The following is a 61,292-nucleotide window of genomic DNA, read 5'->3' on the forward strand; positions in this document are numbered from 1 at the left end:
TGTCTGTATTTATAGATTACATAATTATCTACACCAAAAAAAATTCCAAAAAATCTATGAAAAACTTACTAGAACCAAACTGTTGGGGAAGATTGAGGGCAGGAGGAGAAGGGAGTGACAGAGGATGAGATGGTTGGATGGCATCACCGACTCAATGGACATGAGTTTGAGCAAACTCCGGGAAACAGTGAAGGACAGGGAAGCCTGGTATGCTGTAGTTCATGGGGTTGTGAAGTGTCAGACACAGCTTAGGGACTGAACAACAACTGGAACTAAAATGCAAATTTAGTGAGGTCCTAGGACGGAAGGTCTATATGCAAAAACTGATTGTATTTCTGGACACTTCCAATTGAAAATGAAAATATTTGAAGGTACCATTTAAATACAATAGTACCAAAACCATGAGTGATTAAGTATGAATCTTACAAAATAACATGCAAAACCCATATGCTGAAGACAAAACAGTAGTGATGAAGGAGACCAAAGACCTCAATAGATGGAGAAAGATGCGATGTTGACGGATTGGGAGACCATATTAAGGTGTCAGATCTTCTAAAACCAATGTATAGAATCAGCACAATTCCAATCAAACAGTCCTGTGTTTTCTAGAATGGAGGTGTTGATTTCTTCGTGAAAACCCAAGTCTTGGCTCCCCTCCCATTCCAGCCTCAACAAGGGTCTGCTGAATGAACGACTGAAGGACGAGTAGATGCTGGTCTTCCTGGGGGCTGTTTCTGCTTATTACAATTTTCTGTAACAGAAAAGTATTTTATGCTGGAATTAGAAAAACAGAAAGAGAGGGAGAGGAAAGAAACCTGTACCACTGGAGACCAGAAGTTTCAGGGTGTCAGCTTCTCAAGATCACTTCTTACCTCCCTCCAACGCACTTTGGATGTTTTATGGACAAATAGGCAAAGTCCAAAAGGAGGCAGGGACTTGCTGAGGTCACTCTTATGGTTTGACTGGGCTGGAGCCAGAACTCCTAACACCCTGCCTCTTTCCGTTCATCATTATTGTCATCGAAAATCGACACCATTCAACAGTCACCATAGGCCAAGCACCAGGACTGCAGCTTTACATGCATCTTCTCATTTACTCAGAACAGCCATTGGAGACCCATCGATGCGGTCCAACAAAACGTGCATCTTAAACACCAGGATCGAGCCAGCCCAGGGCACCTGCGTCCCACCGTGTCCACCCTGGGGCAAAGCTCAGCCCGTTAACATTTCTGCTAGAGCACAGATGGCTGAAACCCACCACACACTCTGCATGCGTACCAAGTTGCTTCAGTTGTGTCTCTTTGTGACCCTATGGGCCATAGTCCACCAGGCTCCTCTGTCCAAGGGATTCTGCAGGCAGGAATACTGGAGCAGGTTGCCATGCCCTCCTCCAGGGAATCTTCCTGATCCAGGGATTGAACCCCCATCTCTTAGGTCTCCTGCCTTGGCAGACAGGTTCTTTACTACTAGTGCCGCCTGGGAAGCCCCCACACACTTTACTTTCAAATAAACCACACAGCCCAGCCTGGAGACACTTCCAGAACCTATGAATTTAAGTGGGGCGGGAGTGGGCCACCCAGTGTGGTGTCAGGGACCAGCTTCCAATGAAAAGCCCACTGGCTCTAGGAGTATGCGGGGAGGTGGGGGGGGGGGGCGGGGAGGGAGGTGGTGGTGTGTGTGTCAGTTGCAGACCGCATATACCCCGCCCCGCCCTGTGCTCCCCCTCCTTCCCATTCCCTGTCTCCTCCTCCACTTTGGGAGCCTCCATCAGAAAGGACAGGACCACTGACGGTGTCTCTTCAAGATCCCAGGCTTTTGGCGGGGTCTTTGGTTTGACTCTGCTTACATTGTTCCCTAAAACTAACGGCATGCTTCTTAATTTCCTGGAGCTTTGGGGTAATGGGCCAGGGAGAGGGGGGAAAAGGTCTCTGATTCATTTTCTCTCCACCTTCCACAAATGAAAGAGAAACCGGAATGAATGGTGTGGTTGATAAATGAGAGCAGCTTAAATCAAAGACCTGCTTGCCCCACAGCGAGATAGCACTGCATAGTTCCCGAGGGACCTGGAAGCCGCTCCTCTCAACAGGTTTCAATCTGAGACCCCGCCAGCCTTGAGGCATAGCAATCTCAGCCGCATCAAAGCCACCTAGAGAGCTGGCCAGGAGATGCTTGGAGAGGGGAGGGGCAGGGGAGGCAGGAACAGTATCTTGCTAACCCTTTTCCTTAGGGGCATTTTGCACCATCACCCCAGGTTCCATTTACCTTGGCGTCGCAGAACTGGGACATTCTGCAGTACACTCTATAAATTCTTTTTTAAGCCAGCTTGAGCCAAATATAACAGGTAAGCCGTCCAGACCTGTTTAAAAAGGATAAACCCCAGCTAAGAGCATAAATTACACCCCACTGCTTTTATCATATAAACACGGCCAGAGAGCCAAGTGCATTAAAGAGGCGAGACACAGGCCCTGGTTGCTATCTCATTAAGCCCATTAAATATTAGGAAAGAAAATACCTTCACATCTTGGGTCTGGTTTAAACTATCAGGGAACAGATTAGAGTTAATTAATGCCGTGAACTCTGAAGCCGCCAGCCAGGAGGCTCCCGGCGGAATCCACACCTGTCACAGACTCGATTTCAGAAAATCTAAGTGGACACCCAGGAGCCCTCCCCTCCTCCCTACCTCCCCTGGATGTGGGAGCCCTAGGTACCTAATCTGTAATTCCCGAATCTGGATCAAGAGATAAACCCCACCCCTGAGACAGAAAGTCGGTGCAGTCCAAGCAGAAACCGTGCAAAGGTCTCTCACTGGGCACTCCGGAAATTGCCAGGGGTTCCAGGCCGCAAGGCGAGACAGCTAAGTTGCTTCTGGCAACTTGGAAAGAGCTTATCAATTATTCATGCAACTGGATAAACAGGGATTTTATCTTGTAGCATGAATCAAGAGATAAAAATTCCATTTCAAGAGGGAGGGTGGAGACTGAACTCTGAATGTTAATTGTAAAAAGAAAAAAAGAAAAAGAAGGAAAGGAAAAAATATGTAAGGTCTTCTGCTTGGGCTGTGCCTTGAGCACTTGTAAACTTTCCCCCACCCCCAAATTTCTGTCTGTTCACCGACTGTAGCTCACCTGCTCCCCAGACAACGCGGTCTCTTCTATTGATGTGCCAAAGTAGCCGCAAAGCCTCCACTTGGGAGGGGCCCTCCGGATGGATTTCTCAACCCCCAAACACCACCACCTTCGAGGTATTTCTATTTAAAATCAATTTGCTAAAAAAAATAAAAATTAAAAAAAATAAAATCAATTTGCTGCTTCCAGACTGAAATTGGAAGCAGAGGAAAGTTTACAAACAGATGCCTGTCAAAAGGCTCAAACAAAACAAGAGCTAGTCCCACTCTTGGGACACGCAGGCCAGGAAAAAGAATATGACTTCCATTGCTGGCCTCTTGTCCCCTCTCCCCATGTGGCCCTGCACCTGACAGTTCCTTAAAGGCTGGAAAATTAAGCCAAAAGATGAAATTGGGGGATTACTGATTTATTTAGACATTCACTTTATTAAATTTGACCACAGGTTGGAAAATACACACACAAATGGAAAAGAAAGTGGTAATGTCCCAGTGTCAGCTGCACTCATCCTCCTGTGGCCAGACACCAAGTGACTTTCATTTCTATCCATTCTACTTTGTATTTTCCAAGAAAATTTATTAGGAACATGTTATAATGGGAGAGAAATAATCAACTTTGTGCTTTTTAAACACTATGTTAGGTGTATATATAGATGTTTCTAATTAGGGCAATGTGGGAGACCTGGGTTCAATCCCTGGGTAGGGAAGATCCCCTAGAGAAGGCAATGGCAACCCACACCCTTGTATTCTTGCCTGGAGAATCCCATGGACAGAGGAGCCTGGCAGGCTACAGCCCACGGTGTCACAAAGAATCGGATATGACAAAGCACTACCACCACCATAACATTTATTGTTAAAAAAAAAAAAATCAACCATCTGCAGTCATGCGTGCCCCCAACATTTTTTTTTCATAATTTTCCTCCTCTGACAAAAGCTCCTCAAAACAGGAATCGTCACAGTAGGTTTGCCTTCTAGACACTCGGCTGGTGGGTGGGCAAGGGGCCGATGGCTGGGGAAAGGTAAGTCTCTGCTCTGGGCAGCCCTCTTGCAAACACCACAGACAGGAGAAGTTGGCACCTGCACGGTGCCCCAGGGTCGAGGAGGAGAGATGAAGAGCAAAGAACCACCTGGGCGGTGCCTCCTGCCCTTGCTGCATCTCAGTTGCCCCTGTTCAGGAAGGGGAGTCCACGTTCTCCTCTCTCTTTTGTTCATCTTACTTTTCAGACTCTGAGCAGAAAGCTGCAATCACGTAACTGAGTTCATGGTGAGCTAATAACTCAGCTCTGTGTGAGGCCTCTCATTTGTTGTATTTTATCATTTTTCCCTTCTCCCACCCCATGCCCACTTCCCTCCTCTCATGCCTGAAGGCAGCCTCTCAAATCTGTCGGACGTGTTGCCTTAGATACACACACATGAAAACCTGTGGATGCAGCTTTATGTCTGGAGCTTCCGTGAAGAAGCCCTTCTGCTTCCTACCTCTTTCTCAAGACACTACATTTTCTAGATCTCTCTGTTTGGTTGTGTGTATCTCATTGGTTTCTCTGACAGCATCAGGAGCCCCCCTGCAGTTTAGCTAGGCAAACCCCTGGACACTGCTGCTAAGTTGCTTCAGTCGTGTCTGACTCTGTGCGACCCCATAGACGGCAGCCCACCAGGCTCCCCCGTCCCTGGGATTCTCCAGGCAAGAACACTGGAGTGGGTTGCCATTTCCTTCTCCAAGGCATGAAAGGGAAAAGTGAAAGTGAAGTCGCTCAGTCGTGTCCAACCCTCAGCGACCCCACGGACTGCAGCCTTCCAGGCTCCTCTGTCCATGGGATTTTCCAGGCAGGAGTACTGGAGTGGGGTGCCATTGCCTTCTCTGCCCTGGACACTAGGAGGAAGCTACTCATATGGGAACACATGGCCCCACCTCTGTGAATGAGGACACCTGTGGATGAGGGACTGGGATGTATCTCCACAGTGTGGGGACAGGCAGCCCAAGGGTGAGTTGGTATGTTAGTGAATTATTACGAATCAGTTAATAAATGAGAGGATAAAATCAACAAACCAGCTTGGGGACCACCCAGAACAACAATCATGACAACTGTAATGCTATTCATTCTATCCGTCCATCCACCCATCCATCCAATCACCCACACAAACATGTATCTATCCATCCATCCACCTACTCATTCATCTACGCATCCATCCATCCAAAATGTGTTCACTCAAAACCTCTGTGTCTGCGTGCTGAGTTGATCCCTCCAATGTCCCCTACCCCTACTACCGCCTGATGGGGGAAGAAGACTGAGGTGTGAGGGCTGGTGGGGAGGTTTCTGGGCATCCCAGGACGTTCTCACAATCTGCCTCCCCAGGAGCTGGTGAACTGGAAGTCATCCAGGACTCAGGCAGTTTAGGGTCAGGTTGAGGAGCAGGACTCTCAAGCCCCAGAGCAAGTTCTCATTCAGGCTCCATCTCACACCAGCTGTGTGACCTTTGACTTTCCTCCAGGGAGTCTCAGGGCCTGAGAAGACTGGATCCTATACCCAATGTCTACTTCTGTAGACACTGTCTTCTTAATCCTTCAGGGTCACGTGGGCATTATCCCCATTTTACAGAGGAGGAAACTGAGGTGGGGAGTTGCAGGCTAGGACCAGATGAGGCCAGGGAGGCACCCAGGGCTCAAAATGTAGGTGGTGCTTAGCTTCAGGCACCCACCCCGTACCTCCATAGCCTGAGAGTGAGCAACCCCTCAGCATTCGAGCCCCAGTCCCTCACCCTGGCTGTGGCCCTGGTGAGCTGCTAAGTGGTAGCATTAAGTTTTGCAATTGAGGGACTTCCCTGATGGTCTAGTGGATAAGACTCTGTGCTCCCAGTACCGGGAGCCTGGGTTCGATCCCTGGTCAGGGGACTAGATCCTGCATGCTACAACTAAGACCTGGAGCAGCCAAATAAATAAATAAAAGTCTTTTTTTAAAAAGACTTGCAACAGAGTCTTCTGACAGGGCCCAGTGCTCATCCTGTGACAGTGTGTTTGATCATTTACTCATTCATTCAACAAAATGTAGTAAGTCCCCATCACACACAAGGTGAGATGTACCAGTGCCATGGGGGACTAGATGGACAACTGCGGGAGGATCGAGGGCTCTCCCAAGGGACAAGAACACAGGCTCCCTGCCTCAGTTTCTCCGTCTGAAACAGAGGGGTGGTCATGAGGCTCTGGGGGGCTCCAGGACAGGCAGTGTGATGCTCTGCAGGCAGAGATGGTCACCAAGTTGGGGGAAGGGTGTTCAACCTGCCCCTCACTTCATCTAGAGCAGCCCCCGCCTGCCTTTCCCACCAGGGAAGCTGGCCTGGATGTTTACTGGGTTATTAGATAACCAAGCCCGGGCAAAATTTCTTTGATCAGACACCCCTGATAACGAGCAGGGGAAACAGACCATTTTACAGCAAGATTTCGTGGGGTGATCTTATCTTCCCGTGGTGCTGTTAATATGCAGGAGGATGAGGAGGTAGGTGTTTGGTGGGGAGGGAAGAAAGAGGCCCATTCTGCAAAGCTGTCCTATTGGGCCAGCCCCGGGCTTTGATTTGGGGGGAGGGGAGGGTAGACGTTTGGCTCAGGGCCCCTCCCTCACACCAGCTGTGCATGGCTCCAGAAAGCCTGCCCTGTGTCCCCGCACTGTTCCTGCAGCTTTGACCACTTGGGAAGACCACTGCAGTGATCAGCCCAGAGAAGTCAGCTCTGGAGGCCAATGGTAAAGCCCACAGACATGACTCATGGCTAGCAGAGTCGAGACTCAAGAAAAAACCTGCTTCTCCCTCAGACAATCTTATAATTACTAATCATTTCAAATGTTCTCGGTGACAGGTCTGTAGGTACAAAAGGGGTCAGGAATCGAGCAATTAATACCCTTCCTGCAGCAATGTCTGGACAATACAACTTTGGGGGGTTAAAAATAAATATCTACGTTTGAAGTCAAGAAAGTTTAGCTTTAGTTCCTTCTCTCTCTTTTGTTGGATCTTCTAATGATCAGAGGGTTGTTCAAACACTAATTGTTCATTTTCTGTCTTTTTTTTTGGAGTAAAATCTGCATTGAACAGGGAACTTATCTGACCCTGTGCTTCTGTTTTCTCACCTGTAAATCCAGGAGAGCAGCACCAGTGGGCCTTGAAGACCCCGCCTAGCTTCTCCCATCCTTCCAAGCATCACCCACTGTTCATGTCAGGCTGGGCGAGTACGATACCACCTATAATTCTCAATCTCAACAGAGGAGTTTGGCTAAGACCTAGGCAGCACTTTGCAATAGGGCTTCCCTGCCATTCCTAAGCCTCTTCGAAGAAAGGGTGTTATCATATTAATAGAATGGGCTTTCTCATTTAGGAACTTGAGATTCAGAATGGAGCCAAGAGCCCGGTCAGTCAGGGAATCCCATGGAGACACAGAGCATCCCAGACACAAGCAGGGTCTAAGGCGTTCTGCCACCTTCCAGCTGTGTGGCCTTGAGGCAGTGGCCCAACCTGTCTGAACTCAGTTTCCCTGCTCTGTAAAATGGGGCCAACAATACTTCTTACTTCTCATCAGGCTGTCCAGATATAAAGTCTATGCTTCAAAGCATCTGGCCCACACCAAGGTCTCAATGTGGGTGTTAGTTGCTCAGTTGTGTCCAACTCTTTGCAACCCCATGGACTGTAGCCCTCCAGGCTCCTCTGTCCATGGGATTTCCCAGGCAAGACTACTGGAGTGGGTTGCCATTTCCTTCTCCAGGGTGCAACAATTATCAGCAATTCCTCTTATAAATAAGCCAGTATAAATAAATAAGCCAATATAACAATTAATACATGAGCACCAGGCTTTGCAGGGAAGTTCTATTTTCTAATAGTAGTACAGTAGGTTCTGAAAGTACCAGATCATAACCCCACGTTGCATCAGTGTAACACCCACCTCCCAAGCCAAACCATTCATACTCAAAGCCCCATCAGTGACCTAGGACTGCAAAATGCCCTCAAGCAGGAAGCCCAGAAAGTACAGCCTCAAACAGTCAGGGCCAAAAGAGCATGCAGTTGTTAAAACTATCCATAATTGTAAATTTTTTTTAATTTAAAGGCACATAATTGCCACAAACAATCACCATTATGCAATTATAAATAATCACACCCCACCCCCCTGCCCACGTTACCCCTTTCACCGAAACTTAATATGTGGCGCGCGACCGCTGTCTGCCGGGGAGCTGATGGCATCTCGGCTTCAGCAAGGCCACCTCGAGCCTCATGCTGTTCTCAGCAATCCATAGAGACCAGAAAAAATGTCATTTTCAGGAAGGGAATTGATCGTTTCTCTCACATTTCCATTTGTGTAAAATCACGCTGTGGCCTCCTTCCACACTTACTGAGTCTGTTCCTCCAGAGAAAAGGAAAGCTAAGGACATCCCAGGGACGGGGGTCCCTGGCTGGGGGTTCCCTGGTGGAAGTTGAAGGGCTCCAGAGGCCCAGGGTAAAAAATCAAAAGACGGGGTGCTGTCTACTGACCCCCAGGGTCAAGCAGCCCACAAGCATAGACAGGTGGGTCTATAAGCCCTTCAGAGGGCAGGTCGGCTGCCTGGACACACACCCTGGGCACAGACATGTCCCCACATGGCCAAGTCCTCCCCAAGGGACATCCTCCATCTCTCTCTCTCCCTCTTCCCCCCTTTTTCATTCTGTTCTTCTTCCTCCCTTTCCGACCTGCCTTCCTGTCTGCCTCTCTTCTCTGCCTTTTTTCTTTGTCCCTGCCTTTCTCTCTCCCTCTCTCTGCCCTTTTCTCTTTCCTTATCTTTCTTCTCCCTCTCTCCTTCTAGGTTCTCTCTTTCACCTCTCTTTTGGTTCTGTCTACTCTCTCTTCCTCTTTCACTGTTAAGGACAACACAATGGAAATGGACACCTTGATCTACGCATCTCAGCCCCCCAGCAGCCCCCACTTCGCGACTTGACTTCTGTCCTCCTGGTGATCCCCGCAGGTGGGAAGCGCTTCAACTTCCTCTTCTCCAATCCAAGTGATTTTGTCGCTTCTTCATTCATAAATCCAATAACTTGGGAGGCTCCTTCCCAGATGCTACTCCTGTCCAAGACTTCCCTACCACTGAGGAGCTGCCTGGGGGAGCCCAGACCCTGAGGTCAGGCCCTGAGGTGGCCTGACCCATCCATCTCCCTCCTCCTTCTCCCAGCTGCCTTGCCTCTGAGCAGCCACCCTCAGCTGACTCACTCAGATGGAGATTAGGGGTGGGGGCAGGAGGAGGAGTTGGGGGTGGGGGGAACCGCCCTGGTCGGCTCCACACTGTTTGCCCAGATGCTCTTTGGAGCAGAGGAGAGCTAATTACAGGGAGCGGCTGTGGGCTGCTGGGCGCCTAGGTTGGCCACATTGACTGCGCTCCTGCGCTCCAAGTTGACGCGACTTTTCCAAAAGTGTCTGGAAGGCCTGAAGAGAAGCCTTAGGGGTCTGAGGACCCAGCGGGCACAGATGAGCTGCCCCCCGACCCCCTAGCCCTTGGAGGGGACAACCTGCATAGGGGTGCGCTTTGGCGGAGGAGCGCACCGTACCGTCTGGCTTGGCCAGGACAAGAGTTTTCGGGAGGCCTCCTGGCTCAATGCAGAGACTTGGTGGGGAGAGGAAAGAACCAGGGCACGGAGGGGGGTCGACTGGGTTCTGAATGGCAGGAGGAGCTGCGCCAGAGGGCTGGGCGCGCTGCGAGGCTGTGCGCGCAAGGCCGGGGGCTGTCTCCACCTCTTCTGGAAAGTTGGACCTATGAGTGCGCTGCTCTCCTTACAACTATCAACAGCCCAGGAGGGCGAGCGCGTGCGAGCGCGGAGGGGGGCGCAGGACCCTCGCGACTTCTTCGCAGGGCCCCAGCCGGGCCGCCGCTGTCCGAGGCCGCCTGAGAGCCCTGCGCCGGCGCCTCGTCTCCACGCAGTGTGGAGGCGCCCCAGGGGCTGTCCTGCCACCCTCGGCGGGATGCCGGCTGCCATGCTCCCCTACGCTTGCGTCCTGGTGCTGTTGGGAGGTAGGTGCCACCCTCCCCCCACTGGCTCGCCGCCTGAGGTCAGAAGGGAGGGAGCTGCCGTCTGATATTCCTTGGGCTTCTTGGGGACTGCTGTGTGGGCAGGTGAGCCAGGCCGGCGGTTCTGCGTCTTGCGCGCTCTTCTCCAGCCTCACCTGGCCGGGCACCTGCTGCACCTCCAGCCTCCTCCTGGACCCTGTGCTGGGAAGCCGGGCGCGGAACCACGTGCGCGCCCCTCTGTGCTCAGTGCCCGCGCGGCCTGACCTCCAGGGATCCCGAGCCCACTGGGAGCCCCTCAGCAAGGCGCAAGCTCCATGTCACTGGGCTGCAGAATCTGGTCTTGCCCACTGCATCCTAGATGGGCTGGGACTCAGAGATGGTGTCCTACAGCAGAGCCGCAGCAGAAGTGAGGGGAGGGCACAGCGACCCTCACACCCCTCCTCAAATTCTGGTGCCCAGAAGGCTTAGGGTAGGGGGGCAGGGAACCCAACCCCCCGAAGAGGGGATCGCGTCGACTCCAGAACTAACTGCCCTCCAGCTGCCTCTTCTTAGAGGATAGGAAGATCAAAATTCTGTAATGCCCGCTGACCGTGGTGTACCACCATTGGCAAAAATGACAATAATAACCACAGTGTGCCGGGCTCACCCCCAAGCACCCTCACCTTGTGAAGGATTAAGAATTCTACCCCTGGAGTCAGATCACCTAACTCAGAAGTCCAGATCAGCTTCATATCACCCTGTGTGAACTTGGACAGGCATGTCCATCGGTTCTCTTAGCCTCAGCTTTCTCATCCGTCAAACTGGCTCACGAGATCCTCACCTCTGTCTGGGGTTATTGTGAGGGTTACAAGAAGGAGAGCAGGAGAAGCGACTAGCACACTGCCCAGCCCTGAGGCGTCCATCCTGCAGGAAGACACAGCTGAGCACACTTTTCTCCACTTACAGGCAAGGAGCAAAGTCAGGTCTCTCTGCAGCTCTTCAATCAGCCCAGAATTTCTCAGCTAGATATCGGAAAAAGAGATGAGCTGGGTCTGAAGGAAGGTCTAGGGACGATGTGTAGATGGTTTGAAGAGCTGCAGACGTCTCCGCCAAAAGGGGACATTTACCTCAGGGCTGGGGCGAGAGGTCCCACGGCTGTCCATGGCCAAGCAGTTCTCACTGGGCACAAAAATAGGCCAGGAAAGTAAGACTGGAAGGAAGGGGGCGCGGAGGGGATGGCTGGGCAAAGAGTGTGTGTGCTTGCCCTGTGGGCACAGAGCTGGGAGGGGGAGGAGGAGGAAGCTGTGTCTTCATTTCTCCTCCACCTCCTCCCAGGTGGTTCCATCCCGTGGGGATGGGATGGGCCAGCCCAGTAGGGCACATTTCCCCAGAAACCTGCAGCCTTGGGCACAGCACAGGGCCGTTGTCCTTGGCAGGCCCCGTGCTTCTGTCTCGCCAATAAAATCACCGCCAGTGTGGCTCTCTGGTGTCCTGCTGCTTCGCTCCCAGGTGGCCTCTCGCCACCCCAAGTCAGGCAGATTCCACAGGAGAGAAGCCGAGAGTACCCAGAGGCCTGGGTGTACAGAAAAGGCGGCTGCGGAGCCTGCGGTTGAGACCCAGGGTCTCAACCCTGGGGTGACAGACCCTTGTGGGCTGCCTTCACAGCTCCTCGCTCTGAGCTGGGCCTCATTTTCCACTGAACCCTTTTCCCAAAGCCCTTCTCACCACTGGCTGCATCACCAGGCAACAAGTTCCTTGTACTTTAGTGAAAGGAAACAGAAACCTTTTACTCCTTCAGATACTTAGATAATTGAGGTACCTGAGCGGAGGCAAGCCTGGACTTCGTGTCTCCAGGTTCAAGAAACTACTGTAGGCACACCAATGGCCGCACACACACACACCCCACCAGGGTTTCTCAGCCTCAGCACTGTTGACACTGTGGTCCAGACCCTTTTCTGCTGGGGGCCATCCTGTGCCCTGGAGGACATGGAACACCATCTTTGGCCTCCACCCCCCACACGCCAGTAGCAACACCTCCCAGCTATGAAAACCACAAACGTTCCCAGAAGCTGCTGGATGTCCCCCGGGACATCCATTGTCCCCGGCTGAGACCCACTGGTGTGGGCAGATCAAATTCAACGTTCAGATGAATCTGTCGAAAATCACCAGGTTGGATGGATTTTGTTATTCTTGCTCTGAGCAATCAGGAAATCAAAGGCTCAGTGGGACCTCAAGAAAAACAACACAGTGGCAGTAGTTTCCAATCTAGACGTTGATTTTTCCCACTTGTCCTCTCTCCCCTGGTCTCTGAAAATGTCCTCCCTGGGGGTGGCAGGAGCTAGCTGTGGGTGAGGGTGGCTAGTTGCCGGCTGCAGCAGACCCTCGTCAAAACCCTGCATCGCCAGATGTGTCTTGTGCCAGCTTCGGTTCACTCCTCAGCAATTTCTGGCTCTTAAAAATCTCCTTACTCAACAATTTATGCTTGAGGGGGAAAATGAAAAACCACAGCTTCTTTTTTTCCCCCTCTCATTTATATTTCTTTTTTCTAATTTCAGCCCTGCTTTTATCTCTAGCCATATACTTTGCAATGGCAAGTTATCATTTAAAGACAGATTAACTAGGACAAAATCACAGGCTATTCCATAATAAATTGTTTGTGGATATGGGGCTCTGTTTCAAAACTGAGAGTGAAAGCTGGGGAGAAAATTAACTTAGTAGATGGGTCCAAAAAATCAAAGGTGAAAGGAGATCGGTAATTGTATTTATTACTTAAAACAACAACAAAAAAAAGTTTTTGAATGAAAACTTCCTCTCACCACTTGGATCATTGTGGCCAGCTGTTTCACTTGTATTCTGACTGACGCTGGAATCTCCAAAGTCTAAATAGCTCAAGACAAACAGAACAGCTTCGTTGGTTTCCAGACCATCCGGATGGCAAACTAGTAAGAAGCTACATGTGAAGAACTATTTGGGAAATGTATTGGACGCTCACTATGTTCATGGAAACTGAAAGCCAAATGAGCCCCTGTTAAGATTTCCAAGATATAGTATAGCTGAGTCCCTTCATGGTTCACCTGAAACTATCACAACATTGTTAATAGGCTCTACCCCAAAGCAAAGTAAAAATTTAAAAAGGCAAAACATAAGATAAAAGACCTGGTGCAGCCAAGTAAATTAATCAATCAATCAACTAAAAAGAACCCAATGCAAAAAGAGGTCACTGAGTTCGGTTTGAACTTGAGGGCAGTTCAGGCTGAGCTGGGGGTAATCCGGGGAAGGGACTGAATTCTGAAGCTGGTGCCAGAGGTGGCCATGAGTTGTAGCCAGGTGGTGGGCAGTGTGACTGATCCTCAAACCAGAATGGCTTTCAGAAGCATATTGCACAAAGCCAGCCCCCGACCCAGAGTGCGGAGTGCAAGGGTCATGGTGAACAGATGTCCCAGAGAACATCAGACGTCCCTGTGTGAAGGACCACCACGGGTACACCAGGGAGGCAGGACTAGTCCTCCAGGACCTCCACCAGTGCACTGGGAGGTTGGTTGGTCTTGGCTGAGTTTAACACGTCTTGTGTGCTATGGAGAGCTTGAGAGCAGCATCTTAGGAACTGAACAGACCTGGGTCCCATCCTGGCTTTGTCACCTTCCGGCCCTGTCACCTATGTCCCCATTAGCGAGTTGGGAATGATGATAGCCCCACCCTCCAGGGACACTCGGTCCCAGCCAGAGCCTCTGTCCAGCTCAGCTGTGTTCATACCCGTGCCTTCTAGCTTCCCTGGTGGCTCAGGGGTTAAAGCGTCTGCCCGGAATGCGGGAGGCCTGGGTTCGATCCCTGGGTCAGGAAGATCCTCTGGAGAAGGAAATGGCAACCCACTCCAGTACTCTTGCCTGGAGAATCCCATGGAGGGAGAAGCCTGGTAGGCTACAGTCCATGGGGTCGCAAAGAGTCGGACACGACTGAGTGACTTCACCTCACCTCTCCTTCGAGCCCCTGTCAGTGCTCCTGATCCCTGTGTGACCCTCCTCCCCGCACACTTCACAGACAAGCTTTCTTCCTCCTGAGAGAAGGTATCACCAGCCACCACCAGGATATGGAAACACACTGTCAGCCTGTCCTTCAGGCCATGCCCCTTTCCACCACAGCCTATACACACACACATGCTGTTCCTCTGCTTAGAACACTGTTCCCTGCCCCAGCCTCCCCTTCTTCTGCAGATTTGGATGTAAATCCCTAGTCGTGAAATTGCTGCAGCAAAATATGTGTATAAATTCTCCCCAGAGCTTTCCTTTCTAATGGTTTGCACAGTCAACAACCTCCATGGATGGGCTATGAGACCCTGTTCCCCACATCCTTGCCAACCTTCATCATTACTTTTCTTTAAAAATCTTGCCAGTGGCAATGCCTGGTTTATTTATACTTGCATTCCATCAGTTATGAGTAAAGAAGAATGTCTGTATATTACCCCTTTCATTGACTTTCCTATGACACGTCCGGTAATCTCCTTTGCCCATTTTTATATCGAATTTTTAAAAAATATTTTCTTCTTATTGATTTGTTAGTGCTTTTTATATATAGAGAAGTAGCTGTCTCCCATATACATTTTCCCTAGCTTTCTGTTTGTTCACCCAAACTTCCTTAAAGAGAATTTACTCTTTGTTCCTGGTCTCTTTCACATTTATTCCACTGAAACATGCGAAGGCATGTGGTTTCTAAGCAAAATGTGCATTTTTTCACCCAAGAGGAGAATAGATGGCCAGATAGTCTTACTAGGAATGACCACATATGGTGTCTGTGTGTGAAGGAGAAACTGACTTTCCTTAGGGGGAGAGATACAGCCCAAGCACTATGTTAACAAGCATCTCATAAGTGATACCCCATGATTCTTGCAACCTCCTGTGCCGTGGGCACCATTCTACAGATGACACAAGCAAGGCCACACACCCAAGGTCGTCCAGCCTGCAAGCCCAGGGGCTGAGATTTGTGGGCCCCCAAGCTTCCTGCTTCAGCTGCCCTCTCCTGGGGCAGTTCAGCTCAAAGCTCAGGCAAGAGGCTCCCTGCCCTGCTGCTGCTCGAAAGAACTGGGCTTTTGAGCCAAGTTTGGGCGCCGGGAGATCCACAGGCTCTGTGGCATCTGGGCTGATGGTTTACATAACACGACTTAATGGGGAAGATCGCAGCGCAGAGACCACAGGCATGCTAACAAGAACAGCGTTTTAAATCCCCAATTAAATGTTAATCTGAGAGTTGTTGAAGAGGGAAGGATCCTAATTGTCCATCTGCAAAGGCTGCAGAGCTGCGGGGCTCTGGAATTCGGCTTCCCACATTCCAATTCCGGCTGCTCCATTTGCTGCAGATTACCTCATCCTTCCATGCCTCAGTTTCCTCCTTCATGAAGTTGACCCCAAGGGACTGCTATGAGAAGTCGGTATTGCTATCCATGTGGAGCATTTAATACAGCACCAGGCACACAGCAAGGGCTTGGTGAGGTCACTCACATCACTGTTAAGGTGACAGGACACTGCCCTGCAAGGTCCAATCTGGGGAGTATGCTATCCTTCTCCTTGCGGGATTGGGGGGCAACTGCAAGGCAGTCTGGGATGTCAGGAGTGTGGCTGGGGAGGAGGGGTCAGAGAGGCTGATGGACAGAGTCAGAGGAGGACAGGGATGCAAAGTACGAAAAGGGAGTCAGAAGCCTGAGTTCCTGCTTTCAAAGGCATGTGGGGGTTTGGGTTGCCTTTGCCTGGTAGTGGACCCAAAGTGCCCATCCAGTGGGTGGGGTGGCACCATGTATTTCAGGAAGGAGGGATGGGGGAGGGTCTTTGTGAGGAAAGCTATGACAAACCAAGACAGCGTATTAAAAAGCAAAGACATCACTTTGCCAACAAAGGTCCAAATACTCAAAGCTATGGTTTTTCCAGTAGTCATGTATGGATGTGAGAGTTAGACCATAAAGAACGCTGAACGCTGAAGAATTGATGCTTTTGAATTGTGGTGCTGGAGAAGACTCTTAAAGTCCCTTGGACTGCAAGGCGATTAAACCAGTCAATCATAAAGGAAATCAACCCTGAATATTCATTGGAAGGAGTGATGCTGAAGCTGAAGCTCCAATGCATTGGCCACCTAAGCTGACTCATTGGAAAAGACCCTGATGCTGAGAAAGATTGAAGGCAGGAGGAGAAGGGGGCAAGAGAGGATGAGCCCTGGGTTGGGAAGATCCTCTGGAGAAGGGAATGGCTACCCACTCCAGTATTCGTGCCAGGAGAACTACGTGGACAGAGGAGCCTGGTGGGCTATAGTCCATGGGGTCCCAAAAAGTCGAACAAGACTGAGCAACTAACACACATGCACAGAAAATGGACTTGTCGACACAGTGGGGGAAGGAAAGAGTGGGACAAACAGAGAAAGTAACACCGACATAAACATACTACCATGTGTAAAACGGATAGCTGGTGAGAAGCTAGTGTATACACAAGGAGCTGAGCGTAGGGGTCTGCAGTGAGCTAGAGGGGTGGGATGGGGGAAAGGGAGGAAGGCTCAAGAGGGAGGTGATATGTATATAATTATGGCTGATTTGCATTGTTGTATGGCAGAAACCAACACAACATTGTAAAGCAATTTTCCTCCCATTAAAAATTTAAAAAAAAAAAGTAAAAAAGTCAACATCCACTGGGCACCTGCTTTTGTTAAGCTTTGTAGGAGCATTATATTACTTCTTTACGATTGCCTTATTGTTTGCACACCGCAGTCATTGCCATTTCATGCCTGAAGAAATGGAGGCCAACAGGCTAGGGTTCCTAAAAAGTTTGCAGACCAGTGAGCTCTTTGTTGCTCAGCAACCATCCACAGCATGTGAGATACCAACCCAGTAATTCCACACAACTCACTGCTCCCTGGTGGCCCTAAGGTACTAATAGTCTGTCTACACAGTTAGCTCAGGGACCAGGAGACCCATTCCTCATCTCCGAGAGGAACCAGGGAAGGTGGGATCCTTCACAAATGCCAGGGAGATCCATGGTGCTACCTGTTGGTCTCATTAGCAGTGGAGGGTGTGCCCTGAGTAATCCTTTCCCGCCACCCCCTTCTCAAGTCTTCTTCTGTTCGAAGCCAAACTGCAGTGGACAAGTGCTGGGTCTGCCTGCCTAGGTTCCTTGCTCCCTTTTTCTGCCAACAGCAAAGTTTCCCTTATTGACTCTAGTCCTGGAGGACTTGTGAGCCAAGGTGCCTCCCCTCCTACCTGGGACATGAATCTCAGGCCTGTGCCCATAGCTATCCCAAGAGCTCAACACGCATTACAAAATCTGAGCTGCCCTCTCCAAACCTCAATATTAAATTATACAAAAAGGGAGAAGCAAAACAGTCGCTCACACCCAACCCTCTTCTTGCCCCCAAATACGGGTAAAAACAGAGCTCAACACAGAGATGTATTTAGCTTGGAATTACCAGTGACCACAGCAAAACGAAATTACTTGTCCTCTGAAATGTACAATTAAGAGTTGTTTTAACATGTGTTTTTGGTGATTGGGTGTGGTTTCTAGATAGTTTGAAACTGAAGCCTACTGTTTGGTCCATCAGCTCTAACCGGATTCAGATGGGCTCCGCTTTCCTTAGCAGCAACCCCAAGTTAACTGAAATGAAGACCAACTTGCCAGGGGGTGAGAGTGCCTGGGCTTTTCCGGTTGATGTTTGCCCTTATTTTTTTTTTTTTACAATAGTTTTACATTTCATCTGCTTTTACAGGGAGGTCAACTTAAAGTAACCAATGAAAGCTCAGAAAACTGTTAACCTGGTGATGGAGTGACTAGCTGCGTTTTCCTAGTTAACCCCACCCCAAGCCTTCAGGGACTATAGATGCCTGTTTGGCGCCAATTCAGAGATGTATTCATCTCTGCCACAGTGAAATGCCATCATGTTTAGCAGTGAATTCCTGAAAACTTCCTGATGCTGACTTCCTGAAAACTTGGTGTTCTAGATACCAGGTAAAGAGCTTAAGCCCAGTCCCATTATATCAGGCTATCCATTATCACTGCTGTCAGGGGCCTCAGGGAATAGAGGTTAGGATACCGAGCTTCCAGAATCCTTTAAGGGCTTCAACAAAACGTGGAATCGCTTGGAATTTGCATATTCATCATCATAGAGCTTCTCAAAGTGTTTGAGGCCAGAGCTGCTGGAGTTCATTATTAAGAGGGTAAAACATATTCCCCTGTTTACACAGATAATTTGCTCAGAAAGTTCTTTTTTTTTAAATCCCACTTAAGTACAAACTTCTTTCTCTCTCTCCTCCAAATTCTAATTTAGAAGAATTAAATGAATGAGTATGCATTTACTATGTTTTTGGATAACTTGGTATAATTTCAACTCAACGATGGAAACATTTCTTCATTCAAGTATTCTTCAAGGGGTGTTCAGTGGATGCTGACACTGTGCCAGGCACTGTTCCACGTCTTGGGGACACAGGCATGAACAAGATGGGCCTGGTATGGCTTTCGTGGGGCTTGCCTTCCAATTGAGTGGTGGGTTGGGGTGGGGAAGCGCAGACAATAAATAAGAAACGAGAGAATGACTGACAGCAGTGGCACTATGGAACGAAGGAAAGACGGTGACTGGGGAGGTGTGGCTGCCAGAGGAGGTGAATTGAGCTGCTTGGTGATAGGAAGAGGGGGTGTGAGAGAGACCTGAGAGGACCTGACTAGGTCTGAGGCCCAGGAAAGGAGGTTGAAGATCCCGAAGGAGAGAAGAGCTAGAGGGAGGGGCGTCTGGGCCAGGGGACACCATGCTCCCGGGTCACATGCTCTGAGAACATGGGGGCCTGCTGTCTTGGTGGTGGGATGGGATGTGGAGCAGAGCCTCAGGAGCCTATGCTGGTGAAGGTCACAGCCAGGGACAGGGCAGAGCGGAAGGCTTGCGTCTGGAGAGCTCTGCCGGACACAGCAGACACACCAGCCCCAACCGCAGATGAGAAATGAATGTCCACCCGACCTTGGTGACTGCTGCTGAGGGTCTTGACCACAACACCCAAAAGTGGTCCTGACACAGGTGAAGGGAGTGAGCAGTCAACAGGGTCTGAAGCCAGGATGAGGCCAGCCTCCGAGGTAGACACGGGATGGAGATGAGACTCCACAGAGGGCATGGAGATGTGAGAGTGGGGCCCATGGCCTTGGTGAGAGAAGGACAGCAGCTGGAGGTGACGTCTAGCAGGAGGTGATGAGGGTCAGGGCAGCCTCCGAGGATGAGAGGCTTTGGTCAGAGGGAGGAGGACCTGTGATCTCCAAGCAGCGCCGGCTCAGGACCTGCCATCAGGGAGGCTGGCATTCAAGTGGAAACCAAGGTTCTCAGGGATGGGAGGTGTGGGTTTGGCTGGTCTCCACGTCCAAACCGGACTCCGCGTCCAAACTGGCAGCCAGTTCAGGCAGACACCTTTGAACTTCCTCTTCCATCCCTCCCAGCCCCTTCAACCCTTTTCCTGGCCAGGTGTGTCCCATCAGCTCCCACTGGACAAATGGCCTTTCTTTGTGTACAAGGGCCAGTTCAGGATAACCAAGGGTGTGAACAGAGTCCTTCTTCCCTTAAGAAATTATATCTTTGTTAATCAGAAATGCAGTATCTGAAGCCGCGCTTAAGCATCATCTAATAGGTCCCCAATTACTGAAGGGGTGCATTTTGGGGGCTGAAATTTCAGCCGCACCACCACCAGTCTGATTATCTTGCTGCTTCCCTCCCCTACCGAAAACATTTCATTATTGAGCAACACGCTTTCGAAGCTAGTTTACATTGTCTTTGCTTGGCTGACCTTGTATGCTATTGAGTTGGAAAATGTGGTTTGTATTGTAAGGCCTCTTAATAATGTTTTTTTTTTTTTTTTTAAATGAGGGACTTTTCCATTGCAAATGAGACAACACCATATTTAGCACAAAGAACGCCTCTGTCTGTTTTGAAACATAATTTTCATTAGCTAGGTTTTTCACCGTAAAGAGGATTTAAATCTTGTTTTAAAAACAGTCTGCCCCCCACCCACCCACCTGCAACACATATTTCCGTGTATCCCTCCATAACAAAGGTCTAGAAAGACAGACAGATTGATAGTAATGGTCTGCTGGGAAAGGAGGTTGAAGGCTGATTAAAGGGAATTCTGCTGCCCTGCCTTATTTCTTAGTAATGCCAATACACTAATAGGGGCTAGATAGAGTCCTGCCTCCACCAGCCCCGCAGGCAGGGGCCAGTGTTATGGGTTGAATCGTACCCCTCCACCCTGCCCCCCAAAATTCATATGATGAAGTCCTAACCCCAGAACTCCGTAATGTGCCCTTCTTTTCGGAAAGGGTCTTTACAGACTGATGGCATTAAAGTGAGTTCATGGGAAGGGGAACTGTAATTCAAAATGACCGACATCCTCATAAAGAGGAGAACCAAGGTGAGGACGAGGGGAGGGAGTCATCTGCAAGCCCAGGAGAGAAGCCTCAGAGGGAACCCCCCCTGCCACACCTCTACCTGGGACAGCTGGTCTCCAGAGGGAGGGAGAATCCATTTCTGTTGTTTGAGCCCCCAGTGTGGGGGGCTAGGTGATGCTCCCCTGGGACCTAATGGAGTGAGGCATGGGTGGGGCGGGGGTCCAGTGTCCTCCTCCCTGAAGTTGGACAACAGGCCCAGCCCCCACCCAAGCAGCTCTCACGCTGGCACCGCTCCCCAGTCCCTGTCTGCCGTTGGCACAGGAAGCCAGGCAGTTTTGGAGGGATTAGGACCATCGCATCTCACCCACCTGGCCCCGCACGGTAACCACGTTCCCCTGTTCTGTCCTCAAAAGGCCCACTGAGACCTTAGCACTGCTGACTAGGTGTCTCACGTCCCCACCAAGATCCTATGATCCCCCTCAGCTGGGTCCCCACACGGCTCCTCCTCTTCTCGGGGCATCCAGGCCTCTGTGGGGCTCCTCCTGGGCGTGCCCTGCCCTAGGCCCTTCCTCCCCCTCCTCCCCCTGCCTTCCCCTCCTCCCCCTGCCTTCCCCTCCTCCCTTCACCTCCTCCCCCTCCTCCCTCCTGCCTGCTTCCTGGCCCCCTGCCGGCCCACCCAGCCTCCCTCACTCTGACACCCCTCCCTCCTCTCTGGCTATCCCTCTTCGGCCATTTCACAGGCTTCTATCACTCAAACCAGCACCAGCGGAAATTAGATGCTGGCCACATAGCCGCTATTGCACGTGAATCCTAGTTCCTTGACCAGGGATGGAACCCATGGCCCCTGAAGTGAAAGTGGAATCTTAACCACTGGACTGCCAGGGAAGTCCCCATATATGTAATTTTAAATTTTCTAGTAGCCACACTTTTAAAAGGAAAAAAGAATAAAATGAAATTGTATAATTACATAGTTTGATTCAGTGACTTGATGGACATGAGTATGAGCAAGGCATGCTGCAGTCCATGGGGTCATAAAGAATTGGATGCAGCTGAACTGAACTCATAGTTTGATTCATATTTAAAGATATTCTTATTTAACCCAAGATATCCAAAATACTATCATTGCCACACACAACCAATATTTTAAAATTATTGAGAGTTGGCATTATTTTTTAAATAATGTGCAATAATATTCAAAATATTCAAAATTTGGGGCACAAAATTTCCATCAGAAATCATTATATATTTAAGGTTTATAAAATTTACTGTTGAAAAGGAGAGGCACACGCTTACCCAAGTTGTTCCAGAGCTTAAAAGTGTTCTAATAACTGAACTGAATTTTAGTTTTTAAATGTGAGCTAAAATCATGTTTCTCAGAAAAGGGGCATTAGATAAAACTGGAGAAAATCTGAATAAAGTATGTATGGACTTTAGTTAATAATGTACCAAGATTGATTGTGTAATTGTAGTAAGTGTGGGCTTCCTAGGGGGCTCAGTGGTAAAGAATCCGCCTGGCAATGCAGGAGATGCAGGTTTGATCACTGAGTGGGGAAGATCCCCTGGAGAGGAAAATGGCAACCCACTCCAGTGTTCTTGCCTAGGAAGTCCCATGGACAGAGGAGCCTGGCAGGCTACAGTCCATGGGGTCACAAAGGGTCGGGCATGACTTAGCCACTGAAGAGCACAATGACAACAGGCACTGCCCTCACAGAAAATGCTACTAACAGGGGAATCGGGGCTACTGTAGATGAGGGCTCTCTGTGCTTTCTTCCCAGCTTTTCTGCAATCTGAAACTCTCCTCATACTCTCTTCTGCAGCCTCGATCCCCACAGGGGTCCCTGTGAGCAGGTCTGAGTTCAGACCTAGCAACGAAAGTGAAAGCTGCTCAGTCGTGTCCGACTCTTTGCGACCCCATGAACTATACAGCCCATGGAATTCTCCAGGCCAGAATACTGGAGTGGGTACAGCCTTTCCCCTCACCAGGGGCTCTTCCCAACCCAGGGATTGAACCCAGATCTCCTCTTTCAGATGGATTCTTTACCAGCTGAGTCACAAGGGAAGACCTCACACGCTTGCAAATTCACACAGTGACTTTTGTTTTTCATATAGTTTGGCTTGCCTATCTTTTTTTGTTTCACTCCAAGTAGATCAGAATCTCATTAACATCTCCTCAGTGCCACTCATAAGAAGCCCTTTCCCTTTTCCCTAGCCCCTGAGTGCAGGCATAGCCTCACCCATCCCTGCCTGGCGCCAGGAAGACCCCCAAGGGGTCCCCTGCTGCCCCCCATCTCTCCCCTGCAGGTCCATGCCCCCTCAGTTGCTTCTGCCTGAAGCACCTCCAGGGCTCCTTTGCCTCCAATACGGCCCCACCTGCCCAAACCAGCCTTCTCCACCCAGGCAGTCTCCGTACCCTGTGGGCCCCACTCTCCCTGCAGGTAGAGCTGCAGCTGCAGCAGCTTTCTGTCCTCCCCTTGCCCATTTCCAGCTCAGCCCATCCTCAGGGCCTTTGCATGTGCTGTTCCCTTAGCTTGAACATACTTTCCACGTGTCATTTCTCCAAATTCCCCTGGACCACCAGCCAGGGAGCCCTCCTGGCTAGCTTTCCCCTTCACTCCCTCAAATCCATCCTCAGCATTTGTTGTGATATTTCATCCCTGAGATTATGTGAACACTATCTGTCCCCACTCACCCAGCACAGCACCCACCATCCCACCTCCCACACTCCACTCTAGGGACCCACCTCCCTGCCCCACCACACACTGTTGATTTATCTGGGATCTGGCTCCCAGGCGGGGCTGTGAACCCCTCCAGGGCACAATGGGTTTTATTCTTCTTTGAGTCTCTCCCACACCTGACCCAGGGTTTGGCGTAGATTATTGCTAAATAAAAGCTGTAATTGCATACACTAAAACTTCTTTTCAGGATTCAGAAAATCAACCTGAACTCATTAACCTCGGGGGTAGCAGGACTGAATAGAAATGCCCCCTTGCCCTCCTCTGCTCATAAAAAATATTCATAAAGCGTGAGCGTGGCCGCAGTTCGCCTCGTGGCAGGCCCTGTGCTCAGCTCTCCACCACCTCAGCTCTGTGCTTTGTCCCTGTGCTGGAAGTGAGTGATGGGGCTGCATGATCACACAAGCAGTGACCCCAGGGCTGAGGGTCCTGACTTCTGCCAAGGCTGGAGGAGAGCAAGGAGACAGCACTTGTCGTGTGGATGGTTGGGTCAGTGCCGAGGAAACGGGGGTCCCTTAGTAAATGCAGCGCATCACAGCCTGGCGTTTGATGTTCTGGGTTACAACAGTAATCACATGCATGGACTGAACGTGGAGTACTTCACCTGTGTTACCTCTTTCTGCACAGTAAGCCTCTGAACCCACATATAGATGGAGAAACTGAACTTCTCCCTCAAAGCCACTAACCTGGATTCCAGCCTGGATCTGCTGGGTCCAGTCTGGGCTCTAGCCACCATGGTCCTTGCCTTCAAGGGGCCTCAGCATGGAGGTGAAGCACAGGTGTGTACTGGGAGCTAGGGAAGCACAGAGGCCCCCTCCTGCTCCTCGGGCAGAGGCGTGCCTTCAGTAGGGACATGATGCACAGCCTGGTTAGATGACACAATGTGATCCCAAGGCTCTGGCGTGCCTTCTTAAGACCACACCCCTTTCATGCACTGATCTGCAAGAGGGCAGCTGTAGACATTCACACATGGAGCCTAGTGGGTGTCACGCTCTGCTCCCAGTCTTGAAATTCTTAACTTTCTGAACAAGGGCCCTGCTTTTTCAGCATGCACTGGGCCCCCAGTTTATGGAGCTGGTCCCAGTGGCCAGCATTCTTGGATGCATCTGGCAGGAGTGGCATGACCCTAGGCAGAAGTCGGCTGAAGATGCCCATGATCCCCAAGTGCTGCATGAACAGCAGTCATCGCTGGGAAGGTGGTAACCAGAACCTCCCTTGTTCCCTCTGGAGACAGTGAAGTGGGGCTGCAGGCCAAAGAGGGAACTGGAGGGCAGGCTTGAGACAAGATCATGGGGAAATTGTCACTAAAGAGGTGACATCTGAGCTGAAGGATGAGAAGGAGCTGAAAGGTCCAAACGAGCATTCCTGGGCCAAGGAGCTGCCAGTGCAAAAGCCCTGGGGTTAGTACAAGCTGGGCGTCTTAGTTGTTTCTGGCAGCTGTTACCACATGGCTATTACCACATGGCTATTACCATGGCCTGGGCAGCTTCACCACAGATGTGTTTCTCCCAGTTCTGGAACCTGGGAGGCCCAGGATCAAGGTGCCAGAAAATTCCATATCTACTAAAGGCCTGCTTCCCTATCTACCTTCTTGGTGTGTCCTCGAGGGGCTCAGGACTTTCTCTTCTTATAAGAGGGCTAATCCCATCCTGGGGGCTCCACCCTCATGACCTCATCTAAAATGAATGTCTCCAAAGGTCCCCACCTCCAAATGCCATTGCACTGGGGGGCAGGGCTTCAGCTTATGTATTTGAGGCAGGCACAAACATTGTCACAGTACTGGGTGTGATTACAAAAAACATTGACAGTAGATCAGTGTGTGATGTGCCAGGTGCTGGGAGAAACTAAGAGAAAGGAATTGGAGGCAAAGACTGGGTTTTGAAGGACTCGGAAATGGGAAGGATTTTAAATAGGTACCCACTCACAAATAGGTTTTTATGGCATAATGTTTGATAACTATTAATGCAAAAAAATAAAAGTAGAGCTTCCCTGGTGGCTCAGATGGTAAAGAATCTGCCTGCATGCAAGAGATTCAGGTTTGATTCCTGGGTTGGGAAGATCTGCTGGAGAAGGGAATGGCAAGCCACTCCAGTATTCTTGCCTGGAGAATTCCATGGACAGAGGAGCTTTGTGGGCCACAGTCCATGGGGTCACAAATAGACACCAGTGAGCCCATCTCTTACGCCAAGAACCAGAACTTTCCTAGTATCTTTATCCTTGTCTATTTCTTTCCTTCCTGAATTTTGTGTTTTCCGTTCCTTGCTTTTTTCATGGTATGTATACCCTGGATGTAAGTTTGTTACCTTTGTTGCTTGTTCTTGAGCTGAATAAGTTACCACCTGCTGTGCATGGGCTTCTGGGCTTTGGCCACTCTGTATTAGGTCTCTAAGTTGTGTGCGCATGGTGTTCAATGTGGCTGCCGTCATGCTTTTTCACCGCGCTGGGTTATATTCCGATATGTAAAACAGTCTAGATTGTCTTTCTGTTCTTCGGTCTGTTACATTTGTTTTCAGTTTTAGGCTATTACAAGCAAAGCTGTTACAGACATTCTTGTACTTGTCACCAGGTACACGTGTGCAAGAGTTATAAAATCAGTGTCATGATCTATTAATGCATCGGGAAATCACACTAGAGGACCTTAATCTCTGTGTTTTCTTAAATGTTTTGTTTTGTTGCTACTGTTTTTAGAGAAATACTGATTTTAATTCAACATAATAAAGCAAACTCTAGGCATCATTTTTCAGCCTAAAAATTGACAAAACTACTGAAACAAGGGAAAATTTCCCCCGTATTTGATACATGGCTCCAGTTACCAAAAGAAAAATGATGAAAATGCTAAAACATGAAAAGAGAAGCCTAAGATTGTTTAAGTATATGAAAAAACTCCCACAAAACCTGTCAACATTGTTCTACAAAACAGCACCAGTAAGAAAGGCATGGCTGTCTCATGGTAAGAACCAATATCATTTCCTAAATCCTCCGGTTCTAAAATTTGCATGTGTGAATGCTGCTTGTTGATGTAAAATGGATTTCTGACCGTGAGTACCAGCAAATATTTGTAAAGCCCACTGGTCTCACATTGCTAACTTTTATGATGTTCATGTATGGGAATGGTTTTATAAAACACCAGGGTTCCCACTAATCTTTACCTACACTTGCTATTTGGGGAATTCCTGATTTTTGCTCATCTCGTGAGTGTAAAATGTTACCTCATTGGGCCTTAATTTCCATGGCCCTGACAATTAATGGGCTGGAATGTCGCTACCGAGCTTTACTTAACATCCTGTTTTCTCTTCTGTAAGATTCTGGCTTGTGTGTTGCACCTATTTTTCCACCGTGTTGTTTTTCCTTAAGATCTATGGGACCTCTTCACATTCTGTACATCAGTCCTTTGCTGGTTCTCTGTGTGGCAGCTGTCTCCTCCTAGTTGGTGGTCTTCCTCTCACTCCCTTATCTGAGTAACAGGAGTTCCTAACTTTAATGTATTTATTCGCTTGTCTTTCGGTATAACACGTTTTGCATCTTGTTTGAGAAATCCTTCCCTACCCTGAAGTCATAAAGATATTCTTCCATATTTTCTTCTGAGAGTTTCAGTACTTTGCAGTTTACACTTGGCCTTCCCTGGTGGCTCAATAGCAAAGAATCCACCTGCAATTCAGGAGGCATGGGTCCAATCTCTGGGTTGGAAAGATACCCTGGAGATGGAAATGGCAACTCAGTCCAGTATTCTTGCCTGGAGAATCCCATGGGCAGAGGAGCCTGGTGGGCTACAGTCTACGGGGTGGCAAAAGAGTCAGAAATGACTTAGCGACTATGCAGTAACAACAATTTACATTTAAGTTTTTTATCCATTGGAAATTAATTTGGGGGCTTGGTGTGAGGAAAGGGAAGAATTTCTTTTTATTTTCCGTGTGGATAACCAAAGGCTATGTATTGAATAGCCTTCATCCTCACTGATCAGCAGTCCTGTCCCTTATCAATCTTCTGAATTTCATGAGTCAGTATCTAAGGGATCTATTCTATTCTTCTGGTCAATTTGTTTATCTCTTCACAGAATGTACAATGCTACAATTACTCTAGTTTTCCGTAAATCTCTAATACAACACACTCGCATTTCTTATTTTTCTTCAATTTCTGACACTTTTGCTCTTTCATATAAATTTTATAACCACCTCGTCAAGATCCTAAAATAATAAAATAAAATAGAATAACCTATTGGGATTCTGATCTGAATCCATTGTATCTATGGATCAGTTTTCAGTGGACAGACATCTCAATATTTCCTACCCATGAATATAACATTTCTATCTTCTTTAATATCTATTAATGTGTTTTTATAATTTTCTCCAAATATGTTTTGCATATCTTTATGAGACGTAGTCCTGGGTACCTTATACTTTTTATTACTATTATAAATGGTATCTGCCCCCTCCATCTCTTTCTTGCTGTTATAGAATGTAATCAATTTTTTTTACATTGATTTATTTTATTCAGGGATCTTGCTAAACACACTTGCTGTTTCCCATCATTTTTCTGCAGATTTTGACTTCTATTCTAAGATAGTCATATCATCCACAAATAGTGACCATGTTATTTCTTGTTTAATCCTTAAATCTTTTATTTCTTTTTTTATCCTTCCTACTTTAGTAAAAGTTGAGAGTAATTGGCATCCACTGTGATGTCATCTCATTTCTGATCCCAGCTGGCCAGTATTTTACTATTCAGTTCAGTTCGGTTCAGTCGCTCAGTCGTGTCCGACTCTTTGCGACCCCATGGATTGCACACACCAGGCTTTCCTGTCTATCACCACCTCCCGGAGCTTGCTTACTATTAAGAGATATTAGGATAATGCCCTTAATCAGCATAAGGATATCTTTTGATAAGTTTTTTTTTTTTTTAATTGTGAAGAGGTGTGGAATTTTATCACAAGTTTTCCTGCATGCTGAGTGCTGAAGAGTTGATGCAGTTCAACCACAGTTGAACTGTGGTTTTGGAGAAGACTCTTGAGAGTCCCTTGGACAGCAAGGAGATCCAACTAGTCCATCCTAAAGGAAATCGGTCCTGAATATTCATTGGAAGGACTGATGCTGAAGCTGAAACTCTAATACTTTGGCACCTGATGCGAAGAGCTGACTCATTTGAAAAGACCTGATGGTGGGAAAGATTGAAGGCGGCAGAAGGGGATGACAGAGGATGAGATGGTTGGATGGCATCACCGATTCAATGGACATGAGTTTGAGTAAGCTCTGGGGGTTGGTGATAGACAGGGAGGCCTGGCGTGCTGCAGTCCATGGGGTCTCAGAGAGTTGGACATGACTGAGTGACTGAACTGAACTGACTTTCCTGCATCTGTGAGTCACATCACATGGTGTTTCTGGTCCTATGGGAACGTGGTGAATGACATTTATAGATTTTTCCAACATTAAACACATTGCAATAGACCCCAACATGGACATAATGCATGATCTTCTTATATACTATGTATTTCAGTTGCTAATTTTTAAAAAATATTTATTTGTCTATTTTTCCACCTCAGGGCTTCGTTGCGTGGGATCTTTTCTGGTAGCACGTGGGCTTGGTTGCCTCTGCAGCCTATGGGATCTTAGTTCCCTGATCAGGGATTGAACCCACATCACCTGCACTGTAAGACAGATTCTTAAGTGCTGGACCACCAGGGAAGTACCCTGCTAATAGTTAATTTAGGACTTTTGCAACCAGGTCCATCAATGAGGCTGTCCTGTAACTTTCCTTTTTCACATCATTCTTAATTTCCATTCCTCACACGGTCCTCAAAAGGCTTCAGGGTCTCTCTCTCCTTAGTGTCCTTTCCAAAACTGGGAGGAGAAGCAGGACCCCAGAAGCAAGTACTCCAGGAGAAGCAAGACCCCACATATCTTCATGTGGACATCAGTGTTTGCAGACATTGGAACTCTGTCTGCAAAAACTATGTAAGCTGTGTGAACATGAGTCACTTAGGAGACAGTCTCTTCCTTTTCTTTCCCTGGTCGGTCCTTTTACCCCCGACTGCCTTCCATCCCTGCCTCCTGCTGTAAAGTGTTGCAGTGACCACAGGCACTCAGGCATCAGCTTAAGGAGAAGTTGAGCTGGAGATTCTTTTACTTAGTGAGATGTGTCCATGTGTCTCAAAGCCACTCCCCTGTGTAGTTATAGCTGGCTGAGCATGTGGGGAGGCTGGCTTCCAAGAAGACGTGCCTCTCAGTGGAGTCCCTTCCCACTGTGAGGACGTGAAGGCATGTGTGAATTTGTCCTCTGGCATCAGAAGTTCAAGGGTGGAGGAGAGAGAAGGCGTGAGCCGCCCAGAGCTGGGGCTAGTCTAGGAAATGGTACTTCATATCTCCTAGCCTGTAGGTGAAAGCAGCTTAACAGAGGTTAGGGTTTTCCAAAGTTTGATGACAACCTGGAAGATGTTTGCTATTATAAAGAGCTGTGAAGCTAAAAAGAAACATTTCTAAACTATCAATAGCCAAAAATACATTCAGCCAACAAAAACAAAAGAAAGACTGAATGGCCTTTCCACTCTTCCCATAAAGAATGAAAATACAAAGTCTTTGTCATATAAAGAGGGAATCGAAGCCTGAACAACCCAGAAGACACAGGAAGAAATTGCTGTGAAGATTCAAGTCATTGATTAATGAAAATAGTATGTTCCGGGTTTTGTAATGTGTATTCAGTTCAGTTCAGTTCAGTCGCTCAGTTGTGTCTGACTCTTTGTGACCCCATGAATTTCAGCAGCTCACCAGGCCCCTCCCTGTCCATCACCAACTCCCAGAGTTCACACAAACTCTTCTCCATTGAGTTGGTGATGCCATCCAGCCATCTCATCCTCTGTCGTCCCTTTCTCCTCCTGCCCCCAATCCCTCCCAGCATCACAGTCTTTTCCAAAGAGTCAACTCTTCACATCAGGTGGCCAAAGTATTGGAGTTTCAGCTTCAGCATTAGTCCTTCCAATGAACACCCAGGATCTCCTTCAGAATAGACTGGTTGGATCTCCTTGCAGTCCAAGGGACTCTCAAGAGTCTTCTCCAGCACCACAGTTCAAAATCATCAGTTCTTCGGTGCTCAGCTTTCTTCACAGCCCAACTCTCACATCCATACATGACCACTGGAAAAACCATAGCCTTGACTAGATGGACCTTTGTTGGCAAAGTAATGTCTCTGCTTTTCAATATGCTATCTAGGTTGGTCATAACTTTTCTTCCAAGGAGTAAACGTCTTTTAATTTCATGGCTGCAGTCACCATCTGCAGTGATTTTGGAGCCCAAAAAAATAAAGTCTGACACTGTTTCCACTGTTTCCCCATCTATTTGCCATGAAGTGATGGGACCAGATGCCATGATCCTAGTTTAACATTTGTCAACTGTATAAAATTTGTAATCTCACATGATTTTTTTCTCATTTTCAATCAATATGTACTTTTATGCCGATTTTGAATTTTTGTATAAATTTGCACTGCTTTTCTTCGGAGGGTCTTGAAAATTGAATAAACTTCAGGCTTCACAAAACCTGGATCTGCCCTGTGTGGACAAAGGGCCACAGAGGAGCTTGGGGCTGCCCTTTCCTCCTGCTTTTTGCAGGAGATTTAGTAACATCAGAATGATCTGCCTCTTTAGCCTTTAGTGGAACTCTTTTGTACAAACATCCTAGCCTGGGTCTTCTGTTTATTTGGGGGATAGTGGTAAATTAGTGTTCAATTTCTCAGTTATAGAACTATCCATGTATATATACCAGTATGTATAAATACTAGATTTGGATTCTTTTAATGAGACATAGATGATTTATATTGTTGTTGGATCAGAAGCTTATTTTCAATATTGCTGCAGGGTCTGTAGTTATGTCCCCTCCCAGTGTTATTAATTTCCCTCTCATCTCTCCCCACCCAGCCACTATGCTGCTCTTTCTTTCTTTTTCTGATCAGTCTTACCAGAGAGGATTCCCGTTTATTAAGGATTTTAGAGAATGAACTTGAGCCTTGTTGATTGTCTGTTTTCTATTTTCTCAATATCTGCTTTCTTTTTTTATTATGATTATCTCTTTCCTTTATTTTTCTTTGGAGTTACCCTACTTTTTGTGCTCTACCTTTTTCAGTTGGATAAATATCTTTAACTTGGAGACTTTCTTCTTTTAAGTATAAGCCTATAAACTTACTTTGAAAACTTGCTTTCTCCACATATGAAATGTGTTTTTATAGGGACTGTTTTCTCTTTTTGCTCAGTTCTAAGCTCTATTTCTTTATTTTATTTGTATTTCTTAATTGATGTCTGAGTGTTTCAGAAGTATTTTAAATTTACAAACACAGATTTTTAAAATTGTTTTTATTTCTGATTCTTATTTTATGTTGGTTATAGAAGTGTCACCTGTATGATACCAGTCCTTTGAATTTGTTGAGACATTCTGTGGCCTCATATGGGTCAGCTTCTGTAAATGTTCCATGTGTGCTCAAAAAAAAAAAAAAAGGTGCATTCTCTAATTGCTTGGCACAGTAATAATTGCGTATATACATTTAAACAATACATACAAATGTGCACAGGTACATGTATATGTGTACTGTACATACATCTGTATAAAATGAATTATGTTTGTTGTGTTTTTTAAAGTCTTATTATCATAACATTACTACTCTTGTCTGCTAGACCTATACATAATTGAAAGAGCTGTGCTAAAGTCTTTCATTAAGATGATGGATTTTTCACTATCTCCCTATATCTGTAGCAATTTTTGCTTTGTGTATTTTGAGGCTGTTTTATAGTCATATCTTCCTGGAAGATTGGATCTTTTATGGAGTGATCACTATCCTTAACAATGCTTTTTCTAGTAATCCTATTTTATCTGATATCAGTTTCCTTTTATTTTGTATTTGGTAAGGACTCTCAATTCTGTTAACTTTCAACCTTTCTGTGTCTTTACACATCAAGTATATAAATAAAATAAAGCAGGAGTTTTAAACATCCAATTTAATAGTGTCTGTTAAGAGGTTAGTAAATGAGATTTGTTTTATCATATTTAGTTTTCAAAAAAATTGTGCTTTATATTTTTTTCCCCTATTTTCTCTAAACAAGGGTTTTAGGTTTTTTTTTAAATAAGGTTAGGTTCTGTTTATACCATTTTTTCTTTCTTCCAATTTAGAAGTTATATAATACTATTTATTATTTTAGTGGCTACTTCTGAAATTATAGCATCTTAATATCTTAATCTTTTTCCTGATAGTACAAAGAATTTAGAACATTAACCTGATCATTTCTTCTCCAAATTACATGTTACTATTTTCCAGTAATTTTGTTGATGTCCTTTTTTTAACTACACAAAATTACAGATCATCAGTTTATTCAGTTTTTTTTTCAGATTTACAACATTTTCAAGTTCTTTGTTCATTATATCTTCTTAAAAATCAGACCTTCCTTCATCATAAATTCCTTTGCATAGAAGATCATTTCATACAGTCATAAACATTCTTAGTATTGTTTATCTGAAAGTGTCTTTGTTTCATCCTTAATCTTGAAGGGTTGTTTGGCAGGGTCCAAAAAAGATCTTCACAACCAAGATGATCACGATGGTGTGATCACTCACCTAGAGCCAGACATCCTGGAATGTGAAGTCAAGTGGGCCTTAGAAAGCATCACTACGAACAAAGCCAGTGAGGGTGATGGAATCCAGTTGAGCTATTTCAAATCCTGAAAGATGATGCTGTGAAAGTGCTGCACTCAATATGCCAGCAAATTTGGAAAAATCTGCAGTGGCCACAGGACTGGAAAAAGTCAGTGTTCATTCCAATCCCAAAGAAAGGCAATGCCAAAGAATGCTCAAACTACCGCACAATTGCACTCATCTCATACGCTAGCAAAGTAATGCTCAAAATTCTCCAAGCCAGGCTTCAGCAATACGTAAACAGTGAACTTCCAGATGTTCAAGCTGGTTTTAGAAAAGGCAGAGGAACCAGAGACCAAATTGCCAACATCCGCTGGATCATGGAAAAAGTGAGAGTTCCAGAAAAACATCTATTTCTGCTTTATTGACTATGCCAAAGCCTTTGACTGTGTGGATCACAATAAACTGTGGACAATTCTGAAAGAGATGGGAATACCAGACCACCTGACCTGCCTCTTGAGAAACCTATATGCAGGTCAGGAAGCAACAGTTAGAACTGGACATGGAATAACAGACTGGTTCCAAATAGGAAAAGTAGTATGTCAAGGCTGTATATTGTCACCCTGCTTATTTAACTTCTATGCAGAGTACATCATGAGAAACACTAGGCTGGAAGAAGCAAAAGGTGGAATCAAGATTGCCGGGAAAAATATCAATAACCTCAGATATGCAGATGATACCACCCTTATGGCAGAAAGTGAAGAGGAACTAAAAAGCCTCCTGATGAAAGTGAAAGTGGAGAGTGAAAAAGTTGGCTTCAAGCTCAACATTCAGAAAACTAAGATCATGGCATCTGGTCCCATCACTTCATGGCAAATAGATGGGGAAACAGTGGAAACAGTGTCAGACTTTCTTTTTTGGTCTCCAAAATCACTGCAGATGGTGACTGCAGCCATGAAATTAAAAGATGCTTACTCCTTGGAAGAAAAGTTATGACCAACCTAGATAGCATATTCAAAAGCAGAGACATTACTTTGCCAACAAAGGTCCATCTAGTCAAGGCTATGGTTTTTCCAGTGGTCATGTATGGATGTGAGAGTTGGGCTGTGAAGAAAGCTGAGCACTGAAGAATTGATACTTTTGAACTGTGGTGTTGGAGAAGACTCTTGAGAGTCCCTTGGACTGCAAGGAGATCCAACCAGTCTATTCTGAAGGAGATCAGTCCTGGGTGTTCATTGGAAGGACTAATGCTGAAGCTGAAACTCCAATAGTTTGGCCACCTGATGTGAAGAGTTGACTCATTGGAAAAGACTGTGATGCTGGGAGGGATTGGGGGCAGGAGGAGAAGGGGACAACAGAGGATGAGATGGCTGGATGGCATCACCGACTTGATGGAGAAGAGTTTGTGTGAACTCCGGGAGATGGTGATGGACAGGGAGGCCTGGCGTGCTGCGATTCATGGGGTCGCAAAGAGTTGGACACGACTGAGTGACTGAACTGAACTGGAAAAAAAAGAATCTAGATTGATGGCTCTTTTCTTCTCTTCGGTATTCTGCAGATTCAAGTGTTGATTTGTTTTTAGTAATCCTGCTTAGTATTCACTGTCCTTCTGGGTACCAATGATTTGGTTTCTTTTATCACTTCTAGAAAATATTGAGACATTTTTTTCCTTTACCTATTGCTTGTTCTATAACTTTCTTTTCTCTCCTTCCAGGACATATTATTTAGGCTTTCTCATTATAGCTGCTATGTCTAGTAAAGCCTTTTAAAGTTTTCAGCCCCCTCTCTTTCTTTCCTGAATTTTGGTTAATTTCTTTCCATCTATTTTCCAGTCCACTAATTCCTTTTCCAACAGTATCTAATCTACCCCATGATCTAAGTACTAAGTTTTTATACCAACAAGTACATTATTTTATTTCTTAAAGTTCCATTTGATTCTTTTTTGAATCTGGTCGTTTCTATAGGTTCATGTCTGTTGTTCATCTTTTTAATTCCATATTTTACTTCATTAAATATTTCATACATACTTTTCCTTATTATGTGACAGTAACTCCAATATCTGAAGCTCTTGGTATGTTAGCCTTTTCTTTCTGCTAACTCTTACTCCATAGTGGGTTGTTTACTATGTATTTGGTGATCTTAAACTGGGACATCACGGAAAATTTTGGAACCTAAAATGATCATGCTTTCCACAGGAGAGTATTCATATTTACTTCTCCTAAGTGTCAAGGGGCACCAACAACCCTGTAAGTCCTGGTTCCCTGCCCCTCAGTGCTGACATTGGCTTCTGCCCTCAGTAGAGTCTCCACAGGTCCCACTTCAGCTCATTCAGGGGACCAGGGAACTCAGAGGCTTCCCTAAATTCAGGTGAGAAATGATGGCTTTACCCAGAGTGGTGGCAATACGAATAAGCATAAGGGTATGAATCCATATCAGTGGAGTAACTGCTTATTAACCTGTGCCCCTTTATTTAACAGTATTTTATAATCACACACACACAAATATGTGTTTGGCCACAAACTTTCATTAGCTTCTAATTTCTCTTCCATTGTTCATATGTTAGATTTGCAAAAAGGGAAAAATCTGATAATATCCAGTGTGGTCAAATGTGTTAAGGACATAGATACTTTCATATACCACTGATGGAAGGTAAATTGAAATGGCATTTTTAAAGTGCAATTTGGTCAAATCCTATCAACATGTTAAATGCACATACAAATTTGTTAGGAATTTCTCTAAAAGACATCCATAAAATTTATACCAAGATATATTAAAAGGATGTCCAACATGTTGTTTTATGTAAAAAAAAAAAAAAAAAACTGACCACAATCTAAATAACTATCTACAGAGGATTGGTTAACTAAATCAAGATTCATCTATATAATGGAGTAATGTTTTGTCTTTTCCACAAAGAGAGAAGGCCAAGATGGAAAGATAGCCCCAATAATTTAAGTGTAGAAGGCAAAATGCAGAACAATGTGTATAGGAAGATTGCATTCATAAAAAAAAAATTAACAGCCAAATAAAAAAAATTTACATTTATATGCAGAAATTGGCATGAATGCATTTTCTGGGAGGATGCACAAGAAACTGTTAAAATGATTCACTTAGGAGGGAGCAACCAGGGCTTCAGGGTAGAAAGCAACTTTCACTTTCCATTTTACACCTTTTTTATACATCTTGAAAATTCCGCTGCAAGCCACATATTGTTTTGTTTGAAGAGTTTAGCCTGTTTTTATTGGACTCTTCTTGATTAGGACACCACTTTCCCTGGTTATTACCTCTTCTGTTTGTGCCATTTCATCATTTCTTCAGATTCTTCCTTCAAAGACTTCCTTCAAATTCCCTCCAGTCCTAAAAGGCCAGCCTTCCTCAAAGATTTACAAAATCCATCATTAATTTAAAAACATAGATTTCATATAATATACATAGTATGGTCCTATTTTGTTTCATATATATAATATGAAAACACATATATATATATATATATATATATATATATGTTATAGATATGATAGCTCAGTTGGTAAAGAATCCACCTGCAATGCAGGAGACCCTGGTTCAATTCCTGAGTCAGGACGATCTGCTGGAGAAGGAATAGGCTACCCACTCCAGTATTCTTGGGCTTCCCTTGTGGCTCAGCTGGTAAAGAATCTGCCTGTAATTCAGGAGACCTCGGTTCAGTCCCCGGATTGGGAAAATTCCCTGGAGAAGGGAAAGGATACCCACTCCAGTATTCTGGCCTGGAGAATTCCATGGACTGTATAGTCCATGGGGTCCCAAAGAGTCAGACACGACTGAGTGACCTTCGTTTTCACTTCACTTCCATATATATATTTTGAATATGCATGCAAGTGTGCAAAAAGAAAAGTCTAGAATGATTTATTCATTCATTCAAGAAAAATGTATTGTGCGCCTGCCATGGGCCAGACATTGTGGTAGAGGATCAAAGGGGACCAGGGTCCCTGTGCTCAGCTCTCTTGATAACACAGACGCTAGAATTCAGGGAGTCACCTGCGTACCAGCAGGTTAATGGCAGTGTGTTCTGTGTGAGGTTATGTGGGTGAGCTTTTACATCACCTTCATGCTTTTCTGTATCTTCTGATTTATTTATCTATGTGTTTTTTGCCCTGTGGAGGGCATGGAAGAACTTATATAAAAATAATAATTAAGCCATAAAACTCAATCTATCTATCCCTTTGGTCTTCTCTCTTCTCCAAACCCCTACACTCATCAGTACAATCACTGAGACATTGATGCTAAAGCTTTTTTTCGTCTGGATATCAAATATAAGTGGGTGTCTCGTGTTGTATCTGCCACCCTACTCATACACAACCTGCTCCCGGCGCTTCTGCATCTCCGGCAGGGATGGGGCGGGAGTGGGGGCCCCTTGGCCCCTGCCTGGCCCTTCCAGCAGGGTGGCTTGCCCTGGGACTCTGCCTCTGGCTAACGTGACCTCTGTCCTCGCCCCATGTATGTGCTGTGGACAGGTGTGTGGCCGAGCCAGCTCCTCATGGCTGGCTCTTCCTGGATGCCCTGCCGGCTCCTCAAATGACACACGCCCAAAATGGAACTCTCCCCAGGCTCCCTTCTCAGGAATGGACCCTCAGACCCGTTTCCCGGCTGGGAACCCACACAGCCACACTCCCTTCTCCCTATCATCACCCCACATCTCAGCTGCCCTGGCACCTCCTCCTGAGAACCCCTCTTCCCCAGCCTCACCTTTGTGCTGGGATTTGAGGTGGTCTCCCACGGGTCACTGTGAGCCGCCCCACCACCACCGCATACACTGGACCATCCTGACCACAAGCCAGCAGAGCCTTTGCGCTTCGGTCCCCGGCCACTGTCACTGTGAGCCACCAACAGCAGTTGGTCACATCTGATCCTTCTGTCCTATAGTAGGGTAAACCTTTCTCTCCAAATCAACTAACTCGTTTTCACTTATTTTTAAAATTAATCTATGCTTCCCTGATTGCTCAGAGGTTAAAGCGTTTGCCTCCAATGCGGGAGACCCAGGTTCGATCCCTGGGTGGGGAAGATCCCCTGGAGAAGGAAATGGCAATCCACTCCAGTATTCTTGCCTGGAGAATCCTATGGAGGGAGAAGCCTAGTAGGTTACAGTCCACGGGGTTGCAAAGAGTCGGACACGACTGAGCAACTTCACCTTCACCTTCACCTTAAAATTAATCTATCCTTGTATGCTTTAGCCTCGTGCTAACAAAACTCCAGGCTGGATGTGTCAGTTATCAAGCTGAATCGAAATAAGACAGGTAAACTTCAAAGGTAAACTGTCCATCACCTACCCCTGTGCCACCCAGGTGGGCACAGTGCCCTTGGGAAATCATGCCTTTCAGAATCCCCACTGGCTCTCCTCCCGCCCCGGGGCTTCCTCACTCCCCCAGGGTGAGGGCGGGCAAGCCTCCATGCAGCTCCTGCTGCTCCCTGCCTCTCCACCTCCTGCCCGCCGGCTCTGTGTGCTCTCTGCCTGGGGACTAATGACTTCCTGCTCAGCAGGCTTGCTTTTCACACCTCCCCACCCCTCCAGCCTCTGCCCAGGGCCCATTACGGCCCTCTCCACACATCTAGCCGCTCCTGCTCCAAAACTCTCAAGGAGCACGGAGGCAGCAAGGCTCCTCTTGGCAGACGGGACCAGAACACCAACCTCTGTCTCCCTGGCACAGAACATAAGGTCGCGTAGCCCCTTGTCGAAGCACCTTTGCCATCCCATGGCCGGGCACTTGGTAGGTGCAATGTGGCTCAGAGACCTGGGCCTGTGTGTGAACTTGGAAGGACTGTGGGGTTTGCAGGGAACACAGTTGGTTTGGACTTGGGGCCTTTCCACCCACCAACTCGTGTGACAGAAGCTAGACACTCTCAGGCACTCCTTTTTGGAACCTCTGTTTCCTTGTGTGTGAAATGTGGGCAACCCCAAGACCTACCCCAAAGGCTTGGTATGAGGACCCCACAGATAAGTAAACGTGGGTTCTGCATACTCTAGAGCTACAGGAAACCTGTGTCTTGTTGTCAGTATGGTAACTAGACGCCCAAAATTTAATCCACTGTGGTCACCCAGTTAGCCCTGCTGTGTCCCCTGGGTGAGCTGGGAGCTCCCTCCCCAGGATGCCTCCCTGGGATGCGAACCCTTGATCCAGGGTGGCAAGGGAAGGTGAGAATTACAAGCCTGTTGACTTAACATTTAGGAAGCCAGCGCATTTCCTGTGCCTTGCCTGCAACTCTTAAGCCAATATTTACGTCGTCTTTGGGATTCTATTTGTATGGTAATTTAAAAATAGGGTTCGGACTTACAGCTCACCTTTCTCCTGAAACTCTGAAAGCACATTAATTTTCTAGACAGTAAAATAATGCAGTAATTAAATATTACCATTTCTTTTAAAAAATAAAATCTGGTAATGCCTAACAAAATGGGTTTTTCAAAACATGATGTAGGTTTTCGCACAAAACTACACTCCCGGGAAATTCCTGATTTTGAATGTATGGAAGAGACCATGAACTCCATCTCAACACAATGTAAGAAAAATTGACTTCTTAAATTGCAATAATTTTCTTGCATTTAAAATCTCCATGCTTCCCAGCTTGGCTGACCCAAAGGCCCTCCCATGTGCGTCTTTGGGGAAAGGCCGAGAGGAGCTGGGATGGTTTGTTTGATTGTTTATGAAGCTTCCCGGACCCCTTTCTCACGGTTCCAAGTTGGAGCGTTTGTTCTGCCTTGCAAACTTCTTCCAAAGGAGGCCAAGCTTGGTGACCCCGTGACCCTCGCCCTTGGGTCTGCAAATGCGTTCTTGGTAGGAGTGGAGCCCAAGATTCCCCCACGTGGAAGAAGGCATGGGCCCCCTAGTCGGCCTTCCAAGGGCTCCTTCTCCACCAGCGCCAAGGTGGGCGGAGAGAGTCCCTGGCCCTCGGCTGAACGCCAGGGCTGGAGGAGACGGTGCAGAGTTTCAACCGAGGCCGCCCAACCGCCCCAACCAAAGCTCAAGAGGGCCCCCTTGTGGACACTTCCAAGAACAGCCCCGTACGTGGTGTACTTCCCCCAACGCCGGGGGCTGCGACCCGGGACCCCCCCCACACCTCCGCACCGCTCTCAGACCCAAAGGCACCCAAGAGGCGACCAACAGTCTCCATTCCTCTCTCCTCGAAACCTAACTATTTCCGTGAGACAGGAGGACTCTTGGCCCCTCCAGGCAAGACCTGGTGGACAACCAAGCTTCCCAAGGTGCCTCCCCAAGGTCCTTTGTCCTGAGCCTCTTTGCGGGAGTCTTCACGGCGAGGACACAACGTCTTCTTTCTTACTGAACATGTCAAAGCCTTGTGATTGCCTTGCCAAATTCCTGTCCTATAGAACAATGGAACCTTCAGTCTTCTGCCAGGAGAGCGAACAAGGATTCGATGCAACTGGAGACTTCTAGACACACGTTCTGTTTCGCAAACACTGACTTGTAACTACAGCCCTCAGGGCAGCGCTAGAATGCTCGGTGAGACCCAGGCAGGTTCAGAAGCCGGGAGAGATCTCACGCTCCAGCACCCCACCCCCATGCCACTTATTACTCCCCTCAAAGCACAGGGCTGAAATTTGGTATCTGTGGAGAGTATGGACCAAATTTGGTATCTGCTGCATGCATGCCCAGTCATGTCTGGCTCTTTGTGACCCCATAGACTGTAGCCTGCCAGGCTCCTCTGTCCCTGGGATTCTCCAGGCAAGATCACCGAATTGCCATTTCCTCCTCCAGGGGATCTTCCCAACCCAGGGATGGGACTCACATCTCATGTCTCCTGCATTGGCAGGTGGGTTCTTTACCATTATCGGCACCTGGGAAGACCCTTCGCTCCCCACTGCAGTCACCCAGCAGTGGCTGGGACAACCCCACCCCAGAGGCTCTGGGCCAAATGTCAGGCATTCTCTTCCTGGGGTCATCAGCCACTTTTCCCTGAGAGAAGGCAGGTGCTGGTGAGGCTGAAGCAGGAAATTTGGTATAAATTATGAATATCTACAGGGCCAACGTGCAGATCTGGGAACACAGGCACTCAAGTCGAGCTCAGGAGGACATGTGTCCAAGACACCAGAACATCTGGGTGAAAGAGGAAAAGCTCCCATGAATCATCCGGACGCCTTGGCTGTTTGGAAGCAGCTGGACCTTGGCTGGGAATTCCCAGTTTTCATCCGGGTAGAAGACCCGGCCAGAGAGAGGAGTGATTAGCATTATCATGGGGCTCAGGGAGTTTTGATGGGAACGGTTTTCGTGCTGGAACATTCCTAAGCAAACAAACAAATTAAAAAAAAAAAAAAACCTGGCTGATGAGCCAGGCCTGGTGGGCCAGACTCTGTCTCCCAAATCCCCCCTTCCCTTCCCATCCCATGATCCCTGCATTTTCTCTCCACTTAGCAGGAAACACTCAACACAGGCCTTGGGGAGAGATCTACGTGGTCAGCCAGTCCTCTCGACAACATGTTTTCAATTTTGGAAACACAAACATAATAAAACAGTCACCTTCTCCAAGCAGCACCTATAACGTCCACCTTTTCCACCGATCACTTGGTCCAGCCCAGGCTGGAACTTTTCATGGGAAACAGGGTAGATAGTGACAAACCAAGTACGTTCCTTCCACAGCCTTTCAACACACTGACATCTGAGTCTGAGGCCCTCCTGCATCTCAGAAGCTCAGAATCTGTTTTCCTAGGCAGATTTCTGCTAGGGAATCCCTCCAGAATTTCTGCTCCCTCAGGAGGGACCATGTCCTGAGGGAGCAGAAAGTTGCTCCCTCAGGACAACTTTAAACTCTCCAAACTCGCCATGCAAAGGCAGGTACATTTCTCAGTCCTGGGAAGCTGCAGGGCTGGGGAAGCTGAGTGTCCTTTTTCTAGAGCATGCCATTTCTGAGTTTCCCAAGAATACAAAGTCTATCCTGCCCAACCCCTCCCCGACAACGCCCCTTCCCACTGGCCTTGAAGGCAAGACCCTCAGATCAGATGGATAATGAGATTCAATTAAGGCCAAATGAGGGCCATATGAGGGGTGTGAGGGCTGGCCGTCCACAACAGAGGGGGAAGTTTAGGCTCCTTAGAATTCTCTAAGTTTGTGTTCATATTTCTGTGACTTGCTGGTGCTGTCACCGCATGTCAATCTGTGACCTTCTCAGGGGAGTTTAAATGGAAACCTTGCGTGGCTTTTGTGCCGTGGCTGCCTTGCAAAGCACGTCTTTTGCTGTAGCAACGTGGTGACGGCTGCCATCTCAACAGCCGGATTCTGAAGCTTGTTGGCCAAACATCCTCTGTGTGCTGTTGCACGCCAGCATTTCTCAGTGTGCAAAGGGCGGCCGCCTCTAATCAAGAGAGGTTATTTTGGGGTGGGGATTTTTATTGAAAACGTGCATAAGCTTCCAAGTACAGACATTCTAGGTGAATTACCTCAAGCTCAGGATTTTGAAATAAACCAGAGGGTTTCAGATTTTTTTTCTTAAGCAAGAGAACACTTTTTTCAAAGCAGATCTTAATTAGCCTCCCAGGACATAAACCAGAGCAAAGGGTGAGGGGCCGGCGTGGGCTGAAACAGAAGGTGAGAGGCCAGGGTCCCACTTACTGGGTCTCCCCTTCTCTCCTGAATAAAACATCTCTGGTTTTCAGAAACTAGCTTGAAAACCTCTGATACAGTGAAATTTGATGCAGACATCTCTGTACTATCCAGTACAGCAGCCACTGGCCACATATGGCCCCCGAGCCCTAAAATGTGACCCATCTAAACTGAGCTGTGCTGGAGTGTAAATGTACACCCGACTTCAAAGACTTGTGTTTGAAAGAGTGTATAAAATATCTAACTGCTAGTTTTCGTATTTATACGTGTTGAATTTATTACAGACACTATTGGGTCTGGATAAAATATTGTTAAAATTAATTGCACCTGCTACTGTTTGGCTTTTTATTATGTGTGACTCACAGTGTGTGTCTATTGAGCAGTGCTGTGGAGCCAGGTTGGAGCCTGCCCTGGGATGAAGAACCGTATCAGGGTCCTAGTTTTGCGGGGCAGGCCCCAAGGATCAAAAAAGGCTTTAAAGCCAAGGAGCTAGCGTCAGGTGTTTATGCCAGATCTGGCCCATCCTCAAAACTCTCGGCAGGACTTGAGACTCAGACTTAAATCTCCCTTTGACCACTTCTCTTTCTTTCCTCCCTGCTTGGATAAACCAGGGTCCCCTTCCTGCTGGGAACTCCCTTACTATCCTTCTTCTCTCAGCCAGATTCTTAGTGATCCCAACAGCTGCAAGCCTTCTTTTTCTTCACTTCCATTTCAAGCCTGACCCTATTAGCCACACACATGATGGAAATCACCAGCCAATTTTTAGGAGGGGAAGCCCCAAGGGATGGGAGCAGTGTCAACAAGGAATTTATGGCATTGATCTCATGGAGCATGAGTCATTCATTCATCCATTCAACTAAAAGCAGCAACCATAACCAGCATTTACTGAGTGCTTACTATGTGAAGGCATTGTCCTAAGTGCTGTCCATGTCTTGACACAATAGATCTTTAGCATCCACTGGACACTGTCCTGAGGGGCTGGGGAATCAGCAGGGAACAAGAGAGATAAGGGCCTGTCCTCATGGAAAGGAGGGAGAAAGAAAAGAGGAAATAAAGGAAGAAAAGAAGGAAAGAGGAGAGGGAGGGAGGGAGGGAGGGAGGGCGGGAGGAGAAAGAGAGAAAGAAAAGAGGGAGGGAGGGAAGGAAGGAAGGGAAAAGAGAAGAGAGACTTGGGGTGCTTAGAGTGACACCTCAGTAGCAGTGAGCACCCAGCACCCAGATCTTGGTTTCTAAATACCATTCTCCAATAAAAGGAACCAGGACACCTTGGAGAAATATGTTCATAATGAGCCTAGAAGATCTAGTGCCAGAAAGTGAGGACATGCTAAAACAAACAAACAAATAAATAACAAAGACATGTAGAAAAGACCCAGGAAGGAAGTCGATAGTGCTCCCGATGGCCACAGGGATAATTTGAGCTACAGACTAAATAGTGATAGCAATGGATTGTAACCTGTAAAACAAATATCGCTGAGTTCACACTAATACAAATAATAATCGAATAAAGAGATAAGCAGGGAGAACAGAGCATGCTTCTTTATAGCACAATCCCAATCAATAGATTCAGAAAGAAGGGTGGAACTAGCAAATGACCATTTGGAAAACACCACAATTTTTTAACTTGTAAGTAAGAATCATCAATGGTCATCAATAGATGCTAAAATTAGTAGGGGGAGTATAATGACAAACAATATTTGCATGATCTCTAAGTATATCCCCATAAGATAATTAATTACAAAGAGAAAAATAGTCGTTCAACAGATGGCTCCTTAAGTGAGTGGTCAAAGTTAATATCACCAGTGCTTCCTAAAGCAATGCACTGAGAAGGGTGCAAAATCACCTCTTTGGGGTTTGGGCCAAAACCGTGTAAACTGAGTGTAATCGTGAAGAAACATCCAAAAATCCTAAATTGAAGAACACACTTCAAAATAACTGGCCAGTACTCTTCAAAAGTTTTCAAGTTTATGAAAAACAAAGACTCAAGAAGCATTTCTGATTGAAGAACTAAAGAGATATCAATGCGGACTGTGACGGCAGCCATGAAATTAAAAGACACTTGCTCCTTGGAAGAAAAGCTATGACAGACCTAGACAGCATATTAGAAAGCAGAGACATCACTTTGCTGACAAAGGTCCATGTAGTCAAAGCTATGGTTTTTCCCTGAGTCATGTAGAGAAGTGAGAGTTGAACCATAAAGAAAGTTGAGGGCTGAAGAATTGATGCTTTCAAACTGTGGTGCTGGAGAAGACTCTTGAGAGTCCCCTGGACAGCAAGGAGATCAAAACAGTCAATCTTAAAGGAAATCAACTCTGCATATTCATTGGAGCAACCGATGCTGAAGCCAAAGCTCCAATACTTTGGTCCCTGATGGGAAAAGATGACTCGTTAGAAAAGACCCTTATCCTGGGCAAGATGGAAGGCAAAAGGAGAAGGGGGTGATAGAGGATCAGATGGTTAGATAGCATCGCTGACTCAGTGGACATGAATCTGAGTAAATTCCAGGAGATAGTGAAGGACAGGGAAGCCTGGTGTGCTGCAGTCCATGGGGTCACAAAGAGTTGGGCATGACTTAGCATCTGAACAACAAAAAGACCTGACAACTAAATGTGATGTCTGACCCTGCATTGGATTCTGGACCAGAAAGGAAACATTACTGGGACAACTGGCGATATTTGTATAGAATTTGCAGGTTAGGTCATAACATGGGATCAATGTTAATTTCTTGGTTTTGACCATTGTACTATGTCTATGGAAGATGGCAACCTTTGGGGAAATCAGGGATAGTAGAGCTCTTTCTACTGCTTCAGCAACATTTTTATAAGGTATGAAATGATCTCAACTTGAAAAGTCAGAAAATAAAAGTAAATTAGCAACAGTAAGCAGGTAAGTAATTGAGAGAGGTGATGAGTGCTGTACAGGTGAGAAGAGAGGTAGAAAAGAGCAAAAGGGAAGGTTTGACATCAGCCTGCCAGGAATCCCAGTTATGCTGAGGCTGCAGAAAGCGCCGAGCACCCAGCTCAAAACAGAGGGAGGGTGCTCTGGCCAAGAAATAGCTCTGCAGTGGCCCTGAGGCGGGAGAGTCTGCTCATCCCCAGGAACGCACAGTGGAGAAGTATAGTGGGAGCTTATGGATGGCCTTGGAAGACAGCCAATTTTGAAGGGCCCTGGAGATCCTAAGGAAAAGCATGGAATGCTACTCCAAGTGTATTAGGAAGTTTTTGGCCATTGTGTAAATTTCCTTTGAGACACTTATGATTCTTTGAAACTACAATCGGGAGCGAGTCTCCTTGATTAATGCCAGCCTCCCCAAGAGAACAGGAACTCTGGCCATCACGTGCTCCCTTACAAAGCATGTAACAGCCATTCAAGGTTCATGGTAGGGGAGGGCAGAGAGAAGTGAATGGACAAAGGCTATGGTGCTGGGACGCCTGGGTGGCTTGGTATGGGTTGTGAATTGAATTGTGTCTCTAAAAAGACGGTACCAGTAAATGTGACCTTATTTGGAAACAAGGTCTCTGCTGATGTAGATGCAGTCGTACTGGATAAGGGTGGACCCGAACCCAGTGACTGATGTCTTTATAAGAGAGAGGAGAGGGAGGTTTGGCTACAAAGACATAGACACACACAGAGAAAAGACAGTCATGTGAAGACAGAGGGAAAGAGTGAAATGATACGCTTACAAGCCATGGATGCCCTAGGCCCCCAGAAGCTGGAAGAGGCAGGAAGGACCCTCCCTCGGAGCCTCCAGAGAGAGGCAGCCCTGCCCACACCTTGATTTCAGGCTTCTGGTCTCCAGACTGGGAAAGAGTAAAGTCCTGCCATTTGCAGTCCTGTAGTTTGCTGTCCTTGGTTACGAAGGCTCCAGAATGCACAGCCATGGGGGGAAGAGAGGTGATAACCTTGGCCTCTGCCACTCTGTGCACCCCTTCAGGCTGCTGACATATTAAATAGTTGCTTATTAAATATCATTTACTTAAAGTGTTACTTAATTTTTAAAAAATCCAATGCAGACCAAACCCCTTTTAAAACAGCCTTATCTTTGGCAATGTAGGCTGTGAAAGCCTGATTTTGCTACAGTAACAGCCACTGCTGCTGCTTTTTAACACCCTCTAAAATCGATGTGTAACCACTGGAATAAGAAATGCTCACCACTGCACCTAAAATCACCTGGCACACCTCCCAGAACCTCGGAACAAGCCAATTAGGATAGGAAAAAAAAGCGAGTGTTTTTCTTTTGCTTTTTGCCCCCAACAGAAAGATATCTGAAGACCTGATATTTCTCCATCTGCTCTGGCTACGAACCCCACGCCTTCTCTCCTCCACCCCCGCCCCTATTGATCCAGACCCACGCTTTTCATGATCTTTGAAGAAAACAGGACGGTGCACCTGGGTGTAAACCAGCTCCCAAGACTCCATTTTTCATCTGGAAAATGAAGATAATCATGTCCACCTAATAGAAGTGTTGTGAACAGCAGATAAGAAAAGGGCACATATTTTTTATTTTACGAAATACCCCAAATAGGCCAATCCACCGAGACAGAAAGCAGATTAGTGGCTGCAAGGGTTTGAGAGGAGAGAGGTGTGGAGAGTGACTGCTAAAGTGTGCAGGGCTTCCTTTTGGGGTGATGAAAAGATTCTGGAACTCGACAGAGCTGATGTTTGCATGACCTGCTGAACATCTTAAATGCCACTGAATTTTAATCGTATGCTTTAAAGTGGTTAAAATGGTAATGTTTATGTTAGGTGTATTATACCCTATTTTATTTGTTAATTGAATATGAAGCACCTGCCTGGGGTAGCCAACTCTCCACCCTCTGAACCTCAGTTTCCTTGTCTGCAAAATGGGGGCACAGACGGAACCTGGGCCATGGGAGGTCTTGCAGATGGTCCGTAGGAATGGCTGGCATGTGGAAGCACTCCATCAGGGTGCCGACCGGCTGCCTCCTGGGTGGTTACAGGGTGAGACCACCTCTCGAGACCACAAAGTACCGGTGCTCAAGACAGGCTCCGAAGTCGTCTTCTCCCTAAGGCTCCAGGCAGGCTCCACGTGATGTCTGCCGTGCAGCCCACTGCTGGTATTCTGACTCACAATCACACAACAGGCTGGAGCACATCAGAACTGAAACCCCAATAGTCTGGTCTGAGCAATTGGACGCTCCGGATTTCATTCTGCAGGTAATTTCAACAACACGATCTAATTTCAAATGTCCTGCTCTTATGAGTGCAAAAGCAGCATAATTTTTAATTAGTGGGTAAACAGTAAATAATGGATGGCGGCAAGTGGACATCACTGTTAATTAAAAATCCATGGTTGATAAAAATCAATTTGGCCCACGCATTTAACTCCGTCTATCAGGTCCCTGGGAAAAGTCGTGCAAGCCAGCCCATGGCACCATCTGCTTTCCGTTGTGGTTTCCTGAGCCCAGACTTTTCTAGGGGAGAAGAGAGGGAGAGAGCGAAAAGAAATCTATAAACAGCCTCCAAAGCTGGGACTGGAAGCATTTCATGAGTTCATTTCTCATCGGCTGGTTTCATTTTTTGTAACCTTGAAGTTGAAGCTCCGGCCAGGAGGCAGTATCATGCTCCACTCTGAGCTTTTTACCAAGAAGGGCTCCATTTTGTGTTTTGTGTGTACATGTTCTGAATATGGTGAGATTCCACCATATCTCATCATCTCCTGAATTAATTAAACCCCAAATTTTCGCAGAAAAACAAGACAAACTAAAAGACACTTAGTGGGAAGACGGTATCTGAGGATTCATGTCAAAATACAAAATGTTTTTGGTGTCCAAAAAAAAAAAAAACTAAAATCTTTTTAAGTTAAAAAAAAGAATACCATGTTGTGAAAGCAATGTCTTCCTGGGAGCTCAAGAAGAAGGCGTGAAGCGTGGATACCCTTGTGTGCGTGTTTCAGCTCCAGACTCCCAATCAGCCTTGCTGGGCGTTTGGCCCAACTCAGGTGCCTCAGCGTCCTGGCTCTGGTCCCCAAAAGACTAGATGTGCCCGAGTGAACACAGAACTACTCTTTCAAGACTCTCCTTGCATGGAGCTACTCTGAGGAGTGCCCCTGACAGCCCTTGGGGCAATCCAAGTGCCCCCTGTCCTTGGGGACAGCACAGCGCTGGCGCGCCAGCTGTCTGTCTCCATCTCTCTTATTTGGCTGATTGAAGTCCATAAATCAGGTGTAGGGCACAGCAGGAACATACGAGGATCCAGTGCTGCAGCGTTTTCACTCATTCATCCCTTCAACCCCTTCCCCTGCCTGTGATTCAAAAGAAGCCACAGTTAAGCTGACAGGCCAGAGCCCACAGCCTGGCTCCAAGCCTGGCTCCATCCCCTGGGGCAGGCCAGGCCCGGGGCCAGCTGAACCCAGTTCACTGAGCCCTTGGCTCTGCCCATCATGGGAAGTCAAGACTAACACCGTTCCCTAGGGTCATTGCGATGGTGAGCTAACGTGTAAAAATATTTATAAAATAACATAATAAAGATGCCCAGAGTCAGTACCCAGCTAACAGGGGCTGCTGCTGCCTCTTGTCGTCGTCACCATCAGCGTCATTCCAGCTTTCTCAGCCGGTCCCAGGGGAACCCAAGAGTCTCCCAGGGAGACCCCAGACCTCCAGGAAAGTGAGGCCACCATTCTGGCAGGCCAAGGGGGAGCAGAGAGCTTGGGGGGCCCGGAAGACTGCTGCAAATGGGCAAGGAGGGGACCCCAAGCCTCCTGGCCCGAGTGCCTTTCCTGAACCTGGTGCAGTGGAGGGGGAAACACCCTGGGAAGGCTGGCGATGGAGTGGGGCCAGTGGGTTGCAGCGGCTGTAACATTTGGAAGCTGCTCACCACCAAGCTTACAGCCTCCCGCATCTGGGCCATGTCAAGCCCGCCTCTCTGAGTGGGGATGACAGTTTCCAGGGGAATTGCTGCTCTTTAGCAGATGAAGGGCCTGGTGCTCTCACCTCCGAGCCACTCCTAGAAGTGAAGATCTGGCCAGGCCTGTCTGGTCTCCACCAGATGATCATATCTGGCAGGGGAGGAAGGGGTCCCTGGAGACGGTGGGGGTCCGTCTTCCATGAGCCCTCTGAGTCCCCAACCCCCACCCCCACTGCCCCTCTGTTGGCCTCATGCCTCAGCCCGGGCCCTACCACACACATCCTGAGCATCACTGTGTACCCCAGTGCCTTCCTGGTCCACCCATGTCGAGATGGACAATGTCTGGGCCTGGCACCACCGAGAGACCACAAAGGGAGTGGCCGTGAGGGGCAGGTGCAGGTCTGGCTGAGGTCAAGCTGAACTTGGGCTCGTAGGGGAGAGGATGGCAGTCCACTGTCCGGCTCCTCTGTCTGGCTCCTGGCTGCCTCCTGCCCCTGGTGCAGGGCCTTTCCACAACTGCCCAGGGGCACTTGGCCACAGGAGGAGGTGCAGGTGGGCGCAGACCCTTGCCTAGCTCTCTGCTGCCCCCTGAGCCAGGAGGCTGGTGCCAGTCAGCTAGAGAACCAGGGTGTGCCTAGATCGCTGACCTGGGTCTGTCTGCTTTGCACTGCAGAGGCAGCTGGGATGGCAGGGGCAGGCCGCCTGCGCTGGGAACCACGCTGCCAGCAGCTCCTGCCCAACAGAGCCCCGGTCACCGCACTGCTGCCCCCACGCCTGGACGGGCCCTGGATCTCCACTGGGTAAGACCCAAGGGTCATACAGACCACAGGCCCCTGGGCTGGGAGACCTTGCCCTGAACCTCTATGTTCACATCTATGAAATGGGCACAATTCATCTGGTTGTCCAGAGGCTGCCCAGGCATGGGCTTGCTTGTCACCCTCCCTAGAATGAGCCTAGGAGGCCGGAAGGAGCCATCCACCCAGTTCTCCTTTTCATCTGATAGTCTCACCTGACGTTTCCGAAGTCCCACTGATGCTCTGAGGGGTGGGCTTGGCGCTCTGCCCTCACTGGTGGGGCAGCCAGGAGAATCCTCCCTCCCAGGGTCAGAGAGAAGGCAGGCGGCGTCCTCACCCGCCATCCCCTTGGGCCAGTCCCACTCTGGGGTCAAGGACTGGACTTTGCACATCCTCCATGCACTCCTGAGGTCAGGGAGAAAATTCCACTGACAAACATCTGTTAGCAGCTCCCTGGGGTGGGTGGGGACTTGAGATCTGCAAAGTTGCTCTGGATGTATTCCCAGGCTCTGCCCCCATCTTGGGTCCATGGGCCAGGTGGAATTCAGGCATCACGGGCCAGGGTCACTGTGAGACAGAACATAGGGAGGAAGGGGGCTGGCTGCAGGCTGTTCTTGCCCTGGGACAACAGCATTCCAGATAGTTCTAGAAGCTTCTAGTATTTTCTTCCTAGAAAGTCCTCCATTGTACCCTTCAGATAGGGTCTGCTGCTTTCTGGGAGCAGCATAGGGAAGGGCCCAGAGTCTGAGAACCACGAGGACATCTAGTGCAACCTGCTACCTTCCCCTGGGCAAATCTCCCCACGCTGGGGTGTGAGCCACTTCTCTCTGTGTTTAACTACCACCTGTACTGATTCTTACAGGCGGTAGTTCTTCTTACGACTCTTCTTAAGAAGAATCTTTACGATTTCCTTACGATTCTTCTTTAAACCAACTTGCTTTTGTTGGTGTAATTATATTAATGTATTTTTACAGCTCTATTGGGGGATAATTGGTATACTATACACATTTACAGTACTGTGATTATGTTTTAAAGGAAGTATAATATCACTATGAATATGGAGAGCTGAGCCACTTGCCATAAATAGGAGGTAGCCATTAAAAAAAAAGTCTGAAAACAAAACAACATCATTAAGTTCTCACCCGATTCTCTCACTGCCTGCCTAAGGCCCCAAGTCTGTTTGCTTTGGGAGAAAGGGGAGGTTGGTGTTAAAAACATAGGATAGAAAGAAAAGGCTGGTGAGAACATGTTTCTCCTGCTCCAGCAGCCCTAGTACGAAAAATACTGAGAAAATAACAGTCCAGGTACTGCCTGTTTGTGGGGGGACTCGTCCACTGTCCACCCCAGCTGAGTACCCACGGGAATGTCCCAGATGCTCCCTGACCCCAGCCCAGGGTATGACAGGGTCCAGGAGTCCTGTTTTCATCACCAGCAGAATAAGGCCTGAGGACCAGGGCTGGCTTTGTAAATAAAGCTTTACTGGCACACAACCACGCCCATTACATACAGTGCTGTCTCTGGCTACTTTGGCTCCAAGACCACAATCTTGAGTAATTGCAACAAAGGCCACCTGGCCACAAAGACAAAATAGTTACAGTCTGACCTTTTCCATGAAAAGTGTGCTGACCCCCCCAGTTTAGATCAACAAGTCTGTCACAGACTTGGATGAAACCTGGTTTTGGGTGGCAGGGGAGCGGTGGTGGTCAGCTTAGCAAATGGGGAGACAATGTAAGCATTCATCATTCATGAGTCACTCAGTTAGGACCAGGGTTGGGGGATCCAGTGTGTGCCTGGTCCTGGAGCAGGTGCCAGGAATCCACTGGGGAGAGAATAGGCAGGACCCTGCCTCCTGGAGCTCAGAGCACAGGGTTCCCCGCACAAAGCAAAGAAGCCCCCATTTCTTAAACACCTCCCAGGTGCCATCACTGTGCTGGTTGCTTCCCGGGAGCCCGGACTGTGGATCTGATGCCTGAGTCCAGAGGAAGAAGCTGGGCGTCATCCCGGGTCACACTCCTCATGAGGGACTGAAATGGAGTTTGAACCAGGGGCCTCTGGCTGCAAAGCCTGTGTATTTCCTGGACCAATAGGGATCCCTGGGGAACCCAGGCCAGAACCGGGGAGATGTCGGCTGAAAAAGGTGCTTAGTACCGAATGGAAGGAAAGCTTCCGTTGAGACCATAAGGCAAGAGGGGAAGGCCCCCAGCATGCAGAGTGGGGCTGAGGGCAGCTGGGGGAACTGAGCCTGCAGGCCTGAGAGGAAGGCTGCGGGAGGTGGAGCCCGGAGCCGCCCCGGGCTTCACCATGCACGACCTCAGCTCACTGCCCTGCACCCCGTCTCCCTCTGCCCCGCAGCTGCGAGGTGCGCCCGGGACCCGAGTTCCTCACCCGCTCCTATACTTTCTACCCCAACCGCCTGTTCCGCGCCTACCAGTTCTTCTACCGGGACCCCTCGTGCAGCGAGCCCGCCTACTCGCTGCTCATCAAGGGCAGGGTGCGCCTGCGCCGGGCCTCCTGGGTCACCCGCGGCGCCACAGAGGCCGACTACCATCTGCACAAGGTGGGCGTCGTCTTCCACAGCCGCCGCGCCCTGCTCGACGTGGCCGGGCGCCTGGACCACAGTAAGGCGGGCCGGGACTGCGCGCACCGCCTGCCCCTGGCGCGGGCCTGGCTGCCCGGGGCCCTGTACGAACTGCTGGGCGCCGGGGCTGAGCGTGACTGCGCGGCCGCCCTGGGCTTCACCATGCACGAGCTCAGCCTGGTGCGCGTGCAGCGCCGCTTGCAGCCCGAGCCCCGGGCCGCGCCTCGCCTGGTGGAGGAGCTCTACCTGGGGGACATCCACACCGACCGGGCCGAACGGCGGCACTACCGGCCCACCGGCTACCAGCGTCCTCTGCAGAGCGCCCTGGTGAGTCTGGGGCCCAGGGAGGGTGAGTTCTGAGAGCCTGTGGGGCCTGTCCCTGCCTGGAGCCCTCTTCCCCCCTCACTCCAACCCCACACTGGTCTGCTGGCCTCAGAACCTTTGCACATGCTTTTCCCTCTGCTTGAGGCCTTTCCTCAGGTCTGGACAGGACTGGCTTTTTCCAGCAGGAGCTCTTGGGTTGCCTTCTTGAGTCTGGTCCTCCTGGACTCTGGAGGGTTCTTTCCTGCCCCTGCTGGGATGGTGCAGGTCCCTGTCTCTGAGGTCTCTGCTCCACCGTCCCCTCCCATCCCCACTCTGCACACACTCAGGGCTGCACTGTTTATTTGTAGGTTGACTGTCTTGCCCCAGCAGAACGGGATCCTCTGCAAGGGGGAAGCCCCTTGCCCCTCTGTGTCCCCACCCAGAGCCCAGGGGCTGGCACACTTGCTGGGCCCATAAACGCTGCTATATGAACTGGGGGGTTGGGGCGCACTGAAGCTACAGGGCTACAGGGCTTTGCTGCCCATTCTCACTATTAGAAGAATTTTTAATTCTTTGGAGTTTAGGTTGAGATTAGTAGAAATGAAGTTAAGGTTAGGATGCTGGTTTAAGAATGTCTGTAACAGATACCCAAGGGATATTTTTCAAAAGTGAAAATCGTTCAGGTATCCTATCAAGTGCTCTTTGAACCCATAGGCAACCCTCACACATTCAGCATGTATTGAGTGCCTGCTGTATGCTAGACACTTAAGGAATTAAATCAAATGAGGTGAAGCACCCACTGTGTATGGGGGGGGGGCGGTGAGAGGTGGGGGCACCCTCTGCTCTCTCTCCTTCTCCCTCTTCCCTCCTCCCAACTCAGGATCTGGGAGGAAGCACAATAAGAAGTTCTCACACTCAGAAAATTAGCCTGAGTTCTTTTCATGACCTCGAAACAATTCTGTTTGCCAGCCAATGTTCCAGGCTGCTCTGATGTCCATCCTTCTCAGAGCGGAGAAAGTGCTGGTGCTGGGGTGATTCCTGGCACCCATCACCTCATTGGGAGGGCAGTCTCCTCCAGACACAGAGAGAAAGGACCGCAAGGTGCAGAGGATGACACCATCCCTGGGGCCACACACTCCTACCCTTCTGCTGCCTGACCACCCAGGGTACCCATGCAGCCTGCAGTGCGATCGCTAAGCAGGACACACGTGCATGTGAGCCCGGGCTGGCAGGCCAGATGTGCAGACATTAAATTAAATGTCTTCAAACCAGCTGTCCCCCTCCCCATAGAAAAAGAAAAAGGAAGATAATTTCAAAGATGGATACACTGCAGATAGACTCTCAAGCAACGAATTAGTCATAACCTTAAGCTCTCTGGGTCCCAAGCCTTGCCCACAACCCAAACCAGATGGTAAATATGAACATTTCTAGAAGTTAATTTAAAGCCAATTTGATCCCCAAATTCATTGCCTGGATATAGAGTCCTAATCGACCAAAATCGTCTAAGCCTGGTGTCACCTCTAGGGGTTAATTAGAAACTGTTCTGTGTTGTTGGTATAACTTTATATAACAAGCTTAAATCAGAAGGAGTTTGGCTTGCACACAAGTGTGAATTCTGCTGGCCAGGGTCTTGTGTATTAACACATGCAACTCCGGACCTGTGCACAGTGATGCCCGGGAAGGTTTTCTGAGGGAGATGGGTATTTCCTTCCACCCTCTTCCAGAGCATCGGAGAAGGAAATGCTTTCTCTCCCCCTCTCTCACCTTCCAGTCATGCTTGTTCTCCATTTGTTTCTGCCATTGCAGAAGACTGGTTGCCCCAGATCATCAGCCAGCATCCCCAGATAGCCTGTATGCAGAAGATATCTTTTGAGGGAGAAAGGCAGCCCAGAGATTATTTTGATATAATACATTATGTCCTGTCAATACACGTTAGTGTAACAACAATTGGAATGTGGGTTAAAATGCCTAAATTAGAGGAGACTCTTATCAGCCAGCACTCCAATTACCAGCACTCCAGCTAACTACCCAGCTTTCTTGCTTCTTTGTTACAAACATTTCTGTAGCCATTTATTTAGCATTGCCAAGTGCTTTCAGGTCCCCTGGGTCAAAATCCCCCAAAACAAAAAGAATATCATTTTCTGTATGATAGAAGTAGAATTCCGGGCAAGTGTAGGTTCATCATAGAAATAAATAAGAAGAGCTTATAATGTAGCAATCCAAAATAGAAAAAAAAAGTTCTCAGTCATCCAATATGTCCTTTCTAAATCAGAACTCCCAAATGCCCCTTGTTTGGCATGAGACTCACCCAGCGGCAATCTTTGGAAATATGTTTTTTTTTTTTGTTTTCTTGGCAAGAAAAAAAAATTGGATCTGTTTTCCCAGCTGGACCCTCAAGAAGCATTTCCCTTCCTGGCCCTGTTGTACGCCCTTGGCCCTGAGTCCCCTTCTGGAGCAGCTAAAGCTAGAGATGCTTGCTTTGACAAGAGGCTGTTCCAAGACATTTACCTTTCAGAATGATGCTCTCAACTAAATTCTGGGCAGCAGCTCCCTTAAAAAAAAAAAAAATCAGTATCTTGTTTCTTCTTGGCCTGGACTGAGCTTTTTCACTCCAAAAGCAGACTGACTCCTCCCACGCAATTTGGTTCAGCATCTGCTTCCTGTTGACGTGTTTTACTGTAAACCCAACTCATGAGAATTTATAAGGCAGAGGCAACTGTAAATAAGGCCAAAGCGAGAGGAAAACAAATCCACAGCCTTAGGCACCTGAGGACTGTGACCTCACCCGACAGTACAGTGGGGACTGGGTTTCCAGTTCTAAACAACACAGGAATGAACATCTTTGTGTCTCATCACTTTGCCAACTTTTCAGCCACCGCAGCACAGACCCTCTGCAAGTGGGTTCTGGGGGCATGAGGATTTTAGCGGCTCTAAAGTAACAGCGCATGGAAAGCGCTCAGCCCAGCTCTTGGCCCTTAGGAAAGTGAAAGTGAAAATGAAGTCTCTCAGTTGTGTCCGACTCTTTGCGACCCCATAGACTGTAGCCCACCAGGCTCCTCTGTCCATGGGATTTTCTTAGCCCTTAGGAAGCACCTAACAAAGAATGAGTTGGGAGTGAAGGGAGTAGCTACAGGCAAGAAGGATAGTAAACGTTAATGGTCAAATTTCAGGACCAAGCAGGCCAGGTGTGGGAAAGGACACCTCCTTTCAAATCCCAGGATACAAGTTCCATCTCTCCTTCCTTCCTTCCTTCACCCAATACACCTGCTGTGAACAGGAACCTTGCTCGGCTGGGGGTGGAACAGCCAGGGAAAGACGGTTTGCTCTCTGGGGCTTATGAAGGGGTAGGGGCGGAGAGAAGAGGAAAGAGGGGATGATGCATCTCTGAGGGCCACCATCCAAGGCAAGGTCAGAAGAGGTCTCTCTGAGGCCAGTCTCTGAGCTGAGACTTAGAGGTTGGGAAGAGGGCAGTCAGGCCACATGTTGGGGCAGAGGGGAAGGTGGGTTCCAGGTAGAAGCAGCAGCAGGTGCAAAGGCCTAGAGGATGGAGCAGCTGACAGAGGTCCAAGAAGAGTAAAATGACCACAGGGCTGGAGGCAAGAATGAAGGAAGTGATGGGTGCGGGGGATGGGATCATGAGCCAGCCCACTCCGGGCGCACCCTTGCACTCCACCTCTGACGTCACCCCCTTCCCCTTTGTCTCTGCCAGCACCATGCCCACCCCTGTCCAGCCTGCAGCCTCATCGCCCGCTCTGATGAGCACCACCCACCCGTGCTGCCCCCCCAGGCGGCCCTGCCTCTGCGCCTGGGCGGCCGCTGGGTCAGCCCTGGGTGTGAGGTGCACCCCGCCGTGCTCTTCCTCACCAGGCTCTTCACCTTCCACGGGCACAACCGCTCCTGGGAAGGGTATTACCACCACTTCTCAGACCCCACCTGCCGGCAGCCCACCTTCACTGTCTATGCAGCCGGCCACTACACCAAGGGCACGCCATCCGTCAAGGTTCGAGGTGGCACTGAGCTGGTGTTCCAGGTCACAAGGGCCCGCGTCACCCCCATGGACCAGGTCACCACGGCCATGCTCAACTTCTCTGAACCAAGCAGCTGTGGGGGCCCGGGGGCTTGGGCCCTGGGAGCCGAGCGGGACATCACCGCCACCAATGGGTGCCTGCCACTGGGCATCAGGCTGCCCCACGTGGAGTATGAGCTGTTAAGGATGGAGCGGGACCCCCTTGGGCAAAGCCTGCTCTTTATCGGACAAAGGCCCACTGACGGCTCGAGCCCTGACACTCCGGAGAAGCGGCCCACATCCTATCAAGCACCCCTGGTGCTCTGTGACAGCGTGGCCTGGGGCTTCTCCCTGCAGCATGGGGATCGGCTGCAGACGCCTGTCCGTGGTGGGACACCATGTCCCCACGTGGCCCCTCTCCCCGTCCTACTCCTGGTCCTCAGGCCGGCCTTCCTCCAGTGGTTGTGAAATAGGTATATACTTCCAGCTGGTGCCTCAGGACACTCGTCTGGCCCATGGACTCCCTCCTGGCCATAGACTCCTACACCCATGGCTGTCCTGGACAGTGATACAGCCTGGCTACGTCAGTTCAGCACCTGCAGGGTCTGCACTACAGCCAGCAACTTAAGTCACGAACACAGACTCAGGCCTGGCAGCAAAGTCACCTGCTCCGAGTTTCTACATGCTCACTCTGATTTTCCTGGATAGTCTGAGGAGTGGACTATGCCCATCTCCCTGCCCGATGGTGCCCCAGTTCTCTCCTGGAGCCCCAGGATTCAGTGAACTGGGAACACAGTTCTCCGTGTGCATACTGCCACAGTTCTCCTGAGTCTGTGGGTTGCTGTTTAAAGATTATTAATTTGCATTTAGCAATACCAACTCAAAACCAAGCCATGAATTAAAGATGCTGCTTTGGGCTTTCAGCACAACTCAGCTCGCCGGCAGGGGCTCGTCTCTCTTTGGGGGCAACTCGGCTTTCTTGAGTTGTGACTGCTGGCGTTTGTCTGCGCCCGCCTGTGCTTCTGTGAGTCAGGCCTCAAGCTGTCAACAGCGTGTGCAGAGAAATTGAGCCCTCCTGGGCCAGGGAGCAAATCAAGGCGGCCCCATCTGAGCCTAGAAGCTCGGCCTCCCTTGCCCACCCCGTATGCCAGCACGTGGAGCTAGCGGCCGGGGCCAGGTCTTTGGAGGAAAGCAGTGTCTCCAGCCTTTGGAAAGTAATTAATACTAATGACAGCGGTAACACTAGCGTGCTCTGTAATTAGGCCTGCATTGGCATCCTCTGTTTTCAAGATTCCCTATGCTTGGCTGACAAGGAGGGAGATAAATCTCCAGTGCATCTCTGGGACCATCCGAGGGTCACTGGGCTGCCCAGCAGTGTCTGGAGGATGAGGTGGAGAGCCACGCCGCGCCTGGCCTGTCCTCTGCAGTGCTGCTGTGCCCACGCTCTTAGTTCAGAGGGAGCTGTCACCACGGTGGGGACAGGCTGTGCCTCTCCAGGGACCCTGCCTGCGTTCCCAGGGCCTCGTCTGTACACCGCGAAATTAACTGGCCTCCTGGTGGGCTCAAGGGTTTCCGGGACACTGTGCTGATGAGTCACGCCCTCCTTCCTCTGCCCGAATCCTAGAATCCTATCTATCTCTGGCTCTTATGGCAGATCTTGAACAATTGTCTGTGAGGCTAATGATGCTTTCAGAGGGAGGCCCTTGTCCTCTGTTCAACAGTGTGGGGTTCAATCAGTCCGCTGAAATTGCTAACTTATCTACCCATCCTTCTTGGAAAAAAAAAAAAACCACCAAGTTAATATTCTCTATAGGTCTCAGAGAGCTATGAGTGTTCCTGGCATATTTACCAAAGTACAAGAAATAATTAGATTATTTACAGTCTCAGACTGCATCACAGTGGGGGTTGTGTGTGTCTGTGTTCTTGGTGGGGATGAGGGTGGGTGGCGGGAACATGTCCACGGCTGAGCAAGTCTTGTATCTGAGGCTTGAGGCAGCCATACTACCATTTATCATCAAATTTGAATCTTTTAATAAAATTAAACAGCCTGAAAAATGTTCCTGCTGGTTATTAAAGTCAACCAAGGGGATTATGGTTCTAAAGAAAGGAAGTGAAGTATCTTGTGGAGAACATGTGAAAGAGAATAAAACCAGTGGAGGTGAACCCTGGCTCTCTCTGTGCGGCTCCTTCAGTTCACACCACTGCCCTGTGCTAATTAAAGCTCTCCAGGGGCTTCCAGCACACACAGAATAAAATCCCAGGTCTGGGCATACCACGGGCTGCCCTGGCTTCCCTGGGTGTGCTTCTGTCTCCTGACCACACGAGGCTGTTTCCTGCCCCAGGACCTTTGCACGTGTCATTGCTGCCTCCCGGTTCCTCCTCCCCCAGATCCACAGAGATGCGACTCCTTTCATTCACACCTGAGACTGCATGCCTCCTCCTTGGGGAAGCCACATAAATATTCCACCCCCTACCCCCAAGGCAGCCTCCGTTGCCTGCTCTCCTCTCTACCCACCCTATCACTCTGCTTTATGTTCCTTATAATGCTTGCTGATCACTGTCAGATCTATTCATGTTTATTCTCTGCCTCGAGGGAAGGACTGACTCAGTCACCGGGATCTTTTCCAACTGGTACAGCCATACCTGGTGCTCAGGATGAATATGGTTGGGTAAACCAAGGCTGGTGATCGCAGTTAACCTTCACCAGCAAAGAAGGCACTGCCCGGTAAGCATCCCATGAGAGGGGTGCCCCACAGTGTAGGGTGGGACTTCTGCAACTTGCAGAGAGGATCCAGGCTTCGAGGAGAGAGGGATCAGTCCCAGGCCACTGCAGCTGGGCCCCAAGAGCCTGAGTGCAGAGCCTCTGACTCGGGGTGTCCCACTGGGGCACTGGTTCCTGGCAGGGGCGGGAGTCCTGACTGTGTTTGAAGAAAGCAGTTCAGGGCTGCTTTGGAGGACATGACTGAGCCTCCCCTAGTTGGGAAGCCTATGCTGAGGAAGAGAGAAGGGTCCTGGCCTCAGGGACTAGATGGAGGCACCCTCCCATCCTGGGCTTCCTGGTTCTGGAACATCCGATATGTGTGTGCTAAGTTGCTTCAGTCGTGTCTGACACTTTGCAACCCTAACCATAGCCCATCAGGCTCCTCTGTCCATAGGATTCTCCAGGCAAGAATACTGCAGTGGTTTGCCATGCTCTCCTCCAGGGGATCTTCCTGACCCAGGGATCGAATCCACATCTCTGACATTGGCAGACGGGTTCGTTACCATTAGCATCACCTGGGAAGCCCACTCATTGCTGACAGAAAGTTCCAGGCTCTTTTCTCCAGGGCAAGAAGCCAAGCTTCCCAGACCCTGGGCTCCAGTGAGGGGTGGGTTTTGACCCAGAGGACTGAGTGAGGGGACTCTTCCAGGGCTGGGGACCCACCTTATCGTTATGTCTGGACCTTCCACAGAGAACTCAAGATGACTTTAATCAGAAGAGGGGAAAGTAAAACCAACAGTTCTCATTCAAAACAAAACAAAATTAATGTTCTCCATTGTATGTTCAGTCACGTTTAAAAAAAAAAAAAACCTGTGCAGTTTATAATTTCATAGCGCAGGCTCCCAGGAGGGTAAATGAGCTTTTTTCTTTTTTAATAAAAAGTTTAAATTGTCTACAGCTCTCAGAGGCCTATTAACTAACAGATGCTGGTTATCAACAGAAGTTATTTCTTTGCTTTCTCTAAATGAATGTGCTCAGTCTCCCAGCGGTACAGCTGGCCTGAGCCACGCAGCTCAAGGTGACGCGGTGGCTCTGGTCCCTGGGGCCCATGACGCAGCCAGGAGTGGGGAAGGGCAGAGCCTCCGGCCGCAGGGAGGGACCAGCGTCAGTGCTGGCCCAGCCTGGACCCCCTCCCGGCCATTAGTGGAGCTGGCTGGGGAGGGGCTGCTCTGCTCAGAGAGGGTCACCTGGGCAGCAGTGTGAGACCCCCAGTCTGTTCCTTATGGCCTTAAGTGAAAGACAGCCGTTGCCCTGTCACACATAACCACCATCACATGGACGTGAGCCCGGCAGTCAATTAACTGCCAATATTCCCTAGGACTCAACTTTTCAAATTCGAGGCCGACCCTCCTATGAACCCCGGATTTCCCTGAGACCCCTTTGGCCACCTCCATCGTCCATCAGCCCCAGCCAGCTGCCCCTCTGCTGTCCCGAATGTGGTCCCTCTCAGGTTCTTTGCCTCTGATCCCCCCTCTGCCTGGAGCATTCTGCTCACCTCACCCCACTGTGTCACTGCCCACCAGGGCATCCTTTTTATCCCACCACAGAAATTTTCAGGATCTCAAATACCCTATTT

The 61,292-nt window shown here is 48.5% G+C and overlaps 1 protein-coding gene across 1 annotated transcript; it reads left to right on the forward strand.

Moving 5' to 3' along the window:
* Positions 1 to 9,433: 9,433 nt before the first annotated feature.
* On the forward strand, positions 9,434 to 59,010 carry APCDD1L (APC down-regulated 1 like). The gene is made up of 4 exons (XM_069548219.1): positions 9,434 to 10,133; positions 49,948 to 50,074; positions 52,421 to 52,973; positions 56,659 to 59,010. The coding sequence occupies exons 1-4, from the start codon at positions 9,878 to 9,880 to the stop codon at positions 57,421 to 57,423; spliced, it is 1,701 nt and encodes a 566-aa protein (XP_069404320.1). The 5' UTR covers positions 9,434 to 9,877; the 3' UTR covers positions 57,424 to 59,010.
* The last annotated feature ends 2,282 nt before the right edge of the window (positions 59,011 to 61,292 follow it).

The sequence above is a fragment of the Ovis canadensis genome, chromosome 13 (genome assembly GCF_042477335.2).
Source record: "Ovis canadensis isolate MfBH-ARS-UI-01 breed Bighorn chromosome 13, ARS-UI_OviCan_v2, whole genome shotgun sequence".
Lineage (NCBI taxonomy): Eukaryota > Metazoa > Chordata > Mammalia > Artiodactyla > Bovidae > Ovis > Ovis canadensis.

Bases quoted from the DNA above. Each gene is read 5' to 3' on its own strand.
- APCDD1L (XM_069548219.1), top strand. From the start codon at position 9,878: ATGAGTGCGCTGCTCTCCTTACAACTATCAACAGCCCAGGAGGGCGAG. The intron at 10,134-49,947 runs GTAGGTGCCACC...TTTGCACTGCAG, and splicing joins CGTCCTGGTGCTGTTGGGAG to AGGCAGCTGGGATGGCAGGG. The intron at 52,974-56,658 runs GTGAGTCTGGGG...TGTCTCTGCCAG, and splicing joins GTCCTCTGCAGAGCGCCCTG to CACCATGCCCACCCCTGTCC.